At 41.0% G+C, this 71,617-nt stretch overlaps 5 protein-coding genes and 1 long non-coding RNA gene across 7 annotated transcripts in view; 5 read left to right on the top strand and 1 right to left on the bottom strand.

The window, feature by feature from the left end:
* Window positions 1–1,777, top strand: part of LOC146567703 (GTPase IMAP family member 6-like) — a 2,040-nt gene extending 263 nt beyond the window's left edge. The window contains exons 2-5 of the mRNA XM_085287693.1: window positions 1–358; window positions 517–560; window positions 691–741; window positions 910–1,777. The exon at window positions 1–358 is cut by the window's left edge and continues 69 nt beyond it. Of these exons, the coding sequence (XP_085143819.1) occupies window positions 1–358; window positions 517–560; window positions 691–741; window positions 910–1,481 (1,025 nt within the window). The 3' untranslated portion in view covers window positions 1,482–1,777. The remainder of the gene's footprint in view (window positions 359–516; window positions 561–690; window positions 742–909) is intronic.
* A 3,514-nt stretch (window positions 1,778–5,291) lies between these two features.
* LOC146567702 (uncharacterized) lies at window positions 5,292–9,858 on the top strand. Its single transcript, XM_085285870.1, has 3 exons — window positions 5,292–5,369; window positions 8,325–9,059; window positions 9,430–9,858. Exons 1-3 carry the CDS (start codon window positions 5,292–5,294, stop codon window positions 9,856–9,858), a joined length of 1,242 nt encoding a protein of 413 aa, XP_085141996.1.
* A 23,684-nt stretch (window positions 9,859–33,542) lies between these two features.
* On the top strand, window positions 33,543–35,789 carry LOC146567701 (GTPase IMAP family member 7-like). Its single transcript, XM_085287692.1, has 2 exons — window positions 33,543–33,620; window positions 33,745–35,789. The coding sequence occupies exons 1-2, from the start codon at window positions 33,602–33,604 to the stop codon at window positions 34,452–34,454; spliced, it is 729 nt and encodes a 242-aa protein (XP_085143818.1). The 5' UTR covers window positions 33,543–33,601; the 3' UTR covers window positions 34,455–35,789.
* Window positions 35,790–47,894: 12,105 nt separating this feature from the next.
* Window positions 47,895–49,725, top strand: LOC146567700 (GTPase IMAP family member 9-like). Of its 2 annotated transcripts, XR_014893776.1 has the most exons (3): window positions 47,895–47,958; window positions 48,098–49,226; window positions 49,378–49,725. XR_014893776.1 is itself a non-coding variant. In XM_085285992.1 (2 exons), exons 1-2 carry the CDS (start codon window positions 47,940–47,942, stop codon window positions 48,832–48,834), a joined length of 756 nt encoding a protein of 251 aa, XP_085142118.1. In that variant the 5' UTR covers window positions 47,895–47,939; the 3' UTR covers window positions 48,835–49,725. The 2 variants fall into 2 exon arrangements, 1 of the variants encoding a protein (XP_085142118.1); XM_085285992.1 differs by having other exon boundaries at window positions 48,098–49,725.
* A 3,384-nt stretch (window positions 49,726–53,109) lies between these two features.
* On the top strand, window positions 53,110–54,494 carry LOC146567699 (uncharacterized). The gene is made up of 2 exons (XR_014893775.1): window positions 53,110–53,212; window positions 53,621–54,494. It is a non-coding gene; the product is annotated as an uncharacterized LOC146567699 (long non-coding RNA).
* Window positions 54,495–67,768: 13,274 nt separating this feature from the next.
* On the bottom strand, window positions 67,769–69,978 carry LOC146567698 (uncharacterized). The gene is made up of 4 exons (XM_085285991.1): window positions 69,952–69,978; window positions 69,402–69,846; window positions 68,955–69,151; window positions 67,769–68,852 (listed from the first exon to the last, which is right to left on the bottom strand). Exons 1-4 carry the CDS (start codon window positions 69,959–69,961, stop codon window positions 68,236–68,238), a joined length of 1,269 nt encoding a protein of 422 aa, XP_085142117.1. The 5' UTR covers window positions 69,962–69,978; the 3' UTR covers window positions 67,769–68,235.
* Between the last annotated feature and the right edge of the window lie 1,639 nt (window positions 69,979–71,617).

Raw genomic sequence — 71,617 nt, 5'->3', positions numbered from 1 at the left:
GGAAAGACGCGATTAAGCTCTCTGAAGCAGGGGCTCTTAAAAACCGAGAGATTTATCAAGATGACAAGTTTGTGTTCACATGTATATCAGACACAAATAATGCCATAAAAGAGTTGTTTCGGGAGAATCCGGTCCCTGACATGTGTGTGTTGATGGTGGAGAATGAGTTTTCACTAGATCATGTGAGGCAGCAGATAGGAAATCTGAAGGAGGTCACTGGAAAACCTAAAGATGAGTTCATAGTTGTGCTGCCTGGGAACAGAACTACTCCAGATTACCCATTCAAATGCTACACCATGCTGCAGTTTTTCACTCAGCTGAACGATCTGGTGAAAATGAAAGATGAGACAAATATGAGGTAAGGTTCAAAAACCAGAAATGTATACTGACTGATTATTTGGGATTTGATATTCTCATAATAAGAACATTAAGGTGATTTTACAGTGTACATTAGTACAAATGGTAGGTTTTGGTTTGTAAAGTAATACATATTCACTTGTTATTACTAAACTACAGACCTGCTTACAACCCTGGGTCACAACATCAAACGGATATGAAAGGTAAGGCACAATCTTTCCTCGGTATGACAACACAGAACCAATGTTCACTCAAGGGTGTTTAATTAATTAAGAAAGAACTGAAAGATTTAATGGATACTTACAAATTCTCTTATTTGGCCTTTCTATTCAGGTGGCAGATTTAGCAACACCACCTACGAGGACCCTATGATGACTTCAAAAAGTGGGAAATGTTTTCAAACTTGCATAAGTATTAATTACAAAAATCTGTGCTAAAGTTTTTGTGAACATTCTGATCATAGCAGTGCATGCATGTTTTTAAACCAATTAAAAGAATAACATTTTTCATTTTCAGTATATAATATGTTCTTTTTCTTCTTCAACAATGCAGGAAAGTGCACCATCACCAATGTGAACCTTGTTCTGGTGGGAATGGCAGGCACTGGAAAGAGTGCAAGTGCAAACTCTATTCTTAGGAAGGAAGCTTTCCTGTCCACATCCAGTTCATCTTCAGTCACCAGAGAATGTCAGGTGGCACAAAGAGAAATAAATGGCGTACATGTACGTGTGATTGATACTCCAGACATCTTTGATGATGAAATGCCATCATCAGTTAGAGAAAAACATGTAAAAAGGTGCAAACAGCTTTGCGAGTCAAAACCTTGTGTGTTTGTACTTGTGATGCATGCGAGCAGATTTACAGATGGTGAGAGAGACATACTAAAAAAATTAGAAAGAGCTTTTGGGAGCAAAGTTAGAGAAAAAACTGTTATACTGTTCACCCGAGGTGATGACTTGCAGCGCGCACGAATGAGCCTGGAGGATTTTCTGCATCGCTGCCAACCTGCTCTGAAGGAAATAATTCAAAAGTGTGGCAACAGGTGTGTCCTCTTTGAGAACATGTCAGATTCATGTCAAGTGGAAAAATTAATGAACCTAGCAATCGCTTTGTCAAAACAGTAGAACGTATCATTGAAAATCGTACCAAAAAAAATGGATCATTTCTTTTGAATATAAATATGAATAAACAAGACCTTGAGATGATTTTATCTCATTGGGCATACATTTAAAGTTAGCGCTGCTTTTGTGTTTTCAAATCTTTTTTAATCCTTTTTTCAGCGTTAAATCAGAGATGGTTATAGTTGTAATTGAACTTTTTTTCTGAAATTGGTGGCTGGATTTTGTCTTTTATTATTTCTTATTGTGAACTGCTGTAAAATATTTGTGTGAGAGTGATCAATAAAAAAATACACCACAAATCATCATTTACCAAAGTATGACTAGAGACGTTGTTAAACGGTTGTAACCAGGAAGTCACGTATACAAGCACAGATACACTCACAGTTGCATACACAGTGCCTTTAACTTTTATGACACACCATAGGGGTTTTACAATGGGGTGCTTGTGTGTTCACTGAACAAAAGACTGCGCAGGAAGGCTGGAATTTGATGTTGGCTGGGGTCAGGTGGGGAGTTTGTATCTCCAAGATGCTGACCTGACTGGCTGCCCTTGCAAGTTAAAATGGATTGAGCTCTGAGTGTTGTTAGATTTATATTATTGGATTGTCATTTATGCTTAGAAATATCTACTCATATATCCTTAGAGTTTTATAATCAATGTCATGTTGGTAGAGGTTTGATCCTTAATAGTCTGGAAAGACTTTGTGTGCATTCCAGAGTGTTCTGGCATTCACACCCACATCCTGGGAGCATGGGAGAGGTCGTACCTTCTCTTATTGTTTCATGGTAGGATAAACACATCTATATCTGTTTAAGTCTAAGTGCCTTTTGTTTAGATGAACTGCTGGACTTCCAGACCAGCAGGTTTAGGGAAGTCGTTTATGGGGTCACACTCTGACCCACACAGAAAATTAAGGACCAAATTTTTCACTATGGTTGCCTGATAATGAGAATGAAATAGGTTTCATACAGTGGGTTATGTCAGAGAGTCTGGTGCCGTTTAAGGTGGACTTCCAATGGCTCTCTCAGAGAAATTAAGGGAAGGTCAAGTTCTCTGATCTATACAATGCTTTTCTGTTCCTGAGTCAATTAAACTATGACAAGGGTGAGTATGAGTATTAAGAATTAATTTAGCCAGGCACATGACTCAAGGAAAGAAGACATTACTGATCTTGACCTCCGGCATTATTACCGTTCTCCACAGACATAATGTCTCTTCTGACCACAATAGAAGCACTAACCACTGAGCAGCTGAATTAACCTTACAGTTGAGTTTTGTTTTTTGGACAAAACAACTTTTTTGACAAAAAATGCCACTTTTTAGACAACTGTTTTTCAAGGTCTGTGCGTGTGTGCATTTATGTGTGTGTGTAAAAATGTGTTAAACCAAAATAAAATTCTTAGTTAAACTGGTGCTTTTGCAACAGTCAGCATGGGGAGAGTTAGAGGCTGCATGCCCAAATGGAAAGCTTTATTATTATTTTATTTGTGTTTGTTTAATCTGAAAAAGGAAAATCAGAATTAAAGTCCAACTTACAAATGCACCAACTACCAGGGACACGGTCTTCCAGGATTCAGGATCCCAGAGATGAGTAAAATGTATGTAGACACCATGCCCAGTTTGGATAAACTGACAAGCTCCTGGACTTTCGGTGCAACCTAGAATAAACTTACAATCTCTCCAAGCTGGGATAAACTAACTCAATTTTATTATTTTACCTGCATAATTCAAACATTCTTTCTTTTTGTGACTGAGCTGTGTCTTTCAAGATGAAAGTGGTGTCAGTGCATGCTTTGCTTGATACACTAACTCCTCATTCTAAGGTTCATCCAAAGTAGACACATAAACTGTGATAACTGAGGAAGTACAACTTTTTGACTTTGTTGCAAGATAGATCCAACATGTTCCTTGAATGAGGATTGCTCTTACTATACTAAAGTGATATGGTTAAAATATGTGATCAATACATGAGAAAAGAAATCTGCCACCACAGTGGTAAGAGGAGCGGGCTACATGCTAAACTAAAGGCTAGAGCCACACGACCACCTCTGCCTAGCCTTTTGTTAGCTAATGTCCACTCTCTCAAAAAACAGACGGACAAGCTGAGAACCAGGATAACATCTCAACGTGAGATCAGAGAGTGCTGTACTCTGATTTTTACACAAACCTTCCAACTACAGAGGAATATCCCTCCTCAGCCTCCCTTGGAAAGTCTATGTGCCGAAAAGGAGAGTGTGTCTCTTAATTGAACCGTGGATACCGGAGGAACACTGGACCAGCACTTTACCCTTTCAAGGATACTTAAAGGTGCATGGGAGTTTGCCCAACCAGTCTACATGTGTTTTGTGGACTTGGAGAAAGCATTCGACCGTGTCCCCAGAGCGTTCTCACTCCCGAGGCGTAACATGTCGACGTTTTGTCACGTCCCGCGGCGTTCCTGAGGAACGCGAAAGGAGACCTTCGGCGTTCTTATGGTACGCGGCGGGTTATTGCTGGAATCCAGTGCAATGACGCTCCCGTGGTAATAGACGTTCCAGCCCTGTATTCCAGCCCTAAACCTAACCTTATCCCTAGCCCTGACCATAACCTTATTCCTGACCTTAACCAGGACTTTAATGATGTTAAATAGCGTGTTTCTAAGCGATTTGAAGAAAAAGAGCGAACATGTGTAGGTTCAGTCCAGACGGTTCTCATATTTCCTCTTTTTCCGAGGTCGTCATTTAGGAACATGGTGGGTAGCCGAAAACGTAATATGGTGACGATTTGTCACCTAGCGTAAAATATTACGCTTTGGGAGTGAGAACGGGTTGCCCACAGGGGGTCCTGTGGAGGGCGCTTGTTCCTGGTAGGTGATGGTCTCCGCCCTTTGTCACCGATCCTGTTCATAACTTTTATGGACAGAATTTCCAGGCGTTCCAGGCCAAGTTAGCAGTTAAGTGTGAAGCAGCGTGAATGAGAATCAGGGCCTCCAAATCTGAGTCTCGCTAAAGTTGATTCTGTTTATCTGCATGTAGAGTTTTAATTGGGAGAAACGTTTTGTCACTCATCCAAGTGACTTCCTCAGTCTCAGCTGACTGCAGGTTTCCCCAATCTTATAAACAGTACATTTGCATAATGACTGAAACCAGCCCACTGAAGGAACAAAGGGCTGGGAGGTCAGTTCCCTTATCATAATGATGCAAATTCTCACGACCATTGATCAACAGCCACTGATCGCTACTGGTAGAATATGTTTGGGACGTTAGTCAATGTCTTCAATAAACAGGAGACTTCCCAAGATAACAAAGGATTCAACACAAAGTTCAAGCGAGTCTTCTATTAAATTTAATTCATTATGATAAGTATTCAATTCATTTCACTTTTATTTACGTAGCACCAAATCACAACAGCAGTTGTCTCAATGTGCTTTGTAGACTCTACAATAATACAGTGAAAACAACCAAATGACCCAAACACTTTGGCGACAATGACAAAGAAAAACTCTCTTTTAAAAGGAAGAAACCTCCAGCAGTTTGTCGATCAGACTGCTGACAACAGGTTCTGATATCTTATCAATGAACAAGCTCCGTACTTTTAACAGTTTCTTATTTGAAGAGAGAATCATGCTTCTACGGAGCCCCGCAGGGGACATGGGAGAAAAAAAAATTAAGACGGACTTTTGTGAGATCTCGCGAAACAAACTCGGGATCTCACAAAACTTTTGCGAGATCCCGAGATTTTTTGCGAGATCTCGCAAAAGATCCCGCTCCTTTTTGATAGCGTTTCAGTTGAAGGGTGCGGTGCTACGGTACGGGGCTCCATACGGTGCGGACATGGAGGAGGATTTAGAACATTTCTTGCGGTCAAGAGAGGTCCCACACGACGACATCATGCACATGCAACAAGACAAAGTACGTATAAACAACAAAGCATTAAACACCGCGGTTCAAAAGGCGAGTAACTTGTTGAAAAACCGAGGTCGTATATGCAGGCCTTTACAGTTTTTTCTGAATGCTTAAACCCTAACTGTGATTCCTGTAGCACAATCTCTAAAACTATTCAGACTTATAGCAAAACCACTCACTGAGTTTGCAAAACTAAAAGCACAAAAACTGCTTTGCACTCAGTTTGCAATTTTGTAACACACACTTTGCAAAACTGTAGGCACAATTCACTGCACAACACTCAATTACCAAATTTCCAACACACTCCTAGCAAAAGTATACACATGTATGGCTATCATTAACACTAATTTGCCAACTGTCTGGCACACTTTCACATGTGAAAACTTTTTTAGATAATTCGTTCACTTTGCAATCAGCCTAAGCACTATAATACAGGTAAGCTGTGTGTGCGGAGTACAATGGAGGGAGCAGAAAGAGTGAGAAGTAGAGGAGGCCGAGGAAGAGGACGTGGAGGTGAAGAAGTAGGATGAAGAGGACGACAAGGACAAGGAGGAGCAAGAGGAAAATGAGGAGGGGGGAGAGGAAAATGAGGAGGGGGGAGAGGAAGGGTAGGAAGAGTAAGAAATAGAATTACTGATGACATCAGAGCTACAATAGTGGACCATGTAATCAACCGTGGAATGACCCTGAGGGTAGCTGGCCAACGGGTCCAGCCTAACTCGAGCCGCTACACTGTAGCAAGTACCATAGGGACATCTTGAAATGAGAATCGGTTAGTACAGTCACTTCGCACAAAGACTTGTAGCACTGCCATATGCCAATGAGAAACACACCAATACCATTGATGTAAAAATACTGAAATTGTTACTTTACAGAATTGCTAGATGACCAGATGCTGGGGGCAGAGGAAGCATGTTCACTGCAGACCAAGTAACCCATATAGTCATTATGGCGATTGCAAATAATCCTATACTTGGAAATGAACACTTGTGTTTGTTTTGATGTGTTTGAATAAACACCAGTACTTGAAGTTTGGATCCCTCTATGCTTATGGATCTATGACAGAAGTATGAGCTCAAACTGACATAGCCTACCTTGTGCACAGAGAAAGCAAAAGCCAGATGTGTTTTGTATTCATACCATCAGTGTGCAGTTGGCGCATTGTGTGCTTAGTAGATGATGGCTTGTGTGTACTGTTTGATACGGAAACACCATTTTTACGAAGGTGTGAAGAGTTAATCCAGCTGTGTTTGCTTTTGCAAGAGAACTACAATGTTTTGATGATTGGGTGACAGGTTTTCTTATTTGTGTGAAGAGTTTTGCAAAATTTGCCAATAGTTACAAAAAATGTGCTTAAGCAATCAGAAAAAACTGTAATGTTAATTCTTGTAAATATGTTCAGGTTCATTAAACATAACTCGTTAAGTGCACATATGTTTTGAAATTTCAAATCGTGTCCAAATTCATGGGCTGCATCCTCCCGAGGACTCGGGCTTCGTGGTCTACGTGGGCCGGGTCCTCAGAAGGTTGGGTAGGCCGGAAGTAAACGGCTGGGGAAATTGGACGGTCTAGCCTTCTGATTAGTGTCACCGCTGTCTCGGTGGAGTGTAATAAGCTCGTCCGTCTGCTCCTTTCTATCTAAAATATAAGACGACACTGGAGTAAATTCTCGACCATCTCACACTTCTGTTTAATCAGTTTTCTGTTTGACGTTGATTAAGCGGTGTAAAACCAAGGTGGAACCCACCCGGGGGATTAATAAAGTTTTATTTTATCGAATTTAATCTAATAACTTTAATCTCAGCCAAACCGTTTTACTCACGAACAAATGAAACACTGAAAAAAGCCAAACATTAACATTTTTAGGTTGTCTAAGTGTTTTATATATTACGTTTAGCCTGAGTAGCAAAAGTCCGTGGTGATCTGAAAATAATAAAAGCCGCCGTTCTCGGATATTTCAAGTTTATACACCCACGTTCTCCCCTGAAATGTGCTAAAAGTTTATTTTGTGACCCAGAAAGATTAATAACGGTCATTTTAAAACTTATTAATGGCCGCCATTACCGGAAACTGGAGTTTGGCTGGGCCGCACTTTGAATTCTGGGATATGGTGGGCCACGAAGCACACACCCGACCCATCCTTCAAATTCGGTGAAAAGTGAATGTTTGTAATTCTTTGTATTACACCCCCTGGCATATGTTAATTTTGTTCTGGTTGTATACATGTTCTGTATACTGTTTCTTAATAAAGTTCAATAATTTAAAAAAAAAAAAAAAAAAAAAAAGACAAAGGATGAACTGAAGCTCTGCCATCACGTAATGTCGCATACTGCTGTTTCTGATGTCATTTAGAAAAAAATAAAAAATAAAAAAATAAAAAATGTGAAAAGGAGGACGCATTTGTCCGCTGCATTCGGAGGAGTTTACGAATTTAAAATAGAATCTTTGTAGAGATTGCCATAATTGTTGTACATTTCTGTGCAAATAAAAAAAAGGAGTCTACGAATTTGAACAGCCTTCGGCGCATCGCTGTGACATAATCGGTCTACAAAAGCGTCCTCAGGAGGATGCAGCCCATGAATTTGGACAATGTGATAAATAAAGTTTTAAAAAAAGAGGTTGCAGCCCATGAATTTGGATGTTGTTATCTGGCTGTGCCATTACCATGGTAACATGGACACCATGGCACAAAATACTTGGTGGAACTTACCTTACTTATACCTTACTAGCAAAATATTTTTTAGTAACGTAGTATATATATATCTACTACTATTACTATACTAATACTAACACAGCAACAGTAAAGTAATAAGACAGAAGTTGACAGAGTAACTTTTGATAATGATCATGAACAGTGATTAAGAACTCTATTCTAATACAGTTAGTGTTCCATGTGTGCTAGTGTGGCTTCCTAGAATAAAAGTATATTAATAGCATTTCTCTAATGTTTTATGTCTGCAGGTGGATAAGGCGGTGCTGTCCGTCATGACTGATGGACAAATGGCAAAATACATAAGGACATATGGTGACAGAGTAGCTGTCCAGTCCTTCTGTCAACAAACTAAGTACAGCACAGATAAAGAGACTCTTCTGCAGAACCTAAGAGATAAAATTGCGGCACGGAAAGTAAGATCAAAAACCAAAGGAGTGCTGTGTGGTTCATCAGGTGTGTTCCACAAGCAAAGTGAAGGGATGGCAAGACAGAGAAATACTGCAGGAGAGAAGACCTGCAGAAAAATAGAAATCGGATGGCTTCATTTAAGCAGTAATGAATACCGTCAAGTGAGAACCAGAAATGGTGGAGGAACAAGACATGCAACTGTGGAAAAAACTACAACTGTAGCTAAGATTTTGGAAATGGGAAAGGACCTGTTTTTTCCAGATGGGTACTCGCCAAAAGGGAGAGTTGAAGACTTTGTCATTGATGTCTGTGATTTTAAAAGAAATCCGATTGCTTTAGATGACACTGTTGGCAAACTTTATGAACAAACCAAATTGAAGCTCCTGAGATTTTACATTTGCACGAAAGATGAAACACCGTTAACAGTTCAGTCCTCGTCTGAAGAGGATTTTTCTGTCAGCATAACTGAAGAAGATTCACCGGTGACATTACTTGGATTTGACAGTGAGACAGATGATTTTGTCCCAGACCTACTTGAACATGGGGATTCATCTGACAGTGACACTGGCAAACAGGTTTGTTAAAATAAGAAAGTTATTATTACAAATAATGATCACTTTAAAGTTACTGTATTTTGTTGTGTTTAGTAGTGCTCGGTGACATGCGACATTTTCTAATTTTGTTGTACTATTGTACTAGGTATGACTGTAACTGCAATAAAGAGTTGTCTTATTCAAGTGCTTTATGTACATCTACGAATATTTGCACTTCTGTAGGATGAAATTATTCCAGGAATTTGTTGTTGACTTGTGTGGTAAGGTACATTTAATACATCTGTGAAAGACTTACAGCTTTGTATTCATTAACATGTACAAAATGACTGGCTGCTGAAAAAATAATTGAATTATTTTCGTTTGTGTCTTGTGTTTGTTTTCTGGTTCACAGATTCACAATTTCCAGATGGAACACAATCCAAAAAAACTGAAATCACTCTGTGAGGCAGTGACAACACAAAGTCCAGGAAAATCCCATCATATGCATTCAACCCCAACAGACATTAAAAACACTGTCGTGGGACAGCGGCAGCAGACTGACTCAAGTGATCATGATTTCCCTGACCACTGCTCTGAAATTATTGATCTGACCAGTATAGTTCCTAACAAATCCTTCAAACTAGAGTCCCGGGACAAACTTCCAGAAGATTTGGAATTCCGTTTTCCACACATAGACGAAGCGGATACGGTTGTATGGAATCCTGAAGAGGAGCTTGTCAGAGCAGATGGTGATGACACAGTCGTGATAACCCTGAATTATGTCAACAGTGAGGATCTCAGACGGGTAAGACCATGGACAGTTGTGGTTGATATGGTTTAAGTGTGACAAAATATGGAAATTTATTAATAATAATCAAATTCAGTAACTTGCATAGTTCTGATTTTAAAAAAGCTGATCATGCATTCCTGCTTGGACAAAATTTAAGCATGTGTGTTATTTTCTGTAATATTCTTTTGGATCTTAAAAGAAATAACTTACAGTACTGTGAAACAATTGCTCGATTTCTATTAATCAGAATTCATCTCTTGTTTGTTTAAAACTTGATTTTTTTGCAGCAATAATACAACATTTTAAGTAGTAAGAAGTACATCAAGATATGATAAAAACCTGTGGAATTCCACTGTAATATGTCTTTTTACTCTTGTAAGTGAGACATGTAGGCTGAAAATAAAGAGGTGTATTTTTGTTCTCTCTCTCCTTGTCTGCTTTTGGGTACGTTCTCTCAACACACCTGCATACCCCGCAGTGACACACATTGGCTTGCTGTTTATCCATCTAGAATGTTTTGTCGTGAGTTGCCTAGTTTTGGGAGATATTAGCTGTAGAGATCTCTTCCTTGTTGAAAAACTACATGAAGCTACATAAGGTCTACATAAAGACATTGCTACTAAGCATTAAGTACCATGTGAAACAAGAGAAGGGTAGGCTTGTACAGTCAATATCTCTAAAATTGGGCAACTCACACTAAAACAATGTGGATTAAGGAATACTACAGCTAGCGAACAGAAAAATGTGTAAATTTGATTTTAGGGTGAAAAGTCCATTAATATTAGTAAATAATGTCACTATGGTTGCGAAAGAAGTTATTGAAAGTTAATGATAAGATCCTGTTTACAAATTCTTAAAGCTGATGTGGCCTATAAACATCTTGTAACAATAAGTCCTATTTTCCCTTGATTAGCTTCCAAAATGTTTACTAGTTGTTTTGTTAAAAAGCATATTGCCATCACAAGTTATTTTTTTTGAAAGGACTTTGCCATAATGTGACATACAGATGATTCACAATTCTTTATACTGTCTTATATAATTACAAATTAACAAGCAATGATAATCAGATTTAACAGTTTCTTGGATAAACAAGATTGTAGGCCAGGATTTCTAATTAGATTAAATAGTATATATGGTTAATTATAAAGTATTGCTACATTTTTGACAGATTATGCACTTCTGTCTACCCTTCTCTGAAATTAAAGTGCCTGGGAACACAGGCAGTCAATACACAGACGTTGTCGATATGCTTTTGTCATTTGCAATTTTTTAGTTGTCTGTACTACATAGTCCAAAAAAAAATTAGAAATTGATTAGATTTCAGTTTATTTGTCCGGTAGTTCAACAACACATATCATCCTTTCAGAAGTGGTGAGTTTTGCAAAAATAGCATTCGAATGAAATTGCTGTTCATCAACAGAACAGGTGGGTGCAAAGAATTTGTTATTCAGCTGATAAAATAAGCTTCAGATAAATTCAGTGACAAAAAAAGAATGTTTATATCTGTTAGAAATTCTAAGAGTTCAAAAGGTCTCTATTTAGTTCTTTCTTTTTTCAGTTTTGTTTAACCAACATTAAAAAACTAAAGCTCTTCTGGAATCAGAATAAATAGTTAAAAAAAAAAAAAGAAGCAAAAATGACATGAAGTAATTATATTTTTAGCCAGAGAAACTTGAGTTCAGAAAAATGCCAAGGTGCCCCCTCTCAGATTATGATGCCCCTTAGTACCATTTCATGTAGCCTGCCAATGTGACAGTTGGCGTTATAATATATATAAAGCAACAAGGCATAATATCATATCTCTTCGATTTTAAACAGTATTCTAGCCAACATCAACAACTAAACATTCCCATCATTAACAAATAGAGATGGTGTAAATAAAAACCAACTCACCATTTAAAAATTATTACAAAATACTCAACATAAACCACCATTATCTGAGTAAACACTGTACATTAAAACTCCTAAAACATTAAATTAAGATGTGTCTTATGTTTTGATCCATGTATCAAGCCAAATACACAGTTAAAGTAATTCGAAGTAATACACATAGACATAGAACTTGATAACATTTGACAGGACATTACAATGTTTTTGTGCTAAAGAACACTCAGAATATCATTAACAGGCAGAGACTACTTTAGTTCACTGACCCTCCTGGAACACAACAATAAATATTTCTATATAAGATATTCTCATAAATGACTGTGTACTAGAAAGCTTACAGTTTACAGTCTGTTTAACATCCAGAAGTTAGCTTTCTCACATATAGCACAGGTCAATTTTGAGAAATGTTCTCTGTGAAAACTGTTTTAGATAATTAGTTCACTTTGCAATCAGCCTAAGCACTATGATACAGGTAAGCTGTGTGTGCGGAGTACAATGGAGGGAGCAGAAAGAGTGAGAAGTAGAGGAGGCCGAGGAAGAGGACGTGGAGGTGAAGAAGTAGGATGAAGAGGACGACAAGGACAAGGAGGAGCAAGAGGAGGACGAGGAGGGGGGAGAGGAAGGGTAAGAAGAGTAAGAAATAGAATTGCTGATGACATCAGAGCTACAATAGTGGACCGTGTCATCAACCGTGGAATGACCCTGAGGGTAGCTGGCCAACGGGTCCAGCCTAACTCGAGCTGCTACACTGTAGCAGGCATCATAAGGACATTTTGAAATGAGAATCGGTGAGTACAGTCACTTCGCACAAAGACTTGTAGCACTGCCATATGCCAATGAGAAACACACCAATACCATTACCGTAAAAATACTGGAATTGTTACTTCACAGAATTGCTACCAGATGCTGGGGCAGAGGAAGCATGTTCACTGCAGACCAAGTAACCCATATAGTCATTATGGCGATTGCAAATAATCCTATACTTGGAAATAAACACTTGTGTTTGTTTTGATGTGTTTGAATAAACACCAGTACTTGAAGTTTGGATCCCTCTATGCTTATGGATCTATGACAGAAGTATGAGCTCAAACTGACATAGCCTACCTTGTGCGCAGAGAAAGCAAAAGCCAGATGTGTTTTGTATTCATACCATCAGTGTGCAGTTGGCGCATTGTGTGCTTAGTAGATGATGGCTTGTGTGTACTGTTTGATACGGAAACACCATTTTTACGAAGGTGTGAAGAGTTAATCCAGCTGTGTTTGCTTTTGCAAGAGAACTACAATGTTTTGATTATTGGGTGACAGGTTTTCTTATTTGTGTGAAGAGTTTTGCAAAAATAGTCAATAGTTACAAAAAATGTGCTTAAGCAATCAGAAAAAACTGTAATTCTGTTTTTCTGGACGTAGAGTTTTGTGGGAGAAACGTTTCGTCCAAGGGACTTCTTCAGTCTCAGCTGACTGCAGGTTTCCCCAAATCTTATAAACAGTACATTTGCATAATGAATGAAACCAGCCCACTGAAGGGACAATGGGCTGTTTATAAGATTTGGGGAAACCGCAGTCAGTAACCTGCAGTCAGCTGAGGCTGAAGAAGTCCCTTGGACGAAACGTTTCTCCCACAAAACTCTACGTCCAGATGAACAGAATTAACTTTTGGAGATTTACTTTCCTGGATGATTGAGAATGCATCAAGATATCTATAGAAAAAAAGACTCTTGATTCTCAAAGGTCCAAAGTTTGTTTGTGTGTGTTACATCTCCTCGAGAGGAGGAGGGGATAACACAACAACTCCGGAAACTCAGTACAGGTGTTATGGAAAAAAGGTTTAATGGCAGCGCTCCAGAGTCAGACAACCAGATAACCCAGAGTCAGACAACAAATGTGGGGGAAAAAGGGAGTTAGGTTGTGCCAAAAAAAAAAAAAAAAAAAAAAAACCCCACCAAAAAGACAAAACCAAAACTTAGCTGAGCTACTATCCTAGAAAAGCATCAAACAGGAAAAAAAGGCCCTAGACCTCAACTTAAAACAAGTAGTGATGTGTCCTGTGTGTCGAAGCGTCGAATCGTGTGTCGGGTAATCTCGGGAGCGTTTTTGTGAAGCGCGTATCGAGGCTCGCTTTGATTACGTATGCAGTGACGTTCGAGGCCTCGCGGGCAGTCCGTACCACGTGACTGATTCAGGGACTGGTTCACCGGTTCGCGCCAGATTCGAAATAAAATGGGCAGAAAAACAGCTGATTCCCCATCACGCTGTGTTGTGGAATTGGATTACGTACGTGTTACATAGTTACTTATGCATTTCTTCTTCGATGGAACCAGCAAGGAAGAGATGTTTTTTTTTTAAATGTTGTCTCTCCTAATAAAGTATGCACACAGTAATAAATATCACAAATGATAAACACCATAATATAAATAAACAACACTACACATCCTATAATCTGATTTCTGTCTTTTAGTTTATTAAAAAGTGAAGCACCACACACACTAGTTTGTGTCATTATCCAGATGTACATAAGCATGATTACACAGGTACTAGGAGCGGGTTTGGATTATCGATTAAAATCGATTCTAGCTTGGATGTCGATTCATTAAAATCCTGAATCGATTTTTAATAGAAATATTACTACATTTCAACAACCACCAAACAGCTAAAACAGTAAATGAGAGGAGGTACACCGATTCTGCACAAAGACGTAAACACAAGGCGCGGACCGCTGACGGATCAGAATCAGTGAGATGTCGCCTTTCTCACCAGACAGCACGGACACGGTCGGGGCTGAAAGCCGACAGTTCACTGATTCTGATCCGTCGGCGGGTCCGTGCTTCATGTTTACGCCTTTTTTGCGCTGATTCTGAAGCTGCAGGTTTTATTTCTCTTCAAACAATATTGACCGAACCAGCAGAAAAAGAAGATCCAAACTACGCTTCACATAAACATCGTCATGAATTTCCTCTGATTTTTGCTGTTTTGCTTTCACCAGGATAAAAATCACACTTCATGCACAGCTCTCTCTCTCTCTCTCTCTCTCTCTCACACACACACACACACCTACCTTCAAGAACAGTTTCCCGTCTAAAAGTCTGTTTTCTGCATTATTCGCTTGTTTGTTACGCATAAGACCTCCGTTGTTTGTCAGCCGCTGTTCTTTCCCATTTAGATACTTCCGAAAAGAAAACCTAATTTCTGTCGTTCGATAGGCTACTAAAATAATTGAAACTTTTTAACATTATGCAAAATTGCAAAACGCTAAGGTGTGTCTCTAATAAAACCTCTATTTGCTCTGCTTCAGTTCAGCAGCATCAGGTAATGTTCATTTGTTGATTGATGGTTTTCTTTCGGTTTTGATCTACTGCTGAATATTTTCATAAAATCGTTTTTCTGTTTTAGCCTCAGCTATGTTGACACAAAGGCATCTGCTGTGATGCTTACACATTAGATAAAGTCTCGAAAGTGTCAGCTTTCTTTTTATAGTTATACAAATATGCAAATGTACAGATCTATGATCTGAATTATACTATTGACTGACTGTCTGAGGCTGACAGTTACACAATCATACCAAAACGCTGTCCTGATACTTTCCACTTTCTCTTTTGTATCACACATACTGAGACAATATTCGGGATAAATAACCAAGAAAACAATTTATTTATTCAGTTTAGAGGTTTACACATCATTATAATCACAGAGCCCGCTTCACTTGAATTGTCCACTTGATGGCGCAGTAGAGCAAATGAATCATCACAGTGCTTCGAACCATGAGTCGACCAATTGGGTGGAAAGCTTCAGTTCATCATGAGGCTTCATCTCACCATCACTAAAAACAAGCTCAAAGTTACATGGGTGGCACCAACCTACTTACCTAGTGTTTCTATCAAAAAGACTCTACGTGAGTAAGTGTATGGGGCCCCCAAACTTACCTAGTCCACTTTACTCCCACCACAAGCATCAAACAAAAGAAAGACAGCAGGAAACCGTCACACATGTGCCAAACAATTCAAAGGAGGGAAGAGAGCCGCGCCCAGCCACAGGTGGGTCTCCTTATCAAGGTGTTCACTTCTGGTTTGTCCAATCAGGGCCTCCCTCCTCTAATTAGTTGGACGTCCCTAGATTGACATCAGCCTGTAGTCTGCGACCTAAGGGAACGGAAAACAAAAGGAGAGGGAAAGAGAACATGCAGCCTGCAGACACATAACAGTGTGTGTGTGTTTTCAATCAGTAGAAAAAGAGTAATGAATAAAGTTTGTGATTTTCCTGAAAACAGATCCTGTTACTACTGATAGTGTTGGTCCATCTGTTAGTGAGCAGGTAGTGAAAAAATCAGAGTGTAAAAACATCCTATAAAAATATATTGGATTTATTTATTGGTTTGCAGAGTGTTTGAGAAGATAGTTACATATAAAGATATGAAGCGACACAAATAAAGATTTTTCCAAAAGAAAACACAAACAGACATAAAAGATCTTATTATTATTATATTATTATATTATATCTCTCGGCTGGCCTGGGAATGCCTTGGTATTCCTCCGGACAAGCTGGAGGAGGTGGCTGGGGAGAGGGAGGCCTGGGCCTCTTTGCTTAGGCTGCTACCCCCGCGACCCGATCTCGGATAAAGCGGACGAAGATGGATGGATGGATGGATTTATTTATTGGTTTGCAGAGTGTTTGAGAAGATAGTTACATATAAAGATATGAAGCGAAACAAATAAAATTTTCAAAATAAAACAGGAAATGATCTAAGATATACACATAAAACATAAAAGATGAGTGAAGTGATCTTATTGAAATAAAAATGAGAACAAGAGTCAGAGCAAACAAAAGACACAAAGCATTTATTATTTTCCTTTTACTCAAACCTCTTCAGTTTAATTTTAGGAGTTTCCTTTTTACTCTTATTTAAGTTCTTTTTTTATTTTCATATTAGGACTTTTTTGTTTGAATCATTAAAGTTTGAATGGCAGAATGCAAAAGATTAAACACACACAGGTACAACAAAGGCTCGTTCAGGTCAATACATCAAACGTCCAGCAGATGGTGATACACACTCAGTTTACAATGGCCAACTGTGCTGCTGCTCCTCCACCTGAAAGCATGTTTGGTTCCAGACTTCAATGTCAAAAACCTTAAAGAGAGTCAAAGACGCACAACTGAGCTTTCATGTCTTTAAAGGCCTCCAAGTTAAAGAAGGCAGTGGGAGAGAAAGCCATGATTCATTTAAAAAAAGAGAAAAAGGTATCAAACAAATATCAACGTGAACATATTTATGCAGAGATATCAAGTTAATTAGTAAAATGGGAAATATGTGTGATATGTGTGACTTTTTATAGAAACATGCTGAGGCAAGCATGGACATACAAATAAACCCCCCTCTTGTAGCTCTTTGGAAATGCACAAATACAATTTTATGTCCATTAGATTTTGTGAAAATATCTGTATGGCTGGAGTTTCCTGAGGAGCTTATTGATTTCTGCATTAAGCTGATTCTGTTAGTTAAAATTAAAATGTTGAGAACTGAAATTAAATTATGTGGCAACAATTCAAAGAACTTTTTTTTTTTTTAAAAAAAAGGGAAATTAAGATAAAAAACAATTATGTACTTTATAACATTCCAACATTATCTGATGTTTGTCAAACGTTTACAACAATGCCTTTGTTGTAAAAATACGTTAAAAAATATTTGTATTTATTTATTTATTTAGAATACAACCACAGTTCTGTGGAAAATGCTCTGTTGACTAAGACATTTCCACAGAACTCCTCATGGCCTCGTTCCAAACATTTCTTTTGAACAGATATTGATCATAAAAAAACACCATACATATTTGTGGTTATGAGGGCACACAATGAAAACATATCCAGTGAAAACCCAAAGGTGTGACAGGTATTTCCACTTTACAGTCCAACATTATGTGATGTTTGTCAAACGTTTACAACAATGCCTTTGTTTCTCCCTGTTGAGCTAAGACCTCTAAAAAAATTATGCCATCTAGAAGTTGGTCAAATGTGAAAAGTAGGAGTGGAGCTGAACCCGAATACGGTATTTGGAAAGGCACAAATAGCGTGGTTTTTTTTTTAGTTTTTTTTTTACAAATTCTTATTTCAAAAAATACTTTAAAAAATATTTGTATTTGCAAGCGCGAGCCACTTCACAAGCGGATGGCACAACATAGAAGAGCCACCTCCACAGGACAAGACTCAGCAGTCCATCTGCATCTAAAGGTCAAAGGTCACTCTTTCGAGGATGCCAACGTTGGGTGCAGGTTTCACAATGAGCTCACCTGAAACTCTGGCTGATTGGGACCCACACCCAGTTTGACACCTTGGCTCAGGCGATTAGAGGATCATCAGGGGGTCCTTTTGTCCCTCTGTGGGGGGAAACTCCCACTGGGTTTAAATCTGCTCCCTTCTCTTGTTTGCCAAAATCCCCACATCTGGGCTGAACTCATTTAGCCCAAAGGTCAGCTAATCAAAGGGGTGTGACCTCACGCCTGCCACTCAGCAGTCTATGAAGATGAATGGTAGATGATCCTGTGGAGCTTGGGCTGTGAAAAATACGCCCATGTAAATCTTGTATTTTTCTTGTTTTTTCTCTTTGGATTAGTTGGCGTTGTTGTTGCACTTGGTCACATTACCATGTAAGAATCTGTTCTAAGATGACTTTAAATGTATACATACAGTATAAATATATATATTTATTTTTTATTAAAAAGGATAGGGAGGGCTCAGCCCTGTCAGTCCATTCATACCAGCCGTCCCTGATAGACACACCAGGGATCCTAAATGCTGGCAAATGCACAGAACTTGTAAAAAAAGAAATGATCACATATATTGAACTCTCTACCTCTCTACCGGGTCCTCATCTTTTTACATTTATTCTTCATGTTGGTTGATTCACACCAAAGAAGAAAAACTCTGTGGAAGCCCTGCAGGATCTGCTTGATAAAAAAACCAATTACCACTACATTATTGTACTGTTCACCTATGGTGATGAACTTGAAGACTTGGACATAACTATACAGCAGTATTTACTTGAAGCCAAACCAGAGCTCCGACAAGTCATCCAAAGCTGTGGAAACAGGTTCCACGTCTTCAACAACCGAAGCACAGACACAAAGCAGGTGGAGGACCTGATCACGAAGATTGACGACATGGTGGCACATACTACACAATTGCCATGTATAGAGAGGTGGGGGGGAAGAGAGAAATTGGGTGGCATGGTTAAAGAATACAGGTTTATAAGTGAACTATTAGAGAATATTCTGCGTTTTAATTTCCTTCTTAAACAACAAGACAGTGTAAACAAATAGAAATGTGTAAATTACTTTTGCCTCAACTAGCACAGACTTATTTTTCTCCCAGTGAAAATAAAATAAAATGAATTATGCCAAGGATCTCATCAAGAATAACAAATTTTAAGGATAATTGTGTGCTTTAAGTGTGATGTGCTACTGATAAGTTACTTGTCAGGTATCAGGTGAGTATGGTTAGTTTTTTTTAAAATAGCAGATCTATGTTTAACCATAGTGGCTGAATACGCTTGAACTCAGATTTATGCCATTTAAATGTCATTTAGCAATAAAACTTGAAGTAATGCTTAGTTTTGTTGTACAAAGCCAGGAAAAAAACAGATGTTGTGCTTGTTATTAAAAACAATTTTGAAACAATTTTATTTTTAAGGTTTATTCTTTTTTTCTAAGAAGTTAGCTCAGAATCTTAAGATAAGTGATCTCAAAGTACTTTACAAAGTAAAATAAAAACGTTTTGAGAGAAAATTCTATAATTAACATTCACAGAAATAATTAAATATGCATCTGGATGTGACTAAACCTTATAAATTTGTCTTGTGTCCTGAGACGTCCTAAATCAACCAAGAAGGAAATTTCGCTTCTTGGTAGGAGCAGTCTGTGCAAAGTTTAGAGGACAAATTATTTGATTATTCAACAATTTCTTTATATAGAGCCACTTCATTACAAATGTACTATGTACAATACAACCAGTTGCTAAGGTACATTTTTATAACATTTAAACTCCTTTCTCGAATCAGAAAACTCAGTTTTTAAGTTTATAAGTTCCCAAACCTTCTTTCTTCCACCCTCACTATACATTTGGATGCGGGAGGTCTGTCCAGCGTCTTCCCCACCACCTGATCCAACTCACCACCAGTTGGTGAACAGTTAACAGCTCAGCCCCTCTCTTTACCTGAGTGTCCACAACATACTGCTGCAGGTCTTGTGATACAATTACAACATCGATCATCAACCTGCGACCTAGGGTGTCCTGGTACCACCTGCACTTATGGACACTCTTATATTGGAACATTGTGTTCGTTATGGCCAAACTGTGATTTGCATCACTTTGTAAATATGAAGACTGGAGAGGACCTGAAATCTGTACTTCACAACTTCCACCGTAATGTGAAGTGTGCTACCAGAGGAGATAGAACGTTGGACCAGGTATACACCAACATGGCGAATGCATACAGAGCCCAGGCTTATCCCCACCTGGGTCTGTCAGACCATCTCTCCCTTCTGCTACACCCAATATACACACAAAAGATCAAGAGCACTGGGATTACAACCAAAATCGTGAGAACATGGCCGCAGGACGCTATTCCGATGCTTCAGGACTGTTTCCACTGCACAGACTGGGATGTATTCAAGGTGCAGGACACTGACAATCGTGTCGCATTGGACAGTTACACCTCCGCTGTCTTGGACTACATCTGTTTCTGTGTGGACAATGTAACAACTTGGAAACGATTCCGTGTGTTCCCTAATAATCCACCCTGGATGACACACGGAGTTCAACAACTTATTCGAACGAGGAACAACGCTTTCAAATCCGGGGACCAGGAGGCATACAGTGCTGCCAGGGCCAACCTGAGAAGAGGCATCAAGACTGCCAAGCAGCAGCACAGGAGGCGTATCGAGGCCAGGTTTGAGAACAACACAAACCCAAGGCAGGTCTGGGAGGGCATCAGGGCTATCACGGACTACAAAAGGAGAACACCATCACCCTCAGCCGACAGTTCTACTCTGGCTGAGGATCTAAATCTCTTTTATGCCCGTTTTGACAGGGAGAACACCGACCCTGTCCTGTCCCCTCTCCCCTCAACCGACCCTGCTCCGGTCCTGAGCACTCATGAGCTGAGGCGTGTGTTCCGGAGCATTAACACCAGGAAGGCGGCCGGGCCAGATGGAGTGCTGGGCCGGGTGCTAAAAGACTGTGCTGCGGACCTGGCGGACGTCTTCACCTCTATATATAACACCTCGTTGTCCTGTTCACTGGTACCATCCTGTTTCAAAGCAGCAACCATCGTTCCCATCCCAAAACAGTCAAATGTCACATGTCTGAACGATTTCAGACCTGTGGCACTCACCCCCATTCCCACCAAATGCCTGGAGAGACTGGTCATTAAACACATCAGAGCTGCTTTTCCACCATCCTTGGACTCGCACCAGTTTGCATACAGGGAGAACCGGTCAACCGAGGATGCGATCGCCACAGTGCTGCACACATTACTGAAGCACTTGGAACACAGGAACACCTACGCACGGCTCCTCTTTGTAGACTACAGCTCGGCTTTTAATACCATCCGGCCATACAAACTCCGTCCCAAACTCCACCAACTGGGACTTAACTCCTCTCTGTGCAACTGGATTATGGACTTCCTCACTAACCGTAGACAGAGTGTCAGAGTGGGTAAGAACACCTCTTCCACCCTTGTGGTCAACACCGGTGCCCCTCAGGGGTGTGTTCTGAGCCCTCTGCTATACACTCTCTTCACCCATGACTGTATTTCCTCCTGCGCGTCCAATCTCATTGTTAAGTTTGCCGATGACACCACAGTGCTCGGACTTATATCCAACAACGATGAGACAAACTACAGGACAGAGGTGCAACAACTAGAGTCATGGTGCCACGACAATAACTTGGTCTTAAACACCAAAAAGACCAAGGAGATCATTGTAGATTTCCGGAAGAGGGGTCATAACAACCATCTGCCTCTCTTCATCAGCAGTGAGGCGGTGGAGAGGGTGAGCAGTTTTAAATTCTTGGGGGTAACTGTGACCGAGGACCTGTCCTGGGGCAACCATATCACCTCAGTTGTACGGAAGGCCCAACAGCGCCTCTACTACCTGAGGAGACTGCGGAGCGCACACATTCCCAGATCTCTGATGTTGAACTTCTACAACTGTGCCATCAGCAGCGTTCTGACGTATGGATTTCTAGTGTGGTTCCCCAGCTGCACCAAGGCCGATCAGCAAGCACTCCAGCGGGTGGTGAAAGAAGCTGGCAGAATTATTGGAACAAGTCTGCCAGAGATCAGTAATATCTTCCCCACTCGCTGTCTGAGGAGGGTGCACAGTATCCTGCGGGACCAACATCACCCTGCGCGCCACCTTTTCCATCTGCTGCCCTCAGGGAGAAGGTACAGGTCTATACAGGCCAGAACATCCAGACTGGCCAACAGCCTGTATCCACAGGCTGTGAGGCTCCTGAACTCTCTGCCCCCCTCTCACGGACAATAACCATATCCAACTTCTTAATAGCAATGAACTGGTCTGCATTGGTGCATCATATCTTTATTCTCTTCCCCCTCCTGCCCCCCCTCTTTCTTAAATAGATAACTATCATATCTGATATCATATCTCACAGTACAATAATATTGAATGGATTGCATTGTTGTACTCTGTCATGTTTCTCAGGTCTCTGTCTGAATTTCTACGAACATTACGTGTCATGTTCTCATGTTATTGCTAAGGATTGTCTTATTGCATTGGAGTCACACTGGGTTAAATATGTACACTTGGGTTTTAAGGGGTATTTATTATTTTCTTCTTTTTTTTTTGGGTTGTATGGAAGCCCCAAACGCAATTTCATTGTTCCGACAATGACAATAAATAAATACTACTACTACATTCACCTCACCCCCCGCTATGTGCCAATTGTGAGGAGGGAACCTGTGACCACCAGGACTGTTAGGAGGTGGTCAGAGGTGGCCTTAGCAGAACTACAGGGCTGTTTCGAGGTGACCGACTGGGAAACACTCTGTGAGCCTCACGCCGAGGACATCAATGGGCTTACTGAGTGTATCACAGGCTACATAACTTTCTGCACCGACTCCATTGTTCCAGCTCAGACTGTTCATTGTTACCCAAATAACAAGCCGTGGGTGACTAAGGACATCAAAGCCCTCCTCAACAACAAGAAGAGGGCTTTCAGAGGGGGCAACAAAGAGGAGGTGAGGAAGATCCAGGTGTTACTAAAGGACAAGATCAGAGAGGCTAAGGACAATTACAGGAGGAAGCTGGAGTGGAAACTCCAGCAGAACAGCATGAGAGAGGTGTGGAGGGGCATGAAGACCATCACTGGATTCAGGCCAACCAACAGCAGGGGAGCTGAGGGAGGTGAGAATAGAGCCGACGAGTTGAATCTGTTTTTCAATAGATTCGACACCACAGTGTCTGCTCCCACCCCCACAACCTCACCTGCAGTCAGCCTGGAATCCAGAGCCACACCACTGTGCCAGCCTCTCTCTTCACATGTTGCCTCCTGTGAGATTCCTGACACCCCTCCCCCACCCATCACCTTCACTCAATACCAGGTTGAGATGCAAATGAGGAGACTTCACTCAGGCAAGTCTGCTGGACCAGACGGAGTGAGTCCCCTTGTCCTCAAGACCTGTGCCCCCCAGCTGTGTGGAGTCTTTCATAAACTGTTTATGCTGAGTCTGAGTCTGCAGAGGGTCCCGGTGATGTGGAAGACATCATGCCTCGTCCCTGTACCAAAGACGCCACGTCCCAGTGGCCCCCAGGATTACAGGCCGTGGCACTGACCTCCCACATCATGAAGACCCTGGAAAGGCTCATCCTGGACCAGCTGCGACCCATAGTAAGACCACATCTGGATCCCCTTCGCTTATCAGCCTCGTCTCGGAACTGAGGACGCCATCATCTACCTGCTCAATCGTGTCTACACCCATCTGGACCAGCCGGCGAGCACTGTGAGGGTCATGTTTTTTGACTTTTCCAGTGCTTTCAACACCATCAGGCCGACCCTCCTGGGTGTACAAAACAGAATAAATTATTACAAATAAATTATTACAAAATATTAATAAAAAAAACTATAAAAATGGAGGCAACTTTGCCTGTGGTAGCATGTATACAATGTATGAAAAAATCTTTATTGCAGATACTAATTTTACTAATTTAATAATACTAATTTTGTGTTGTAAGATTTATGACTTTCATGCTTTCATAGTGGTCCTCGGGAGAGCTTAACATTTTATTAGGTGGTACACACTATAACAAGTGTGAGAAACACTGATAAGTGTATGTGTGCTTTTGGAAAACATTTAAAGCTGCAGTACTGAATCTTTGAAACAAGCTTAAAACATATTTAGAATATAAACAGAGCATCTGCTTCTCTTTACAGCTCCTCACTCCACCAGGGCTGTTTGGCACTGATAGTGTGCAAATGTGATGCACGTACTGCAGCAGTCATACAGACGACTGGACGGTCCAAAAGTTGGCCGACCTATTACTGGCTGAGGTTTTAGTAGAGTTGTGGCTGAACTACATAAAAATATATCATTAATTTTAATCTCCCCAAACAATGATAATGTTGGTGGAATGTTGTTAAAGAGGGTCAAAAATGTTTCAACCCAGTTTGTTTAGCAGATTCTGTTAACAGCTTTAATATAGGGAGGACACAACGTCCAGATTGTGAGTAAAATCAGGTTTTTTCTCTTTGTCAGTTTAACAGTTTCTGTTGTGTCTGTCACTGTTCCCTGTCTGTTTTCTTACCTGGTTCTTCCTGACCTTGTACTTTCTCCTCACGTTCCCTCTTTCCTCTCTCCCTCTTTGGACTGACAATCATACACAAATAGATTGTATACAATTAGATGAAAAATTACATTAATATGAAAAAAATACTATTAAGATCACTAACAAAAAGTCCTATCTCAGTGTACTTTCAACCAAAAGGCAAATAACCAAACCACATCTAATAAAAGATATAAACATTGAAACACTGATCCAACATCATTCTCGATTGACGGATCATTTGATTTTACACTTTTGCCTGAATGTGGCTCCTTTAAAAAACAAAAAAAAACAAACAAACAAAAAAACCTTCCTCATATCCATTATGAACACACACACACACACACACACACACACACACACACACACACACACACACACACACACACACACACACAACAGGAGTTATAAGTTTAATGGGCATTCAGTCAGTTAGCTAGTTAGTATCCATTTAAAACAGGACAGTGGTGACAACAGCAGGCTACGGACAATTTTAAGTTTCAGGTTTTAAATAGGCTGTATACATTTCAATGGGAGCAACAGGACGGTCAAATGTCACTGATTTTACTACAGTGTAGAACGGATTGTAGGGTAGCAAACATCGCCGGAAAATACGTTTTTTTTACACCCAGGTTACCTGGGTGATGAGATGAAGAAAGCAAACTGGAATACTAATAGGTTACATGACCTGGTAAACAGAGTGGGTGAAGAGTGCAAAGGTCGTCCAGATGACATACCTGATGGAAATGTGTAGGAGAGAGGGTGGTGGACTGTTTTTTTTAACTAGATGGTTTAACACAATCCTGGAGAGAGTGAGAGGATCCCTGAGGTATGGAGAAAAATGTACTTGTATTGTTTTTAAGAAGAAGGTTGATGTGCAGAGCTGTAGCAACCACAGAGGGATAATGTTGTTGAGCCATATCATGAAAAAATGGAACGTTGATGATGCTGGAATAAGAAGACAGGTGGTGATCAATGAGCAGCAGCACGACTTCCTGCTGAGAAAGAGCGCTACAGATGTGATGTTTGCTTTGAGAGTGATGGAGAAGTATAGAGAAGGAAGGGAGGAAGAGAGGAAATGTGATGGTGTGTGGTGGAGTCACGAGTGGCAGAGAAGTATATGAATGTGGTGCAGAACATGTATGAGGACAACAAAACAATGGTGAGCTGTGTGGTATAGTGACATGGGCAACTTTAAATACCTGGGGTCAACCATCCAAAGCAACTAACAATGCACAAGAGAGGTGAAGAAGAGATGCAGGCAGGGTGGAGTGGGTGGAGAAGAATGTCAGGGGTGATTTGTGACAGAAGAAAAGCATCAAGAGCAAAAGGGAAGGTTTATAAGATGATGTGGGGGATGATGGCAGTGACAAAAAGAGAGGAGGCCGAACTGAAAATGTTATTAATTTCATTTAGACTGAACAGGATTAGAAATAAGACCGTGAGAGGACAATAATGCATCAGCTATTTGTATTTGTTTTGCACTGTTTCTGAAAAAAGGTTGGGAAGAAAATCTCTAAAAAGTGGCAAATGGAGCATGCTGCTTTATGACTGGTAAGGTGTTCCAGTGTTCTCTTTACTGACAGGACAGTTTGTTCTAATGTTCATCTATGTGGGATCTCACGACAGCTCCCTCTGGTGGTCACAGTGGTGCGGATCCATCTGCCAGGCCTATGTTTAAATTCCGTTAACTTATCTGAGTGTATAAACATCCTATAAAAAGATTTTATATTTATTTATTGGTTGGCAAAGAGGTTCCCAAAGTGGGGAGCGCAGAGCCATTGGCGGGGGTGGGGGTGGGGGGGGGGGGGGTATGAAAAAAAATGAAAAGAAAAAGAACTCTTGGATCTGCTAATGGACAGGTTTTTGACGGGGCTCCCACACAAACGCAAAGCAGGAGATGAAGCATCGCTGAATATCTTTCCAAACCAACTTCCTTGCAAGCCAAAGACTAGAAAATATGAAGAAGCATATCTTCCCTCTGGCTTCACCTGCACAAGTGCCAAGGTAGGTCTCCTTGACAGAATTAGTTTTCCCTGCGTCGAGAGCAGCGCTGGGCTGTTCAAATCACAGACAAACAGTTTCCTACATTCTTGATTTTTAGTTCACAAACACTTGTTGTAATGACTACTGCTGACATTTTGGAGATGTTAGCTCTTTATACAGTTAGCAGAACATATTTATGTTATTAAACATATTTAATAATAACATGTTATTTAATTGTGTGAGAACATATTTACATATAAAGATGTGAAGCTAAACAAATAAAGATGTTTCAAAATAAAAGCAGAACTGACTAAATCAAGGACACAAAATATACACATAAACAGAGCCATAGGAAAAGATTAGCAAGGAGATCTTATTAAAATGAAAATAATAACAAGAACAAGAGCAAACATAAGACACAAATCCTTTATTTCACATGTTTCCTTTTTATGCTTATTTAAGTTCTTTCTTTCCAGATTAGGACTTTTTTTTTGGGGTGGGGGTGGGGGGGGGGGTTAAATCAATAAAGTTTTAATGACAGAATGCAATAGATTAAACAGATGCAGCTTCAACAAATTTGCCTGTGGAGTCAGGTACATCAAATGTCCAGCAGATGGTGATACAAATTCAGTTTACAGTGGCTGACTGCAGCTGATCCTGCACCTCAACACGTGTTTGGTTCCAGACTCCAATGTAAAAAAAACTTAAACAGAGTCAACGACACATAACTGTAGTGATGGGACGTTCTGTATCGAGGCTTCGAAGCTTGTGTCGAGTAATGGAGGGGGCGTTTCCGCGATGCGCGTATCGAGGCTTGCTTCATTTATGGGAGGAGCTGAAAATGATGACGTCCGAAGCCTCGCTGCCCGGCTGTACCACGTGACTGGTTCATGAAGTAGTTCGAACTTTGCCGCGAGATATGACAGCGATATAAAGCCCTCAGACTTCAATCAAAATGTGGGTGTTTGATGGAGAGTTGCGGTTAGTGAGAGTTTGGAGACCGTTTGGAGGTTTATGAGAGTGAGGAGAGAAAGTCAGGAGAGAATGGAGCCAGCTAAGAAGAGGAGGATGTCCTCCCCTGTGTGGGAACATTTTGATCTTATTCCTCCCAACAAGGTATGTAAATTTCTACAGAAGATGTATTTTCATGATACTGATGGTGCAATACAATTTATGTTAAGCTGTCTTTACTTTTGTACAAGGTGAAGTGTTTGCTATGTGCCAGGGAGCTGGGATATAACAACAACACCTCATCCATGCTTAGGCACTACAGAGCTTTGCATGAGAATAAGGGGGACACCGATTGTGGAGCAAGACCAGGTGAGCCATCAAATGCAATGATAATATAGCATGCAGTAATGTTACTAAATAATATAACAATATTATACAACTGTTATAAGTTACGTGTGTGATATTTATATTTGTGCTTTATCTTTATTGTCTTTCCTCAGGAGAACAATCTCAAATAGATGAAGACCTGGTCAGCATGGTGATTGAGGACTCCCAGCCATTTAGCATTGTGGAGGACAAAGGATTCAAAAGATTTGTTAAATCATTAAATCCCAGCTATGTTCTCCCCACTAAAAAGGTTATAAAAGCAGTGAAAATTTAGTTTTTACAGAATAAAATGTGAACAGACAGGACTGAGGCTCAAAGCCTCAGTGTGTAGCTGTCCATACCTCAACGTTACAAAAGCACAACCACTGTCCACACCCCAACCACACCTCACCTCACAGTAAATGATCGTTTCCATTTCAAGCATTTCCAAATAATCATTTTCCATACTGCCACTATAAATATACACAGTATACTGCATCACTACAATATACATGTTTTACACACTCCTTTTGTTGTTGACATTTACAGGCTGTGTGCAAAATGCCACACTCTTCAAATTCATGCCAACTAATATTTTTACGTCCAGTAGGTGTCCTACTAGAGCAAATGAAGCTTCAAGAAGATTTGTGCTGGGGTGAACCAATTGGATGAAAAGCTTCAGTGCTTCATGAAGCTTCATCTGCCCATCACTACATAACTGAGCTTTCATGTCTTTAAAGGACTCTGAGTTAAAGAAGGCAGTGGCAGAGAAAGCCATGAGTATATTTCTTTTTAAAAAGAAAAAGGTATGAAATAATATATTAACATGTACATATTTAAATTAATTTAGCATTTTTGTGCTGCAACAGGAATAGCTTTAACAACACTACTGTGCAAATGTCTCAAGCTGCCCTGCACTTCTTTACATTTTGCTGGGATAATGGGAAACATGTGGGACTTTTTTGTCACGGTTCTGGGTCATTTTGACCCAGCTTTCTGTTTCTCATGTTTTGGTGTTTTTCTAGATTATGATTTATGTTCTGATTAATCAGTGATACTGTTTTGATTATGATTATTATTTAGTAGGTTTTGGTCAGTCTCTCTCTGTCTAGTCCGTGTCTCAGTAAAGTGTGTTTTGTTTCCTGTTTTACTTTGAAGGATCATGGTCTTGTGTGATGTCAGTGTGTTCAGTTTTACTGCTCCCCTGTCTCGTTAGTCCAATTTCTCCCAGCTGTGTCTCCCTCCTGTTGCCCATTCCCTGATTATCACTCTGTGTATATAAGCCCTGTGTTTCTGTGTCAGTGTTGTGTTGTACCCTCAACTTGCTGTGTGTTGGTTATGGCTCGGCCTCAAGCACCTTTGTTCAGAGTCTTGTTTCATTTTTGCTTTGCTTTTGTGAGTTTTATTTTATGAAGGGTTTGTCCAGCATTAAATCTGCGGTTTCAGTTTAAATCCAGTCTCCAAGACTCCTGCATTTTGGGTCCACCACTTCTGCCTGCCACACAGCCAACCCTGACATTTTTATTGAACCATACTGAGACAAACATGGACATACAAATGAAAAAAACACAGACTTTTTAAAATGAGTTTGATAATCTAAACTTGGTATGACCACCTTTATTCTTCAGCACAGTCTGAACTCTCTGAGGCAGCTTTCTTGTTTCTCCAAACTTCTTGAAGGGCTTTCAAAGCTCGCTGTGGATTTAAGCGTTCTTTTGTTTCGTTCTGTCATGCTAGTTTATCTCACACTGCTTCAGTCATGTTGGGGTCCAGGCTCTGGGGAGTCCAATCCACCACTGATAGTGTTTCACTGTGTGTTTTACTGTCCAGGTGTGTTTGTTTAAAATGGTAAATGGCCTGTATTTGTATAGCACTTTACTAGTCCCTAAGGACCCCAAAGCGCTTTACATATCCAGTCATCCACACATTCACACACTGGTGATGGCAAGCTACATTGTAGCCACAGCCACCCTGGGGCGCACTGACAGAGGCGAGGCTGCCGGGCACTGGCGCCACCGGGCCCTCTGACCACCACCAGTAGGCAACGGGTGAAGTGTCTTGCCCAAGGACACAACGACCGAGACTGTCCAAGCCGGGGCTCGAACCGGCAACCTTCCGATTACAAGGCGAACTCCCAACTCTTGAGCCACGATCGCCCCCGTTTGGGATCAGTAGATGGATCAGCTGGAGGGCCAGATGCAGCTCTCAGGTTCTCTGTCATGTCATTGGTGGATTTTGTTTTTCTATTTCTTAAGGACACAAATTTTAGATGTTCGTCTGCTGTAAGCATATTTTAGACCTACATTTCTTCTTTTGTCCTTCCCCTTGTCCAATTTCCTCATTTTTTCAGGACACGTGGATCATGCACATATATGCCATGTTTTCAGTTAGTAGCTGTTTGGAAATCACTTTGTTGGTGCAAAAATACCATTTTCTGTCCATTAGACTGTTTGAAAATATGTGTGTGGATGGAGTTTCCTGAGGAGCTTACTTTGATTGATTTCAGCATTAAGCTGATTCTGTTTGTTAAAATGTGAATGTTAAGAACTGCAATTAAATTATTTAACAAAAATCCAAAGAACAACTTAAAAAAGAAAATTAAAATGATAAACAAACATGTTCCGTCTAACTCTAGTTCATGTTCGTATATATTTATATCTTTACACAGAGAAACATTCATTACATAACTGATGCTGTTCTTGCATCATCCTGTTTCTCAGAAACGGCACACCTGTTGCTAAATAGTCGTCCAACTTCATTCCTGCGTGCTGTGGATCATCTCCTGATATGACCTGAGCTGAACTCTTTCCAGTCACGGAGCTCCCAGGAGAACATTTTGATAATTTTTTATAGATAATGAAAACAAACACACTGAAGCTGAGAACATATGCTTCTTTTAAATATGAGAAGTTTTAAAAGAATAACACGTTTTACTGATAAAAAGAAAAATTAAAAGTACATTTTACTGTCAGGAAACTGAGGGCAAGAAACCACAGACTGTGTGAAAATGTTATGCAAAACCTACAGCTGTGTCAGCTGTAAGAGAGAAAAAAACATGCCTTTGTTTTAACCTTTGCAGTAACAATGGTGACCATAAAATATGGCTTTATTTTTACCAGGTAAGCAAAATATTTAATCTGCTCTGCACATGATTCATTTCCTATAAAAGTGTCCATGTGTATTTATTTGGAAGCAGCCCGCCCCCTCCCCTTTTGACTGGTTGTGTGTGAGACTTCAGCACAGCAGCAGCAGCAAGCAGGCGCACCGAGGGCCCTCACACTCACTTTTTATATATGTGCAAAAGAATTCAGAAAACACATCGGTGCAAAATGATAGCCTATATCAAAATGTCTTCAGTTTTTGTGTTTGTTGTAGGGCTGTCAACTTTAACGCGTTGATGCCATTATCACGATTAACGCAATTTACATTTTTAGCACATTCATCATATCAACCAACTACACATGGAAGTAGAGATATTTGACTCTTGTGGAACAGTGAAAGATGAGTTGGGTTTAACCTTAGGGTGTTTTAACACCTGTAGATCATTTACTTTGGTTTATTTCTTTAAGATAAGATAAGATAAGATAAGATAAGATAAGATAAGATAAGATAAGATAACTCTTTATTGTCATTGCACAGTCATACATAGTACAGTAGTACAATGAAATTGGAAAAACTGTCCTACGTCGGCACTACATATAACACAACACGACACGATATGACACATCACAACGTAACAAACAACACAACACAGTATATTAACTTAGTATAAAAAAGAAGAATAAGTGTATGTGTATTGCACACTGTTATTATTGCACATTAATTATTATTGCACCTTGTTATAAATATAAATATTATTGTTATCGTTTTAAACATTGTTACCTCCCCCTAAAAAGTCCAGGGAGGTATCCAGTCAGGTCAGCTATTTGCATTGATCAGGGCTATTGCCCTGTTGTAAAAGCTGTCCTTGAGTCTATTTGTTCGGGACCTCAGCAGCCTGAACCTCCTGCCAGACGGCAGCAGCTTAAACACCCGGTGTCCTGGGTGTGTGCAGTCCCGTAGGATGCTGCGTGCCCTCTTGAGACAGCGAGTGCTGTACAGGTCCTTCAGGGAGGGAAGAGGATGTCCAATGATTTTTTGGGCCATATTGATGACCCTCTGGAGTGCCTTTCTGTGTGCTGTGGTGCAGCTGGAGAACCACACACCGATGCAATATGTCAGCACACTTTCAATGGAGCAGCGGTAGAAGACGGTCAGCAGCTCCTTCTTCAGGTCTATTTTTCTGAGGATTCTCAGAAAGTGGAGACGCTGTTGGGCCTTCTTTAAGACCGCAGAGGTGTTAGAGCTCCATTGGAGGTCTGTGTCTATGTGCACACCCAGAAACTTGAAACTGGAGACCCTTTCCACACACTCCCCGTTGATGCTGACAGGCTGCAGCTCAGACTTCCTCCTTCTGAAGTCAACTACCAGTTCTTTTGTTTTGGTGGTATTGAGGTCCAGGTTGTTGTCTGCACACCAATCTGACAGCCTCTGAACTTCAGCTCTGTATGCAGTCTCATCTCCCCCTGAGATGAGCCCCACCACAGTGGTATCATCTGCAAACTTGATGACTGTGTTGTCTGGGTGGGAACTAACACAGTCATGTGTGTACAGAGTGTACAGTAGGGGACTCAGTACACAGCCTTGTGGAGAGCCGGTGTTGAGGCTGAGGGCTGAGGAAAGATGAGGCCCCACCCTAACTCTCTGTACACGGTCTGAGAGGAAGTCTCTGATCCAGCGGCAGGTGGTGGAAGGAAGTCCAATTTCCAGCAGTTTATCTATTAGTCTGTCCGGGAGTATCGTATTGAAAGCAGAGCTAAAGTCAACAAAGAGCAGCCTGGCGTAACGGCCCTGCACTTCCAGGTGAGAGATGGTGGTGTGGAGCGTTGTAGCAATGGCATCTTCAGTTGATCTGTTAGCTCTGTATGCAAACTGGAGCGGGTCGAGTGTGGGTGGCAGGCAGGACATGATGTGACGCTACTTTTGGTAGAAATCCAGGTGAATGAAAGTCTGCTGCTACAAACCACGAGATAATGTTCATTGGTCAGTTGTGTCTGGGGCAGAAGCAATAAAAATAAATACAGGAAGAGGATGCTGTGTAAGAGAACAGAGAATTTACATTCATTTCATGGCTAGTTGCTAACCTGTACAGAGGATTGCACATCTATAATATTGTCCCCCATTGAGAATTCAAAGCATTTGTGGGTACAGGATGTTTTTGTTTTTTTGTTTTAGCTCAAACTTGTAATGTACACCTAGTAGCTAGTTTGTAATTCTGCTGCACGTGTGATTTCATTTGTACCACCTACAACCAGAATTCCTTCTTAAAGGAAATTTGAAATCTTGTCAGTGAAAATAGTGGAAATGATCTTTTTAGTTAACCAATTCTTTTTTGACATACTAAAACAAACAAACAAACAAACAAACAAACAAACAAACAAACAAACAAACAAACAAACAAACAAACAAACAAACAAACAAACAAACAAACAAACAAACAAACAAACCCCCCAAAATGATTGAAATGATCACTTGCTACTCTTAAATTCCTTTTTATTTTAACAATCCTGTAACAGGCTCTTTGGTGTCTGTAAGGTGTGCTTGTCTTTGTCTCTATTAAACCTGTTATGCAACTACTGCAGGCGTGTCAACTGTGAAGCTACACATAAAAAATGTGTTGAACAGAAGCTTGAACACTCATCTCTCTCACCTGTGTAGTTACAACAAACTGAAGATAAATTATGACTTCATCTAAATCAGGTAAATATATATTTAATCTGCTTTGTTTAATATGTGTTAATATGTGGTCATGCATTGAAATACATGAAACTTATGGACTTGATGTTTCAGATGTGTTAAATTGAAGCTGTGAATTGTGTTTCAGGTCCTGATTTGAGGATTGTGATAATAGGAAAAACTGGTGTGGGGAAGAGTTCCTCTGGAAACACCATCCTGGGAAAAAAACATTTCAAATCTCGTCCCAGTTCAGAGTCAGTGACTGAAACCTGTGAAATAGCTGAAGCACAGTGGGAAGGGAGAACTATTTCTGTCATAGACACACCAGGGATCCTGGACCCTAAGAAATCTGCAGAGATGACCAAAAAGGAACTTGTGAGATGTGTTGAAGTCTCCAGTCCAGGTCCTCATGCTTTTCTACTGGTGCTCCAAGTCGGTCGATTCACCACAGAGGAGAAAAACTCTGTGGAAGCCCTGCAGGAGCTGTTTGGTCCAAAGGCTCAACATTACATGATTGTGCTGTTCACCCACGGAGATGATCTTGAAGACCAGGACATCACCATACAGCAGTATGTACATGAAAGCAAACCACAGCTCAGACAAGTCATCCAACACTGTGGAAACAGGTTCCACGTCTTCAACAACAGAAGCAAAGACAGAAAGCAGGTGGAGGAGCTGATGAAGAAGATTGATGACATGGTGGCAGTAAACGCTGGCACATTCTACACAAATGCCATGTACAGAGAGGTGGAAGAAAGGAAACAGAAACAAGCTGAGATGGAGGACGAAGAATACAAGTTCCTGAGTCAACTGGTAGAGCAGATTCGAAGTTTTCATTCACGTCTTAAAAGAGAATAATTCATTATCAGATGATTCAAACCTGTAGACAAATATCTTTGGTGTTAATTTGCTTTGACTCGCTTTGACCTTTTTGTTGACTGTATTGGGTGGCTGTAGCTCAGGTGGCAGAGCAGGTCAGTCACTAACCAGAAGGTCGGTGGTTCGATCCCAGGCTGCCTCCTGGCTGCATGCCAAATATCCTTGGGCAAGATACTAACCCCGTGTTTGCCTACTGGTGGTGGTCAGAGGGCCCGGTGGCGCCAGTGTCCGGCAGCCTCGCCTCTGTCAGTGCGCCCCAGGGTGGCTGTGGCTACAATGTAGCTTGCTGTCACCAGTGTGTGAATGACTGAATGTAGTGTAAAGCGCTTTGGGGTCCTTAGGGACTGAGTAAAGCGCTATACAAATGCAGGCCATTTAAAAAACAGAAGAAAAAATTAATCTTAGTTAAGATGAAAGAGTTTTAAAACAGTGATGATACAGCAAGCTGTGATGTGCTACAAAGAGTTTTTTATATTACATTTTTTTAAAGTAGACCTAAATGAAACACAGGTGATTGGATATGTTTTATGTTGTTTAATTGATTTTACTGAAAAATGTATGCTTTATGTTGATTTGTCAAAAAATAGGCTCAAAGGGTTAGGGACATAAATATTTTATATTTATGTCACAACAAATGCACAAGCAAAAACATAATCTGAGCAAATGATTTCATTTCACAGGCTCAATTAAATTCAACAATCCCTGCACGTAGAACTCTTTATTATATTTTTATATATATTTATAGAGTACCAATTCAGATCAACAGTAATTGTTATGCTCCCCTAAAAGGTCTGCGGGATGTGGGAAAGTAACAGAAAGTGTCTGGGTTGAATTAAGGAGACAAGGAGTCTCAAAGATCTGATCACAAAACAAAATCTTTAAGCTAAAATAGACACACACATAGACACACACAGAGTCAACATCAGATGTTCTCAATAACCGTATGTGGTCAAATTGCTATGATAAGCTATGTAAGAAGTGAAGTGAACACTTTAGGAGAAGAATCTGGCTGAGATCCTCCAGATGGTTTGTTGGCCACACTGATCCTGTGACCAAACAGCCAGCTCTTCTAAGTAAGACCTCTCCTGTGTAATATGCTCTGACATTTTGAGTCTTTTAACATTCAACATTCAACTTCTATCTACAGATAGTATAATGTTATTAGACAAGCCTTAGCTTGTCAGAGATGAACAAGGGTGTTGTTGTCAGGCTTTAACAAACATGATAAAAAACTTGGACTGTGATGTGGAAATACCTGTAACACCTTTGGGTTTTCACTGGAAGTGATTTTATCATGTGTGCTCATAATAAACCACAAATATGTATGGTGGTGTTTTTTTTAATGATTCTTAAATGAATGTTGCAGAACAAGGACACAAGAAATTCTGTGGAAATGTTTTAGTCAACAAAACTGTCATTGTTCAGTTCCAGCTGGTATTTAAATTAAGCGCCATGCAGAGGTGTTTTTTGGGTTGGGTGCTCAAAGTTAAAAAGGGGCATATAGAACCAGGCTGAATAACAACAATCCACATGCATAGGAGTATAATATGGAATCAAAGATGGGGTCAGTGGAAAGCAAATGTAGCCTGTGTTTTACCTAATCAGGTACAATGTTGCTGTTGAGGTGGTGTTGCTGCTCCTGCTGCTGACAGTGTTGGAGGGCAGAACTGTGTTGATCTAAGACTGTAGATATTAAAAAGTCCACAGCAGAGATGGTAGCTGATTAAACAAGTGTTATGACATAATAATAAAATGCAAACGATCCAAGATGGCGCCGCGTATGGATGCCCCGGTGCTTCAGTGCGTTACTTACTTCTGTCTTGTTTTTGTGCATAACTTCTGTGTCTGGGCACTCCTCTGGATATTCTTACACCAGAGAAGAGCTTCTTAACCACAGGACTACAACACCTGTGGATTTACTTCCAATATTTGTCGCATCCGCGGCAGATTTACTGCAGACTCTGATCAGGAAAGTGAGACGCCGAAAGAGAGGTAAGCGAGCCGGCGCACTCGTGCGTCTGAGGAGACGTGGACTGCGAACTGCTCTTCCTGGGATCTTCCTTTCCAATGTACGATCACTCAGGAATAAAATAGACGAGCTGGCCCTGATGAGAAGCATGAACAGAGACTTTGCCTCCTCCTGTGTGTTATGTTTTACGGAGACGTGGCTCTGTGAGGACATCCCGGACAGCGCGCTCAAGCTGGAGGGCTTTCATCTGCTGCGCGCGGACCGGCAGGCCTCTCTCTCTGGTAAGACCAAAGGTGGAGGTGTCTGCTTCTACATTAATAGTGGCTGGTGCACAGATGTAACAGTGATTGCTCAGCACTGCTCTTCCTCTCTGGAATACCTTTTCATTCACTGCAAACCGTTTTATTCTCCGCGGGAGTTTGCTTCATTCATCCTGGCCGCTGTTTACATCCCGCCAGATGCGGATGCGCAGGCAGCTCAGTGCGCACTCGCGGAGCAGATACTGCACATGGAGCGGACATTCCCGGACTCTCTCATCATTGCTCTTGGGGACTTTAACAAAGCCAATCTGAGCCATGAGCTTCCCAAATACAAGTAGTATATTAAATGCCCGACCAGAGAGGAGAGGACATGAGACCACTGTTACAGCACGATCAGCGGGGCCTATCGCGCGGTGCCCCGCGCTTTACTCGGACTTTCTGACCACGTCATGATCCACCTAATCCCCGCGTACAGACAGAGGCTGAAGCTCTCCAAACCTGTCGTGAGGACCAAAAAACTGTGGAGCAACGAGGCTGTGGAGGAGCTTCGCACGTGTTTGGAGTCTACAGACTGGGACACAATGAAGGCTGCTTCTAACAGCTTGGACGAGTTTACGGACACTGTCACCTCCTATATCCACTTCTGTGAGGACAGCATTGTGCCATCACGCACCAGGGTGAGTTATAACAATGACAAACCCTGGTTTACTCCTAAACTCAAAAAGCTGTGGCTGGAAAAGAGAAAGGCGTTCAGAAGCGGAGACAGGGACTGCTACAGAGAGGCCAAGTACAGGTTCACTAAAGAAGTGGACATTGCCAAACATCAGCACTCTGAGAAGATGCAGCAGCAGATCTCAGAGAATGACTCGGCCTCTGTGTGGAAAGGTTTTAGGAATATCACCAACTACAAGCCTAAAACCCCCCACTCCACTGACGACTTGCTCTTGGCCAACACCCTCAACGACTTTTACTGCCGTTTTGATGAGCCATCAGGCAGCCTTCACACCTCCAACGACCCCAACAATAGAGACACTTTGGACACTCATTCCCCCACCTCCCCCCCCTCCATAGAGCCATCACCACCTTCAATCACTTCACCTGCAACACCCCCCTCCTCACCCCACACAAAAGAGGATTTCACACCACCTCCTCCGACCACAACTCTTCATATTCATGAAGCAGATGTGAGGAAGCAGTTTAAGAGTCTGAATGCTCGAAAAGCTCCCGGCCCAGACGGTGTGTCTCCTGCCACCCTCAGACACTGTGCAAACGAGCTGGCCCCAGTGTTTTCTGGCATTTTCAACTCCTCACTGCAGGCATGTCATGTGCCTGCCTGCTTCAAGTCCTCTACCATAATCCCTGTCCCCAAGAAACCTAGGATCACTGGACTAAATGACTACAGACCCGTGGCTCTGACATCTGTGGTCATGAAGTCATTTGAGCGCCTGGTTCTCTCCTATCTCAAGACCCTCACGGCCCCCCTCCTGGACCCCCTGCAGTTTGCATACAGAGCCAACAGGTCTGTAGACGACGCCATCAACATGGCCCTACACTTCATCCTGCAGCATCTGGACTCCCCAGGAACCTACGCCAGGATCCTGTTTGTGGACTTCAGCTCTGCCTTCAACACCATCCTTCCAGACCATCTCCGAGGCAAGCTTTCCCAGATGAATGTGCCTGATCCCATCTGCCGGTGGATCACTGACTTCCTGACGGACAGGAAGCAGCATGTGAGGCTGGGAAAGAATGTCTCGGACTCCCGGACCATCAGCACCGGCTCCCCTCAGGGCTGTGTTCTTTCTCCTCTGCTCTTCTCCCTGTACACCAACTGCTGCACCTCCACCCACCAGTCTGTCAAGCTAATCAAGTTTGCAGATGACACCACCGTTATCGGACTCATCTCGGACGGGGATGAGTCTGCCTACAGGAGGGAGGTTGAACGTCTGGTGTCCTGGTGCAGCCACAACAACCTGGTGCTGAATGCCCAGAAGACAGTGGAGATTATTGTGGACTTCAGGAAGCACACAGCCCCACTCCCCCCCATCATCCTGACTGACACCCCCATCACCTCTGTGGACTCATTCCGCTTCCTGGGTAACACCATCACCCAGGACCTGAAGTGGGAGCCCACCATCACCTCCGTCATCAAGAAAGCCCAGCAGAGGATGTACTTCCTGAGGCAGCTGAAGAAATTCAACCTGCCAACACGGACGATGATGCAGTTCTACACTGCAATCATTGAGTCCATCCTCACCTCCTCCATCACCGTGTGGTACGCTGGAGCCACTATCAGGGACAAACAGAGACTGCAGCGTGTTGTGCGCTCTGCTGAGAAGGTGATTGGCTGCAGACTCCCATCTCTGCAGGACCTGTACACCTCCAGGACATTGCGGCGTGCAGCTCGGATCTCAGCTGACCCTTCTCACCCTGGACACAGTCTGTTTGACCTGCTCCCCTCAGGCAGGAGGCTCCGGTCCATTTGCACCAGAACCTCTCGCCATAAGAACAGTTTCTTCCCCTCTGCTGTTGAACACATGAACAATAACCGTATGACTGTTCCCGCCACTAACACATGACCCTACGCTGTGTTCACTGCATCATTCTATGTTTGGCACTGATCACCACCTGCACTCATGTATATATCTATCTACTTAGCACTTTTAATTCTTATTCTTATTTTTATATTTTTATGACAGTATGTTTGCACTGAAGCACCGCAGCAATTTCCTAATGTTGTAAACCTGCTCAACATTTGGCAATAAACCCTTTCTGATTCTGATTCTGATTCAAAGAGTGGCGACAGCGCTTGGAACCATAAGGCAAGAAATTCCAGAGATTAAAAAAAAGGTGGGAATCAAACTGAAACCAGAATATTAGTAGGGCAAAAGAAAGGGGTGGTCATGGCAGGTATTAATGTAAACAAAATCTATACACATAAAACACATGCACAGTGACATTTTATACCTTCTCCAGAGTACTGTATATGCTGTGTATAACCAAAATATGCTAAGAATTGCACTGGGAGACACTTTTTTGTTAGTCAATCATGAAGAAGTAACAGAGGTAAGGGAAACTGAGTAAATAATTTTCAAACTTCAGGTTAATCTTGAAGTTAGAGTCTAATCTTTTTGTTTTTTTTACTAAATTGATTTCACATTGGTTTATCTTATCAAAGCATTCTTTGTGACCTCCAAACACAGTCACTGTATATCTTTGGTCTACATTCATGTATTTTCTCTTATGTTGCTGTTGCTCTGTACACAGAGCTGTGTGATAATCTGTTTATCACACTAAAACAAATTAACACCAGGGGAATGTATTTAGGAGACCATATGAGATTATGAAAGGAGATTATTGATAAGAATTTCAGTGTATACAACAGAAATTAAGCTGAAAATGTTATATTATAAATGTTTTATACATTTTATATTCCATAATAAAAGCAATTACTGTTTGAATGTTTTATTTGTGAAACTGATTCATTTTACTCAGAAAAGCAGTTAAATTAATTTGATTTTCTCTTATCATTCTGTCACTATTTACAAAATTTATTTGGAAAGTTATTGAATCCAATTTGAGTTTTACCTAAAAAACAAAACATTGTCATTTCTTTGGAATGGATATCTTAGTAATTTTTTCCTAAACCTTTGCCAGATTGCTGGTAAAGTCATTTTTAACACACTTTTACAGTTGAATTTTATTAATATCTACTTTTGTTTTCTGTTGAAATTTAATTAACATTTTCTGTAAATTTTACATAAATCTTTTAAAATTAAAATCTACTTAAATTAATTAAGTGTCACTTTGTTGCCATATGTAACCTCTAGTCACAGTTTTTACAGTGCATTTATGTCCACTGTGAGCGACCAACTTTGAACACAGGCGGTGGTTTACGACACCAACTGTCTGCCATCTGTAATCCAGTTTTGAGATCCCTTCCTAGATGCCTTAACACCCACTCACACCCTGGGCCATCTGACCTTAGGAAATCACATGATAGGGTGGGGCTACGTTTTACAGCGGGTTTACTCGAAACCTTGGTTCGTGTGATTAGGCAGAGGATCAATTGGGAGTCCTGACCCACTCCCAATAGCGCTTAAAAACTCTCCACCAGTCCCACAGGATCTTAGCTCAATCATTCTCCATCACCCTTGGGGGCATCTCCCATTTTGACCTCGGGACTTCCAGGTTATACTCGGCACAGATGTTCCTGTACACTATACCGGCCACTTGGTTATGGCGTTCCGTGTATGCCTTGCCTGCTAGCATCTGTTGTTACGTGGTGGATTGTCTCTGTCTACTGGAGACCCTTGGATATCTGCCACTGTGATGGTTACTGGTTGCTGTGGTCTGCCCTCAGATCCACTAGCCACTGAGCATTGCCGTTATGGGTTGCGTCCTTCTCCCATATGCTCTTCCAGTATTGCTCCGTCTCCAGCCTTGGTGGTGCTGTTCTCATATTGTTCCCCTGCCACTGAGAGTACACCTTGGCTGGTTCCGTGGAGAACAGCTGGTTTATTCTCCTGCCTTCTATCTCTCTGGTGTACCTCCTCAAGCGGCTGGCCAAGGCTGTGAGTCGTTGATGGCAGTTTCCAAGGCCTCAGGTATGGACAGCTTCCTGTACTTCTTAGGCACCTTCTTCATTGTCCCTTTCTGCAACTCCGATAGTTGGTTGACCTCCCTCCGTGCTACCTTGATTTTAGCCTCTAGCCTCCTTCTCCATGGAGGGTACTGCTCCTTGTGGCTGTTCAACTTGTAGCCAAGCATCTCACTGATCACTTCTGCCGTATTGTTGACTTCACGTAATCTTGGTAACCGGCTACGGGGGGTCCAGGTTTCAAGTTTGGCCATGATCCTTTCTTTCAGGTCAGTTCCTCTCGCACTCAACGATCCTTCTCCTATCGCACTTGATGCCTGGTACCCAATCTCAGGTGGGGGTGATGATATCTGCCCCCTGACCTGGCGTCCTGGCTCCCCCTTGCCGTAGCATTTATGTTGTACCTCGTCAATCTCTAGCTGTGAGATCAGTCCCTTCTTTCGAACGCTGGAACACCGAGCTAAGCCAAAACAGGAGAAATATGCTCTCTCTGTCTAGTCCCTGTCAGTACTCTTGCTGCAGCATTTTGGATTAACTTAAGGCTTTTCAGCCATATGGCTGAAAAGCCTTCAGTTAATATATATATATATATATATATAATATATGTATATATATATATACAGGGTGGCCCATTTATATGGATACACCGTAATAGAATAGAATAGAATAGAATAGAATTCAACTTTATTGTCATTGCACATGCACAGGTACAGGGCAACGAAATGCAGTAATAGTAGCATTTATGTTGTAATAACATGGGAATGCTCGGACCTGGCACCCATAATGTGGTGGTGCACCATTTTGCTGGAAAAACTCAGGGAACGTGCCAGCTTCAGTCAGTGTTGGGGAGTAACGGAATACATGTACTTACGTATTTAAAAGACAAAATATGAGTAACTGTATTCCGTTACAGTTACCGTTTAAAAAGGTGATATTTAGAATACAGTTACTTTGTTGAAATAAATGGATTACACTGCGGTACTTTCCTGTTTCATATTGTCACAGGTCAGGATTGTTTGGATTTTGTTTGACAGCTATGTTCTGTTTCAGGCGGCAGCGTTACGGTTGCCATGGTTACAGGGTGACGCTCTCTCTCTCTGCGTGTTTCCTGGGTGAGAGAGCACCTTTTTGTTGTTGTTGTTGTGCTAAGCTAATAGAAAGAATGCTACAGGTATAGCTCTAAAGAATGCAGCCTCATGGGCAGTGTAGTCCGTGCTGCAGGGAGAATGGACTGCCATACCCGCGATGTGTCTGTGAGCGAGGGAGGGAGAAAAAGGAAAAGTACGAGCTGTCATCGAGCAAAAACGGGAGCTGGAAGCATGTAAATATAATAATAACCACTGCAGCCAAGAAGAGTGCCTGACGAGCCCAGTTGTAAGTAAGCTATTAAGACTCGACTGTACACTGTGTTCGTGTTTTCCTCCGAAACAATAAGCTCCGTTGGAGCAGCCTTTCAACGCCTCTCTCTGTCTCTCGCTAACAAAGTTGACCCAGACAACAAAGTAAAGCTAGTTTTAGGCTACAAGCCCGACACAGAACCCGACGTATTAGCCAGAGGTCCCTTTACTACAGTTCGGAGCCGCGGACCGTGAGTAACAGTAATAAATCACAGCAATAGTACATTCACATAGTTGTAAACAGCATGATAATATATTAAGTAATCCAAAGTATTCAGAATACATTACTCTCATTGAGTAACGTAATGGAATACGTTACAGAATACATTTTGGGGCATGTATTCTGTAATCTGTAGTGGAATACATTTTAAAAGTAACATTCCCAACACTGGCTTCAGTGCATAAAGAGGGAAACACATCATCATGTAGCAATTTCAAATATCCAGTGACCTTGACGTTTCCATTGATGAAGAATCGTTGTACCCCATATACCATACCAAACCATCACTTTTGTTGGTCCAACAGTCTTGGAGGGATCCATCCAATGTGTGTTAGTGTCAGACCAATAGCGGTGGTTTTGTTTGCTAACTTCACCATCAGTGTTGGTCAAGTTACTTGAAAAAAGTAATCAGTAACTAATTACCGATTGCTTCCCCCAAAAAGTAATCCTGTTACTTTACTGATTACTTATTTTCAAAAGTAATTAATTACTTAGTTACTTAGTTACTTTTTAAAAACACAATTTACAACCTGAAGAGGTGATAAAGCGATAGATCTTTCAGCCCAATTCTACTTTTTCTGCATAATCCATCATACAAAATGTAATCAAATGGAAAAGTCTCTTTTAAAACTTGTTTTATCAGTTTTAATCTTTTAACTTTATGCATCAAGCAAAAATTTAATTATATGCAACATTCTCTGACTGGAAGAAATTTGTTTAACATTTAAACCTATTTTCTGCACATTCCAGCACATAAAAAATATATATATATATATTTTGTGTTTACACTCACTCTTTCAAATAGATGCAAGTAAAACACAGCAGAAAATAAATAAAGTCAAAGACTCAGCGGTCCTGTTGCTCTATTTTCACCTGTAAAGCAGGAGTGGGGCAGGCGGAGGTTTACCCTGGTGCCGGTGTGCCGCGGTCAGTGGAAGAATCCGCGAGTTTCTCTGTGAGTTTCCCATTACGTCGTAGCTACTCGGTGCTTGCTCGGAAGTTTAGGGGTTTTTTTCGCTGTAAAAAGAAGTTTTCTTCCCACACACAATGGACACTAATGTTTTTGTCACTTTTTATGGAATCAAACTCAAAGTAAGGTCAGTACTTCCACGCTTTAAACGCTGCACGCTCATACTCTCTCCCACAATCGATATGTGATCCATTGTTGATCTGCACACAGTTGTTGTCACGAACGTCGCACTTGCTTACGTCATTGTTATGAGACATTCTCGCAAAAAATCACGGTTTTAGTAACGCAGTAACGCAGCGTTGCTACGGGAAAGTAACGGTAATCTAATTACTGTTTTTTGCAATAGTAATCCCTTACTTTATTCGTTACTTGAAAAAAGTAATCACATTAAAAATTACAGTAACGCGTTACAAGTAGCGCGTTACAAGTAGCGCGTTACAAGTAGCGCGTTACAAGTAGCGCGTTACAAGTAGCGCGTTACAAGTAATGCGTTACTGCCCATCTCTTTTCACCATTCACATAAAAGTTTGCCTCATCACTGAACAAAATCTTCTGCATGAACTGAGGGTCCTGTTATAATTTTGTTTTGCCCATTCTGCAAATTCTGTGCGCTGATCTGGGTCATCCTTATTGAGATGCTGCAGTAGCTGGAGTTTGTAAGGGTGCTATTTGTGAGTAGCTAATATCCGCTGAAGGGATGTTCAACTAATACCACTCTCCAGTGACATGCTGCGAGTGCTACGCTGTGGCTCTTGCTGAATGAAGCTAACTGTAGCATGGGAGATGGGTGGTCTCGTAGGGTGTCTTGTATTGAAATCTGCTGCAATGACCCGGTTACTGCGTTCACCAGATATCAAAACAATTTCGATCCGCTCTTCACGTATTAACCTCTTCGACATGTCAATGGCTGTGAACAAAGAGAAACTTGTAAATAACTCATGAAAGAATAAAGTTATGTTGAAACCAAGCACACCATTGTTTTTCTTGTGACATTGCCAATAAGTCTGATGTGTCACATGACCCTCTTCCTATTGAAAAAACAAAAGTTGTATCCAAGATGGCCGACTTCTAAATGGCCACCATGGTCACCTCCCATCATGAGGAGTTTGCCCCCTCACATATACTAATGTGCCACAAACAGGACTTTAATGTCAACAACCATTCCCATGTTATTACGCTGTATCCATTAGAGATGGACTGATCCGATATTACGTATTGGTATCGGTCCGATCCACTGGATCGGATATCGGAGAGAAATAAAAAATGTAATTCGATCCATTAAATATCAAAAGCACCTCACAAAACATGCGACATGGCGTAACTCGGCTCATAACCGTAGCATGTCGGAGCAGTGTGCTTACATGATAGAGCGGCTGTGTGGTTTTGGAGCCTCATTGCCAAACTGCCATTTCATCTCCGAGGAAGTTATCCCAGAGAGAAGTAGAGCAAGTGTGTAAGTTCATCTCTGAATGTTTGTAAAGCATTCCAGCGTTAAGTTTAACAACCGATATATGGAGCGACTGACTCTCTCTCCCTCTCCTGCTGCTACTTCAATCATGAAACTGATCAATGATCAGCTGATCGGCTTTTCTGTCACGAGTCCGTCTCTATTCTTTGTTTATGGCCCACTTTGCACCACAAAGAGGAAACCAGTGGCTGAACAACTGCAGCACGTTTAAGCTTGATAAGCTGTTGTTAGATTTTATTTAATATTACTTTCTACACCAGGATCTTTTTCTATGCAGCTGAAGGCTGGTAACTGTGCAGGGGCGGATCTAGCAAAGTTTAGCCAGGGGGGCCGATAGGGCATGAACAGGGAAAAGGGGGCACAAAGACTTACTTTTCTTTCTTATTCTCATTTAAAATGTCGAGCTTTTAATAAATAATTATCTGAATCTTACACCCAAAGTTTTAATCTGATGTAAAATATATAGAAGTCCATTACTGTATACAGTAACTAACTGTTAAGTCTAATATAACCTAGTAAGCTATACTACTTTTTCCTTTGGGAAAGTACCATCTGTGCAGTCTGCAGTTCTGTTGAAGAAAGATGTTGAATCTCTTTAATTAATTATTCTTGAAAAATAATTTATTTCTGTGCATTTTTTTCACCCTGCATCAAATTAAAGTTGATTACGTCGATTAAGCATCATGAGGTGGAGGGTGGTTCCCTATTTTTTTTGCTGGGAGTTTGCAACCCTATTAGTTAGGTTGCTTAATATTTCTAACTAAAAGATATAAAATATTTCTTAATATTTTACGGAGGATGGAGTAGGTTTAAGTTTATTAGATTGATCAGTGTTGCTGAACTATGAAATATTTTGGGTGCAGTGTATCTTTTACATACAGGTGTAACAGAATAGCTTTAGTTTTGTTGTTTATTTAAACTTGAGTATGAACTTACACAAAATGCAGCAAGATATTAAAAAAACAGTTTTATTGATTAAAAAAATACTATATCGGATTCATATCGGTATCGGCAGATATCCAAATTTATGATATTGGTTTCGGTATCGGACATAAAAAAGTGGTATCGTGCCATCTCTAGTATCCATATAAAGGGCCCACCCTGTATATATATATATATATATATATTGTATATATTTTGTCTATTTCTTACTTAGTGTATTGTCTGTCTTTGTTACTGTTTGTACTGGAGCACTGTAACCAAAATAATTTCCCCTAGGGATCAATAAAGTATTCTGATTCTGATACCCTGTGGTGCAGCTTGTCTGTTTTGTTCTCAGTTGTTTGCTGGTTCTTCTGAAGCTTACTCAATTTTCTCACTCTGATTTTATTTCTGTTGCTTCACAACTTTGATGGAGACCTGCCCTCTCATTAATTCCAGGTGAACTTAGTGTGGTAAATATTTTTTTAATCTTAATTGTTCCTTGGGGATAAATAAAGTTTTTCTGATTCTGATATTTGCTTTCAGAGATTTGCAATTGTTTAGTTTACAATGATATTTGAGTAAGAACAGTGGAATTGTAATTAGAGTTTAGCAGTTTGGAGTCATGTTGTTGATACATGATCTTCACATTAGTACATGACCTGCATATTTCCATTTTTGTATGTATAACATGGGGAAAACAAATAAAGTAATTTAAATTAATTAAATAAATTTCCTCTTTCTCAACATAACCCAAACAGTTTGTGGTAATTTATACTTTTGATATTTTTTTCTGTTTGAATTAATCAATTATCCTTAACCACACACACACACACACACACACACACACACACACACACACACAAAGTTCTGTAAAGAGTTGTGTCTCAACTTAGGATTTTCACCAGAACTAAAATAAACCTCGTGAATGAGATCAGAAAAGGTTTGATTTTTGCACCTCACTGATCATTCATGTAATTAGAACATTAATTAAAATTAATCAATGAAGATTGTGTTTAACTTCAACCCTAAATCCAAATTTTCACCTTTCCCTGTTGCTGCTCTGGTTATTTGTCCTCAGATAGTTTTTTTTCTCTTTGCTTGATTTCCTCGCTGGACTTGACCTGCTTTTCTGGTTCTTCTGAAGGTTTTTCCGTTTTCTTGATTTTTCCTTCTGCTGCACAACTTCAGGTGAAGATGTGACCAACACACACATCAGGATGATATTTTTAAGTATCATGTCTCTAATGTCATCACACTGACTGTTGAAATATGCTCCAAATGTTTCTTTCAAGTCTTTTACTTTGGAATTTCTTCTTAAAAGCCCTAAAATATTTTAGTTAAAGCAAATTATTGTGAAAGTATTTCCTTTCTAATCCTAATTTCCTTTTGATTTTAACAATCCTGTTTTACTATCCCAAAGCAAAGTATCAACAATCATACTGAATCCAAACTTAATGGAAGAACTTCCCGTCAAACACAGTGCTGTGCAGTAAAACACTGTTTGGTTTCTGCAGGGTGTGCTCATCTTTGTGTCTATTATATGAACCGGTTATGCAACTACTGGAGGTGTGTCAGCTGTGAAGCTACAAATAATGTGTTGGACAGAAGCTTGAACACTCATCTCTCTCACCTGTGTAGTTACCACACTGAATACAAATTATGGCTTCACTTGTATCAGGTAAAATTTGATTTAATCTTCTATGTTTATCATTTCTGTTTGAAAAGTGTCAATATGTGCTCATAATGACTGAAATACATGAGACCTACTGGTAAAACTTTTCAGCCAAGTTAAACTAAAGCTGTGAATTGTGTTTCAGGTCCTGATTTGAGGATTGTGATGATTGGAAAAACTGGTGTGGGGAAGAGTGCTGTTGGAAACACCATCCTGGGAAAAAAACATTTCAAATCTCGTCCCAGTTCAGAGTCAGTGACTGAAACTTGTCAAACAGGTGAAACACAGTGGGAAGGGAGAAATATTTCTGTCATAGACACACCAGGGATCCTGGACACTGAGAAATCTGCAGAGATGATCAAAAAGGAAATTGTGAGATGTGTTGAAGTCTCCAGTCCAGGTCCTCATGTTTTTCTACTGGTGCTCCAAGTCGGTCGATTCACCACAGCGGAGAAAGACTCTGTGAAAGCCCTGCAGGAGCTGTTTGGTCCAAAAGCTCAACATTACATGATTGTGCTGTTCACCCATGGAGATGATCTTGAAGACCAGGAAATCACCATACAGAAGTATGTACGTGAAGCCAAACCAGAGCTCAGACAAGTCATCCACAGCTGTGGAAACAGGTTCCACGTCTTCAACAACAGAAGCAAAGACAGAAAGCAGGTGAAGGAGCTGATGAAGAAGATTGATGACATGGTGGCAGGAAACGGCGACACATACTACACAAATGAAATGTATAGAGAGGTGGAAGAAAGGAAACAGAAACAAGCTGAGATGGAGGACGAAGAATACAAGTTCCTGGGTCGACTGATAGAGCAGATTCTGCGTTTTTATTTTCGCTTAAAAAAGAATAAAAACATATTAGATGATGTAAACCTGTAGACAAATATCTGTGGTTTATTATGAATGACGTCACATTTTCAAAATGTGACATTCTAGGGTAAAACCGCAAAGGATTGTGGGTACGAGTGGCAAGCGGTACTAGCGCACGCAGGCTTTCACATGAAAACAGTCACACAGCGATAAAAAGAAACACAACAAATGGCAAGAAGCTGTTGTATTATTAACTGCAATAGCCAGTCGCATGACAGCCACGGGAAGCCGACGGGTAAAGAGATCGTTTTTTTTTTATCGGATTACGTTGTGGAAGAGAAATCGTTCAAGCCATGTTTCCGAAGTAACAAAGAGCCGACGGATGGTCTGGATTGCAGACCAAATAATGTTTCAGAACACTCCAGCTCACGTGTTAGTCTGCTCCAAGCATTTCCACAAAGGTCAGTCTGTTGTAGTTATTACGTAATTTATCATAACATAATTGTTGATGTAGGTTACAAATAAGTCTTCATTTGATTTGAATTGAATTCGTTGCGCTATGCTGCTTTGTTCGCGGTGGCTTTGCGGGCTAATGTTTGTTGTGTTTTGTAGGAAAACCAGCCTACAAAATGCTGGAATGCGATCCAGACTGGCGCCCTCTATCAACCTGGGTCATACCGAGTTTAAAGCTGCTACCACAGCCAGCTTTGATCGGTTAGGAGAGAGAGCGATATCAAAACAGCCACGAAAAGTCCCGCATATATGTGCCCAAGTGTTGTACTGAAGCAAGCAAGTGATGAATAACTGTTTTCCAGTATGTTGTTTTGCAATGTTGTTGTTGTTTTTGTTGCATTGTTGATTTGTTTTTCACCGAAGCAGCTAATAAAGCACAATGGATTTTTTGCCTTTTTCTTGTAAGATTCTATAATAGAATGAAACAATAATGCCAGTTATAAATAAAGACAGTAAATTGAATGAATTACAAAACACTCATTTTATTTCTATTAGATCTGAAATGTTGTGTAACACTACAACCTGAAACAACAATTAGATTGCGTTGGCCTGTACAGGAGATAAAGGACAAAAATGTAACAACAGCTGTGAAATGGAATAGTCCAAATCACCAAAGTAAACTGGACCTGGGCTTGTTGCAGGGATCTGGGCAGCACGCTAATGTCCTTACTCCACTCTATGCTCGTATGGGTCTGACCCTTTCACTCCTTAGATTTTTTCTTTGTACGGACCTGGCTTGTTCTCCGTCGTTTTGTACATCACTGTTTTTCGGGCAAATAAAATGCAAGTAGGGATTAGGACCGCAGAATTAATGATTACTGGTGCTGGAAATGCTAGCGCTTGATGCAGTGTTTTGATTTTGTTGCCATTCCTACCCACAAAGCAATGCGGGAAAGTCACGTGGTCTGTCAGCCAGACAAAAGCATTCCACAGCTGCACCTTTGGCCCTCTCCAGAAGGGGGGAGATTTTTACAACTCCTTATCTCTGATTTAAATGCTAGTTTTCAAATCTATCCGGGCTACGTCCACACTAGCCCGGATAGATTTGAAAACTAGCATTTTTAGTTGTGCGTCTTGAAACGGGCAAAAATACTTATGTTCCAGTACTGCGCATGTGTGAAACGTAAGACGATTTGACCTGCCTCATTTTTGTCTGCTACTTATTTACTTTCCGGCTCTTTGACATGTCGCGGCAGAATGTTGAGGAAAAGCACCGAGTTTTTGTTAAATAGACTAACAATGAGGTGGAGTTGTTTCTGCGAGTAACACAAAAGTACAAAGTTGCAAAAGTGAGTGAGGATTAAAGAGTTTGAAGAAAAGCTATGTGGAGCATGTACCGACTGATATTAATATTTAATAGGGCTGTCAAGATTGAGAGCAATCAAAACAACTGCTGTATTATGCCCTCCGCTATCACATGACTGCATCATATGACTAACATGCATAATCGTTTTAGAAAGTCTCTGTTTTCGCTGTCCACACTGCGATGCAAAAAAAAAAAGCACCATTTTCAAATGTATTCGTTTTCGAGAGCATTTGGAAACGCTGTGTGTTCCATCAGCAAATACACCGTCTCAGTGTTGAGGGGAGGCCAAAACGGAGAGAAAACGATGTGTGGAAGTAAGATGAGACAAACAAAAGGCTTCACACCTGTGGACTTTCCCTCCATAGGGCTTTGGAGTGTGATGTAGCCCTTTGTTTAGTAGGCCAAAGGACTACAGGAGCGAAAGCACACAGAAACATCAGCTGTGTTGTCAGTTGCAATGTTAGATCGCACGATCGGGAAGGGAATAAGCTGGAAAATGGGCTCTTTTTATCATTTCCTCTCCTGGAAGCAACGTGAGGGATCTCATGTATCTGATGTTACCAAACAAAAACGTCAGGCTTGGATAGCAGCGGTGAGACGAGCTGATATCGAGTTCTCTGCCATCATTTTTTGTTGGTAAATTCATATTGCTCTTTATAGGCTTTTAGTTTTATTTTCAATGCGCTGAGGTCATAGAAAATTAGAACAAACATCCTAATGTGTGATGCAGCAGAACTATGTTCTGTTTATGTTCTGTTTATGGAGTAGCTTATCGGTGACAACTTCAGAGTAGCAGGTGGAATTTGCCTTTTTTGCGGACAGCTCCGTTTGCCTTTCACTACATCTAGAGCAATTTTTGGAGCAGCTGCTGAGGAAAAGTCAATGTTATGTGCAACCTCTGGCTGTATCTTGGTCATATGGTCAACGTACTCACAACGTGGAGGCTTAAAAATGGACAAATCTTGCACCCAACCGTTTGTGAATTAGATGTGCACCTCCAGGGATTCATAATTCCGAAAATGATTTGACATGTATGCGCTGACTCCACAGACAATGTACGAGAAGGTGTCAGGGTAGGACAATGGCAGTAGGTGGTCTGGGTTTTCACTCCACTGCCATATTTCATACGGGTCCACATTACCGATGCACGCTATTCGTGGCCCTCTAAGATGGCGGCGCACTCCCACAATGCATTGCGGTGTGACTTCAACTCTAAATCCCTATTGGGTTTCACCAACTTTCTCAGGCTGCCTGGTTGTGTGTGTGCAATAAAGTTGAGGCTGAATGCTCTTCCACATGTGTGCCTTTAAAAACCCAAAAGTGATATTGCTAAAGCATGTAACCAATACATAAAAGAAAAGAAATTTCCCATTATAGGTGTTAATCTGCCTTGACTAGCTTTGACCTTTTTGTTGACTATAAAAAAGAAGAAATCAATCTTAGTTAAGATGAAAGAGTTTACTTTAAGCTTTCTCCCAGCGACTTCTTGGTTTCAGCAGCTATTGGGAAATAGGGAGGTGTGTTAGGATAATGGATCGCAATTATGTTTGCAAGGCTTCCCTGAATCCACTGCTCCATCCCTCCCCACAGCCGGGCCACAGACCCCAACCTGCTCGTCTGTGCTCTCTACTGTCAGACAGAAACAAGGGTGTTGCATTTTGTAACTAACATAACAGAAAATTGGATAGTGATGTGGAAATGCCAGTAAAACCGTTCAGTTTTCACTGAAAAGGCTTTTTGTGAAGTGTTGAAAAGCAAATAATGAAACAAACATTAAATATTCTCACGAAGTTCCTTTCTTAAAGGAATGTTGTAGAACAAGGAAGTAAGAAGCTCTGTGAAAACACTGCAGTCACGTTGGTGCCAGAAAAGATTTAACGTCATGTTGGTGACGGATAATCAGGACCCAGTCACAGGGCTTCCTTAACAGTGACAGTGAATTTAGTGAAAACAAGGTGCAAAAATGGTTCAGACAAAACGTGATTTCCACAGCAGTGACTGTCCCAGCTACAGGTGAACTGATCCCTCCCACACACACTCTTCTTATCCCTCACTCCGAACTCTCCAAGAGTTTCCTGGACACAAAGAGAACCAGAGTTAGGCTTCCTTCTCAAAGTAACAAGACAGCGGTTTCACTAACTGTTGTCATTCAACGATCCAAGCAAACTTTTCTAAATAGAGAATCTTGAGTAAAGACCCCCTTCCTTTTATGAACTTTAAATATGTTGTAGCCACTTGGTTTTTCACATCTGCTAAGATACATTTCATGTAATCTGTTTCTTAAACCACATTTCCTTTCACAGTTCTTTGCTTTGTCAAAACCCCTGAAATCCCAAAATGAAACATGTTCTCTCTTCTCCAAAACATTACACATGGCTATTTTATTCCTATATCATATGTATTATATATCATTACAGATAATTAAAAAAGATAAGCAAGAATATGTGTTAAAAGTCCGCTTGTTCACTGTAGCTGTTTTAGACTACGTTACCCATGATGCACCTCGGTATCTGTACTTCCGGTTGGGAACGTGTTCAGCGCAGTTCTGCACAGATGAGAGGTGTGTCGGAGGAGTAACGTATTTACTTGCATTCCTGTGTGAGTTAATACTGTGTGCGTGCTTACCATGTGAGTATTGTAAGATGAGAGTGATGCTCGTTTGACTTTATCTGTGTAATTTGCTACGTAAGAAGCTAGTCCCGTTGCTATCGCTAAGATACGTTTTTTTGGCCTACTACAGACAGCCTTGTGTTCAGCCCATATTCCATTTCATAAACGACTTACTGTCAAGCATCGTGGTTGTAGGTGGATGTAACTATTTACTATGTTTATTCTCTGAATCGTTGTAATCTGCAGAGGTCTGGTTTGCCAATGTATATACGAGCCAGAAATTCATTTATGGTCTTAGGGTGCCATCTAGTGGCCATGAGGTTATGGCAGATTGTATAACATTACGCTGGAAACCCACAGTACTGTATAAGGGGTACACTGCTATCCATAGTGGTTAATACAAATGTTTGTTCTTTCTGTTTACAGATGACCACACACACCCATATACACACTCACACCCCCTTTACCTGCATGTGAATACTGAAATGCAATCGCCTCCCTACCAACGCTGTACATCCTGTTGATGTCATCTGCCACCTCCTTATTAAAGTTATTTGAACTACATCACTGTGGAGTACCATACCTTCTGACCGAGGAAGACTCAGTTGAAGCGTGATCGGCAATCAGTGCATCAGTGCAAACATATATTACAATATGTTTTAGCTTCTTTTCTTTGGTGATGTGTAGTTCCCCCCCCCCAGAAATAGCAGTTATAGTACTTCTTTCATACACAACAAAAATGTTATCCATCCCAGATTGTCACTGGTCCTGAAGGTTTTTCATGTTCCAAGTAGAATAAGGGGCCATGCTCCAACTGATGTTTAACCAGTATTTTAATCTTCTTTTCACCAGCAAACACTGTGAAAAACTATGGTGAAATGATCAATGAAAAACACGGATATTATGTCAGCAGAATAAAAATTACAATTCAAATAAAACGTACACACAAAGTAAATGCACAAACATATCGTGTGTACCTTTTTACTGAGCTTTCATGAGCAATTGTAGTCCATATCGTCCATATTTCCACCTTTTACACAAGTCAGCCTTCTCTTTCTGGCTGGAGTGGAGTCCTCAGTCTCTGGTGACATGTGCGCTTAACCCTTTAAGACCTACCACAGGACCAAGTCCGCCAGAGCTTATATTATATTTTTACATGCTGTAGAGCCATTTTTGGGAGCATTTCAAGTTGCTATACATCAATACAAGTGTTATAGCTCAAATTTTAATAATATGTATGCATTAAGTCCATAGTAGATAAATTGCAAAAAAGTGCAATAAACTACAAAAAAATTGAAAATCGTTTGTTTTTGTTGTTTTTTACATATATTTTCACTTAGAGAAATTTAAGAGGTTTATCCCTCAAAACTTTAAGTACAATAAAGTTGCAAAAAATAGTTTACAACAACAGGAAATTTATTTTGAGTGTCTTCGTAGTTTTATTTTTGAAACACACCAATTTTTATATACTGCAGAAAAAACGAAAAACAATCCTATAATGCAAATTTTGAAAGAAAACAGCATGTGCATCAAAATAAACTATTTAAAGCAGTGCAATTTGAGTTCTAAGCATCACAGAAACTATTCAGAAAAGCATAAAGTCAAACATGACTTTTAAAAACACCAGTGTAGGCTCATAAGGCCTACAAGTAAAAACAAACCTCAATTCCGGTTTTGGGCAGGTAATGGCAGACATGCGGTAGTTCGCGCTGCCATCTATTTTAATGTAGGAAGTGTTACAAACAGCTGATCGGATCGGCAAAGCGTGTTTCTGGAATATTATGTTTTTGTTGCTGCAAGCGCTTTTATGCAATTTTTGCAAAGCTATATGTGGAAGGAAACCGTGACCTAGGACAAGCTGATGGTTTAAGATGTAAGTACAACTCCTCTGGTTTCATATGCCAAAAAAATTATTGCACTAGCTTACCTGGTTCCAGTTCTAGGGGGATTTGAAAATAATTACGCAAAACGGAGTGTAAAGCCGCTCCGACCAGCTTTAAAGGGTTAAAGACACTATTCATGAACTTTATGTAGTCTTCCTTGTACTTTGGGTTCTTATCGATTTTTCCTTTTAAACGTTTCAGGCGAAACATTGCAAGCTGCTTGTTATTTGTAAGCTGTGGGCGTTCTCTAAAAGGCAGAGGCATTTCTAAATGGCCTCCCTCATTGTAGTGAATATTGTCATTGAGCATCTCTAGAAACTGAATGTCCTCTTGAGATGCACTCCCTCCTTTATAGTTTTTGTCCAGAAAGTCATTTTCAAGCGCTTTAAAAACATTACAAAAATTTCCCTTTAGGTTGATGATTTGACAATTATTCATTTAAAGCTTCTAGCCTAAAAAAACAACAACAACTAAAAATCACACCACTTTCATCAGTTATTTCTGATTCTAAGATGACAATGAACCAAATGTTCAACTGCTTCTTTCATCATTATTTTTGCCTGTATGAATGAGAGAATATTAGATAAACAGGTATTGACAGGTTTCTTGGTTTCACCATCATGAAACATTTCTCCAAGACAAATCACTTCATAACCCTGCCCAAGTGCCCATCCGCCTTGGAGATGGCTCAGCTAATGGCTGATCATATCTTCTCGCTCCATGGTATCTCAATGACTATTGTCTCAGACTGCGGCTCCCAGTGCACTTTCTGGGTCTGGCAGGAACTGCTGACTGAAAAAGAGAAAGAATAACAATAACTTTATTGATCCCAAAGCAAAATTCCCATGTCTGACATGACACATCTGCTAGTTGTATGAGAACTGAAAGACCTGACAACTGGCCCTGAAAATGATGTTCTGTTTCTCTCTGCTTTACAACAAAGAGAGCATTTTAGTACTGATGTGTTTGTGTTCCATAATGATGTTATAAAGTCGGTGATGAAAGTTGTTCAGGACAGTCTTTAACATGCGTCTTTCCACTACCTGCCCCAGCGTGTCCAGTCTCACTCCAATTACAGAGGAAGCTTTTGTCACTAGTTTGGCAATTCTCTTTGCATATTGTTTCTGATGTTGCAAATAGCACACTTGTTACCATAGACTGATAGAACACCTTCAGCATTTTACTGCAAATGTCAAGACATCTTAGTTTTCTTAACAAAAAGAGATTACTTCTTGTATAATTTGTCTGATATTCTGGGTCAGGGACAAACCACTCTAGTTTGTTATCTAGGTCCAAACCTAGATATTTATATTTCGATTCCACCTCTATATCCACTCCAAAAACTTTGACAGGCTGGAGAGGAGGCCTGAGTCTCATGAAATCTACTATCATCTCATTTGTTTAAGTGCTCAATACAGGGGCGATTCTAGGATCAGAGCTTTGGGGGTGCTGAGCACCCAGAGAGCTGCCCAGCCAGGCAAGATAAACCTGTCTCTGTCAGTCCCTGCATCCTTAAATGTTGTCCCGAGTTCTCTATAACTGTCTCCTTGGTGCATTTAAACCCCTGTTCCTCCCTGTCCTCGTCGTCTGTTGTCTTCTTCTCCGTTATCAGTCATCATAATTTTACCATCTCTGTGCAAGTCTGCATATTTCTTTATTAAATCATAAGATTCCTAAATTCATAAAGTCTCTCTGTGCCGGGGTCCTCGTCTCAAAACATGACATCACTGTTTTGTACATTTTAACACAATTTAATCCCACATTTGTGAAAGAAAAACAAAACACTTTTTTGAAAAGTCTGTAACAAAACCATCAAATCTGATAAAGGTTATTTAAATGCTGCAAAAGAAGAATGGATTGGAATAAAAAAATACATATCCTAACCTTAATGACTGGGGAAGAATAATGAATGATGCTCATAGTGAGTAAAAAGTAAACTGACTGCATTTTTTGGACAGAGATTCACTTTTAATGTGTGTGTATAATAAAATACAGATACATAAAAAACCACTCCCAAAACAGAATAAATTATTACAAATAATTATTACAAAATATTAATAAAAAAAACTATAAAAATGGAGGCAACTTTGCCTGTGGTACAATGTATACAATGTATGAAAAAATCTTTATTGCAGAACTAATTTTGTGTTGTAAGATTTATGACTTTCATGCTTTCATAGTGGTCCTCGGGAGAGCTTGACATTTTTATCAGGTGGTACACACTGTAAAAAGTGTGAGAAACACTGATAAGTGTATGTGTGCTTTTGGAAAACATTTAAAGCTGCTGTACAGAATCTTTGAAACAAGCTTAAAACATTTGTAGAATATAAACAGAGCATCTGCTTCTCTTTACAGCTCCTCACTCCACCTGGGCTGTTTGGCACTGATAGTGTGCACATGTGATGCACGTACTACAGCAGTCATACAGACGACTGGACGGTCCAAAAGTTGGCCGACCTATTACTGGCTGAGGCTTTAGTAGAGTTGTGGCTGAACTACATAAAATATATCATTAATTTTAATCTCCCCAAACAATGATAATGTTGGTGGAATGTTGTTAAAGAGGGTCAAAATGTTTCTTTTTTTTTTTTTTTTTTTTTTTTTTCTAAATGACATCAGAAACAGCAGTATGCGACATTACGTGATGGCAGAGCTTCAGTTCATCCTTTGTCATTTTTTTTTTTTTTTTAATAAATAGGACAGGGGGAATGAATGAGAGAAAGAGGGGGAGAGAAAGAAAGAAAACCAAAGGGGAGAAGAGACGGTGAGAAGGGGGGGGAAGAGTGAGAAAAAAAAAAAGAACTCCTGGGTCACCTGTATGGAGAGAGAAAAAAAAAAAACAAACAAACAAAAAAAACAAACAGAGGAGACAGCAAACAACAAAGAGCAACATAATAATAGAGAAAACAAAGCACCATCACAATAAACTAGCTAGTCATAGATATCAATATTTACTAAATAATAAACGATATTGTGCAGCACGCAAGATAGACAGCGCACAGTGTGCTTTGAGGCAGCAGCCAAGAAAGCTTTAGTCCGCGTCTGTGAATACCCATGTGTGCATACCTGTGTGGATCAGCATGCTTGCATTCCAAAGGTTTCTCCATGTAATGATCTGCTAGGGAGTGTGGGGGGGCCACAGCCCCGTCCTCCAGGGTGTGAAGCGGGTATGGAGGAGATCAAAACTCCAGACATCCAGAGGCCCCCAGAACACAAGAGACCATGGAAGACCAACAGAGGGGCAGCCGCGCCACTGTCCCAGTAAGAGCTGAGGAGAGTCCCAGATGAGGGCTCGCCCAGCAGCCGCGGAGCAGAAGTCAGGGGGAGTTGCAGTGACGCGCCCGTGAGCTCCGCCGGCCCCCAGCTGTGCCTGAGTGACCGAGCCCCAGGCCGAGAGGCCGGGGGCACCCCACCTCCAAAGGGGCCCGAGCGAGCCCCAGGCCCCAGGCCCCGACAAGCGGCCGCCAAGGAGTGAGCCGGTGTGTACCCGGACGCCCACCCCCAGACACAAAGAACCACCAACACACCGACACCTGAGGGAGTCCGCCACCGGCAGGGGAAGTGGTGGTAGGGGGAGATAGGCCTCCAAACCTTGGAGGGCCTGAGATGTCCCCAGAGAGGTGGCGTCTGATACCCAACCTGACATATAGACACAGACATACAGGCACACACAGACACAAACATCCATTCCCACCCTCATGCTCTCATATGCACTCACTCCACACTCAACCAACATGGAGACAGACATAAAGAGCTGTACACACAATCACACTCCCCAAGCGTACTCTACAAACCGGGTCTAGGTACCCTTGCCCCTGGAGGGGGGAATTGCACCCAGACCCAGGTGGTGTTACCCTTTTCCCTGCGGTGGGGAGAGGCAGACCACCCCGACTCCGCAGCAGCAGGGAGGCCCCACACCCCAGACCGCAGTCGGACGGCCAACTCCTCCTACTAGCCCTCCCGCTCCAGCAGGCCGCAGAGAATGGGGGTGGGAGAAGACTCCAAACCTCCCTCCACCCGCTCATTGTAGTGTTGATGCATATGTGTTCTAAGGTGCAATTAAAACCCAGGAGGGCATGGAGCTACCTGCCAGAGAGCAGCAGGTAAGCGCATAGTCCCTCCTGCTAGCCCTCAATGACTAAGTGTATTTAAAATTGAGAGGTGGGCAACGACGTCAGGGGTGAGGTATACACCCTGATGGTAATTTGGACTCCGTGATTGTGCCCACCCCCAAGATCCTATATGTATGTGTAATGAGAGTGTGAATAATGTGAATGTCTAAGTTGTGGGATAAAATTGAGGCAGAGGCAGCCAGAAGGGGACGGGGGGGGTAGCCTCCTCTGCACCCTGGTGACATACCCCCACTCCAAGGCCCTGCATGTGTGGGTGGTTGTGGAGGAGCGGGAAGAGGGAGGCAGCTGGAGATGGGGAGGGAAGGAAGGGAGGGGCAGGTCAAAAATGTTTCAACCCAGTTTGTTTTGCAGATTCTGTTAACAGCTTTAATATAGGGAGGACACAACGTCCAGATTGTGAGTAAAATCAGGTTTTTTGTCTTTGTCAGTTTAACAGTTTCTGTTGTGCCTGTCACTGCTCCCTGTCCGTTTTCTTACCTGGTTCTTCCTCACCTTGTACTTTCTCCTCACTTTCCCTCTTTCGTCTCTCCCTCTTTGGACTGACAATCATACACAAATAGATTGTATACAATTAGATGAAAAATTACATTAATATGAAAAAAATACTATTAAGATCACTAACAAAAAGTCCTATCTCAGTGTACTTTCAACCAAAAGGCAAATAACCAAACCACATCTAATAAAAGATATAAACATTGAAACACTGATCCAACATTATTCTTGATTGATCGATCATTTGATTTTACACTTTTGCTTGAATGTGGCTCCTTTAAAAAAAAACAAAAAAAAAAAACCTTCCTTATATCCATTATGAACCTGGCTGTCTCTCTGTACAAAACACACACACACACACACACACACACACACACACACACACACACACACACACACACACACACACACACAACAGGAGTTATAAGTTTAATGGGCATTCAGTCAGTCAGTTAGCTAGTTAGTTAGCTAGTTAGTATCCATTTAAAACAGGACAGTGGTGACAACAGCAGGCTACGGACAATTTTAAGTTTCAGGTTTTAAATAGGCTGTATACATTTCAATGGGAGCAACAGGATGGTCAAATGTCACTGATTTTACTACAGTGTAGAACGGATTGTAGGGTAGCAAACATCGCCGGAAAATACGTTTTTTTTACACTCAGGTTACCTGGGTGATGAGATGAAGAAAGCAGACTGGAATACTAATAGGTTACATGACCTGGTAAACGGAGTGGATGAAGAGTGCAAAGGTCGTCCAGATGACATACCTGATGGAAATGTGTAGGAGAGAGGGTGGTGGACTTTCTTTTAACTAGATGGTTTAACACAATCCTGGAGAGAGTGAGGGGATCCCTGAGGTATGGAGAAAAATGTACTTGTATTGTTTTTAAGAAGAAGGTTGATGTGCAGAGCTGTAGCAACCACAGAGGGATAATGTTGTTGAGCCATATCATGAAGAAATGGAACGTTGTTGAAGCTAGAATAAGAAGAGAGGTGGTGAGCAATGAGCAGCAGCACGACTTCCTGCTGAGAAAGAGAACTACAGATGTGATGTTTGCTTTCCAGAGTGATGGAGAAGTATAGAGAAGATCTCAAAGAGCTTCACTTTATATTTTTAGGATTAGAGAAAGCAGATGATAGGGTGTGAAGAGAGCGTCAGTAGTGGCACAACAGCTCCCTCTGGTGGTCGCTGTGGTGCAGATCCATCTGTCAGGCCTTTATTCAAATTCAGTTAACTTATCTATAGAAATAAGACTCTTGATTCTCAAAGGTCCAAAGTGTGTGTGTGTGTTTTCAATCAGTAGAGAAAGACTAATGAATGAAGTTTGTGATTTTCCTGAAAACTGATTCGGATTCGATAGTGTTGGTCCATCTGTTAGTGAGCAGGTAGTGAAAAAATCTGAGTGTAAAAACATCCTATAAAAATATATTGGATTTATTTATTGGTTTGCAGAGTGTTTGAGAAGATAGTTACATATAAAGATATGAAGTGACACAAATAAAGATTTTTCCAAAAGAAAACACAAACAGACATAAAAGATCTTATTGAAATGAAAATGAGAACAAGAGTCAGAGCAAACAAAAGACACAAAGCATTTATTATTTTCCTTTTACTCAAACCTCTTCAGTTTTATTTTAGGAGTTTCATTTTTACTCTTATTTAAGTTCTTTTTCCCAGATTAGGACTTTTTTGTTTGAATCATTAAAGTTTGAATGACAGAATGCAAAAGATTAAACAGACACAGCTACAACAAAGGCTTGTTTCCCTGGGGAGTCAGGATTGAAAATGTTTGATTTCTCTTACTAAAATAAGCGGTTATAATCATTTTCATACACACATTGCAAATGTGCTCATACTAAGTTGGCACTCAGTCTTTTGAAGGTCAAAGGCTTCGTACGGCATGACTGTCCGGACTGATATATTGTAGGAAATGACTTAGAGTGCAGAGGGGTAACTGCAAACACGCTTACACACATAGACTCTGAATCACTAGAAGAACAATAGATAATAACATTAGATGATCAAGGCTAGGCAGAGAGGTGTTTTCCTTTTCTGTCTTTTACAGAGGAAGGAGCAGATGTTGCCTCCCTAAGACGATGACCAAAGGGGCAACTGGGTTCGTGTTCAACAACGTGTGGTGCTGTGATAAAGAATAGAAAAAGGGACACACGTTGAGCTGATGTCAGTTTCACAACGGGAAGGTTTATTCTTCACAACAGCTTAGAACAGCTTCAGGTATCACCACACTAACTGCAAAGAAATGGCCTTATGCTTCAGTCCAGTTTACCATACATGGCCACAGCTCCCTGAGCTCGAGACTGTTTAAATCTCTCAATACAACTTTGACAAAAAATAAACAAAATGTTGCTTAAATCCATTGATATGTCAGATCCACAATGTATCACAATAACCACACTTATTTCACAAAGATAAACAAAACACAATAGTGTACTCTGTACTTCATTTTTAACTACATTTACAAACATCATAAAATTAACTCATTTTTAAACATTTTAATTCTTGTTCAGCACTAAATTATTCATGTGAAATTCCACTGTACTGACAATGTAACTTCTGTTGTTTTAAATATAGCTATTTTACTCTTTACAAGAAAATAATGTCTTTGACATAAAACAAACATATTTACTGTTCTTATACAACCTACAACTATATAGAGTGCAGTGCTCCTTTAACAGCGTTCACTACTACTGTGCAGTCAGCATTGATCAAACAGTTTCCTTATAACACTCTATAAATGTCTTTGTATTAAACCACAAACTTGTTCTTGTAACCACAACATCAACCAGAAGAGTAAAACATAGTATAAAACCCATTTATCAGAGTGCATAATACATTAAGAGTTCACAGTCCAGAAGTCTCTCACAGGTCAGATTAGCTTCCTCACACACACTCAGTATCCCACATTAGCCAAGTCCGCTAGCATTAGCATCACTTAGCCTGCAGCCTTAACCAGACACAACTCAGAACGAATCCATTTCTTTAGCGAGTTGCGTTCCTTTCCCACATAAACAACATCCTCTGTTTGTAAGGTCTGCAGTATACATTCATTTAAATGCATTTACTAACCTGTGATAAAGAATAGAAAAAGGAACAAAAATACAATCACAACAAAAACCTTTGTGGGGGGGCTGTTTTCCCCAGTTTATTTCTGATACCAGATTTTACTAGAAAGCTATTTTCAACTCTCTACACAGACACCAGACGAGGTCATGGAAGATGTGAGGATCCTTCGCAGCAGAGACAGACACAGAAGCTGTGTCCAAATTCATGGGCTGCATCCTCCTGAGGCCGCATTTGAAGGCCGATTACGTCACAGCGACGCGCCGAAGGCTGTGTAAATTCGTAGACTCCTCCGACTATAGCCGACAGATTCCTCCTCCTTTTCCCTGAATTTGAAGGATGAGTCTGGTGTGTCCTTCATGGCCTACCATATCCCAGAATTCATAGCGTGGCCCAACCAAACTCCAGTTTCCGGCAATGGCGGCCGCTACTAAGTTTTGAAATTACTCTTATTAATCTTTCTGGGTCACAAAATAAATTTTTAACATATTTTCAGGCGAGAAAGTAGCTGTGTAAACATCAAATATCTGCTCGGTTTATCAAGATATCGCATATTTGCAAAAGTGCTTCGACGTTTTCAGAGGCGTCTGCTACCCACCAGCTCGGTAGCTAGCCGGGAGCTCGAGGGTCACTGAAGCCGCCGAGAACGGCACAACTCCCGGCACATCATGTTCAGATCACCGCGGTCTTTCGCTACTCGGGTTAAACATAATATACAAGTCACTTAGACAACCTAAAAATGTTATTGTTTGTCTTTCTTCAGTGTTTTATTTGTTTGTGAGTAAATCGGTTTGGCTGAGATTAAAGTTATTAGATTAGATTAGATAAAATAAAACTTTATTAGTCCTCCGGGTGGGTTCCTCCTTGGTTCAATAAACGTCAAACAGAAAACTGATTAAACAGAAGTGTGAGACGGTCAAGAATTTACGCCAGTGTCCTGTTATATCTTAGATAGCAAGGAGCAGACGGCTGAGTTTATTAAACTCCACCGAGACAGCGGCGACACTAATCTGAAGGCTAGACCGTCCAATTTCACTGCCATTTACTTCCGGCCTACCCGACCTTCTGAGGACCCGGCCCACGTAGACTGCGAAGGCCGGGTCCTCAGGAGGATGCAGCCCATGAATTTGGACACAGCTAGAGACTGCCAAGACAGCAATTGGGGTCAAGGGTCATGCCGTTTGGGCTCCTCCTAGTCACCTCGAGAGGATCCCAGAACCACAGCAATAACCGCGAAGGGGTTGGCAGAAATCCAGAACCACCAGACCAAGGAGGATCTGGCTAAGAAAGGGGGACTCGGCTGAGACCCCAAAAGAAACATGTATCCTGGCTGAAGGGGTTTGAAGTAAGAAGAGGAGAAGAGCGCTGTCCCAGAAGATTAGTTGTTTAACTGTAAATAAGGTCAAAAGCCCCTCAGACAGAGGTTCTAGTCTGAGCACAAAGGTGGAAGCAGGAAACAACCAGAATGGGGATCGGGGGACGCTGAAAAGTAATGGGAGATCTGAGAATTAGCTTTAGTCTGTGATTTTTATGTTATGACAATTGCCAAAACACAGCAGTCATCCCATGTATGGCCCACCCGTTAAATGGGGCCCAGAGAGGGAAAAGAAGCATGATAACTAAGAGAACTGACACCTAGTGGGTAAAAAGGGTGTGTGTGTAATGTCTGGAGAGATGTGCTGCACTTTCATTCTCAAGAATACGGCCCCAGATGTTTCTGTAACTAGAGCCCTGGGAAGACTCAGAACATCATTTAAGAACATAATAAACAGGGCTGTTGGCGATCTAATACCAAAGCAGACAACGTGATGATGCTTGATGACTTTTAGTAGTGTTGATCTGTCATGGGGCAGATCAAAGGAGGGTCCTGTTGGGAATAAATAATTTTTCAGTGGCTCAATAATGCTCTGCTTTTTATTTTTATTAACAAGTGTTATAAAGTTATACAGTGTAGTTTTAAGTGGACACAGCCCTGAAAAATAAAGGCATAGACCATGTGTCCTGGGGGAGTAGAAAGCTGCAGACTCTCGCTCATGCTTGCCTGAGAAAATGTAGATAAGAGTGGACCATCTCTAGTGGAAAGTTACTGAGACACTGTTGTTTAGACTAGAATGAGAGAGCTTCTGTAATAAAACTGTTAAGGGCACACCACCATTTTGAGATCCATGGCAACGTGTCATGCAGGACGCATCTCCCTTCTAGAAGTAATAAAGTGTTAAATGGTCTACTGAGCAGCGATTTGTCTTCCATCAGATGCCTCTGAGGAATCAAAAGAACTCAGTGAAGTGTTGATATTTACACCTCTCATCCGACAAGCTTCCTCAGTCCTAACGTCAAATGGTGGAGAGTCCCAGATTTAAGTCCTAGGGAGTGTCCCCCAAGGGGGTCATTTAAATCAGTTATGTTCAGTAGAGATTTGAGTAGCTGCAAGGGCATAATAACCACAATTGCAATGTTTTGGTTCTATAACATTTTTTATCATTGCTTTATTATGGATTAGGTGCAAGAGTTGTTAAGTGTGGATAATTAAATAATAGATTATTGCAATAGTAAATTGTGCCTTGTTCTGAGATGGACAGCAAGTAGAGAGTGATAGATGAGATGAGGAAATGAAGAAGGAAGAGATCCAAAGAGGCAGAGCCGAGTTTATTTCCCACAGTTTTTTGTATCTATTGCCTTATGGTCCCAAGCACCGTCAATAATTGTTTGCATTTTATTATTATCTCATAACACTTCTTTAATCAGCTACCATCTCTCCTATGGACTTCTTAATGTCTACTGTTTCAGATCAACACAGCCCTGCCCTCCAGCACCATCAGCAGCAGGAGCAGCAGCAGCATCTCAATAGCAACATTGTACCCATCAGGTAAAACACAGGCTACTTTTGCTGTGCATTGTTCCCACCTGATGACAGTGACATAGTATGGTGCGATTCTATATTAGATTCTTGATGAATGTAGGTTGTTATTCAGCCTGGTTCTATGTGCCCCTTTTTAACTTTGAGCACCCGCCCCTTCAAACACCTCTGCACAGTCCTGGATAGATGGATATCATGTAAACTGTAGAACACAAGGAAACAAACATCTGTAACTGCACAGACATCAAGATTTGAATCAGTGATGTTCAGTAGAGATTTGAGGGCATTTGTTTTCATGCACATTGTCTTCCACTGAAAGAAAATATATGATGATGGCGATGAAATGGATTCCTTTTAGTCACCAACAAAAATTGACATGTGCATTCAGAAAAAAAAAAAGATAATAACAAACAAAACCAAGATCCAGTCTAACTTGTGCAAATGTTTTACTGACATCAGACCATTGAATTTCTGAAATATTCCTGTTTGTAATGTTGTCACATGGCTACCTTCAGTTTGCATGTACTGATAGAGAAATAGAAAGTGAAATAAAGATTAAAAGAAGAAGACTATTTGAAAGATCAAACTGTGACAGACCACATTTTGGTGCATAAAAAAGTAAGAAAAGGGATTGACGAAAGAGAGAAGGAAATGCATTTTCTGAAGTAACTTTTTTTTTTTTTTTTTTTTTTTTTTTTTTGTGTCCCGTTTGGATCTTTAGCCATCAGAATTGTTGTCTTGAGGCCAAGAAAGATGCCAAGCGGATTTATTTTACCAAGTGGATCATCATGGCCTTGCCATATTGGTCCATTTGATTGACCTTTATTATAATTATGAATTTATTTTATTTTCAGTTGCAAACGGGACAGACATAACTGTGGGATAGGAGAGGGGGAAAGATGAAAGAAAACCAAAGGGGAGAAGAGATGGTGAGAAGGGGGGGAAGAGAGAAAAAAAAGAAAAAAAGAAAAAAAAAACTCCTGGGTCACCTGTATGGAGAAAAAAAAACAGAGGAGACAGCAAACAACAAAGAGCAACATAATAATAGAAAAAAAAAGCACCATCACAATAAACTAGCTAGCCATAGATATCAATAGTTACTAAATAATAAACGATATTGTGCAACACTCAAGATAGACAGTGCACAGTGTGCTTTGAGGCAGCAGCCAAGAAAGCTGTAGTCCGCGTCTGTGAATATCCATGTGTACACCTGTGTGCATACCTGTGTGGATCAGCATGCTTGCATTCCAAAGGTTTCTCCATGTAAAGATCTGCTAGGGAGTGTGGGGAGCCACAGCCCTGTCCTTTATGGTATCAAGCAGGTGTGGAGGAGATCAAAACTCCAGACATCCAGAGGCCCCCAGAACACAAGAGACCATGGAAGACCAACAGAGGGGCAGCCGCGCCACTGTCCCAGTAAGAGCTGAGGAGAGTCCCAGATGAGGGCTCATTCAGCAGCCGCGGAGCAGAAGCCAGGGGGAGTTGCAGTGACGCGCCCGCGAGCTCCGCCGGCAGCCAGCTGTGCCTGAGTGACCGAGCCCCAGGCCGAGAGGCCGGGGGCACCCCACCTCCGAAATGGCCCGAGCGAGCCCCAATAAGCGGCCGCCAAGGAGTGAGCCGGTGTGTACCCGGACGCCCACCCCCAGATACAAAGAACCACCAACGCACCGACACCTGAGGGAGTCCACCACCGGCAGGGGAAGTGGTGGTGGGTGGAGATAGGCCTCCAAACCTTGGAAGGCCCGAGATGTCCCCAGAGAGGTGGCGTCTGATACCCAACCTGACATATAGACACAAACATACAGGCACACACAGACACAAACATCCATTCCCACCCTCATGCTCTCATGTGCACTTCACACTCAACCGACGTGGAGACAGACATAAAGAGACGCTGTACACACGATCACACTCCCCAAGCGTACTCTACAAACCGGGTCTAGGTACCCTTGCCCCTGGAGGGGGGAATTGCACCCAGACCCAGGTGGTGTTACCCTTTTCCCTGCGGTGGGGAGAGGCAGACCGCCCCGACTCCGCAGCAGCAGGGAGGCCCCACACCCCAGACCGCAGTCGGACGGCCAACTCCTCCTAGCCCCCCCGCTCCAGCAGGCCGCAGAGAACGGGGGTGAGAGAAGGAGTCGGAAGTTTGATGGTGTCTTAGAATCTCTGCAGCTCAATCACTTCTACTAAATTAACCTGAATACCTGAGATGTTTTTACAGAGGACCAAACACAAAACTAAAGACCTAACAATGTCCTGTTTATCCAAGAGACACCAGATGCACATTAACTTCGTTTTATTGAATTCAGCAATAATTTGTTACTGTTACACTTTACAAAATGAGCTTTCATTGATTTATTTTACCAAGATTGCCCCCCACCCCCCCAAAAAAAACAACAACAAAAAAACAAAAGCAAAAAAGAAAACAATTCAGAAACCAATCGTTCATTCGCCAGTTTGTAGAAAACAAAGAAAAATTATGGCTAAAAATCAAAATTATAACATTTTTATCTACGAGTTTAAGATATCAAATAACTTCATGGTCAAACTATTTTTCATATCGTTACACTGGACATGATCTGACACATGACATTATAATTTCTGCTGTTTTTCTAACACCATGATCACTGTGTCCAGCAGCTTTTCCACCTGAGCTGAACCTGATCTGTTATTCTCAAAGAGAACACACCTGTTGCCCAACTGTTGAATCATTTCCTTCAGATCAGGTTGGCAACTATGCAGAAAATCAGTCAGCATTTTTCCAGAACGATGCAAATCATCTGATTTAGTGAACAGGATGATAGTTTGTTCTTTAACATTCCTCCCAAAAGCTTTTTCCAGTTTTTTCAGTATGTTTCTCTCACCATCTGTAAATCTGCTTATATGCATCACAAGTACATACACACAAGGGTGTGACTCACAGAGCTCTTTGCACTGTTTTAGATATTTGTTCTTAACTGGTTCTTCAATGTCATCATCAAACATGTCTGGAGTATCTATCACACGCACATGTTTGCCATTTATCTCTGTTTCTGCTATCTCACAATCTTTGGTGACTGGCTGTGAACTGGGTCTAGAGAAGAAGACTGGCTTTCCAAGGATGGTGTTTCCACTCGCACTCTTTCCAGTCCCAGACATTCCCAGGAGAACAAGGTTCACTTTGTTGCTGGTACGCTTTCCTGTATGGAAGTGTTGTATTGTATGTATTCCTGTAATGAATTTCAGAAACATCGACATAGTTTTGAATAATGAACTTCCAACTGATATCAGTCTGAACAAGTCTGAAAGACACTGTATAGATTGTGGTTTACCTGGCATTGCCATCACAGTGCGTGGTGCTGACAAACGTGGAAGAGGTACAAAGGACCGTGACCCGACACTCTGTTCCTGTGGTTGTTTAATGGTTTTGATTGATTTTTCACTTATAGGCTGTTTTCCTGGTTCGGCACACACATCCGCTGGCTTTCCAGCTGTCTGCGCACTCTCCCGTCTCTGATCTCTGATCTCACTATAAAAAGGGTGAAACCTCATTAGTTCAATCATGTCCACCTGATCCTCCAACCAACACTGTCCCTTGAGTGCACTGCACCACCCTCCCCCGCAGCTGAGCCCGGGAACACGCCTTCGCCACAACAGGATTACCTGTGGACCTAATGTTCAAATTAAGCCTTAATACCTGTGTTTTAGTAGCATAGCAACCTTCCCCCACAAATACATGAAAAAATACCATAAAGCATTATGTTATTTTTCATCCTTACTTTGTTTTAGTTAGCATCAGATTTCTGCCTTCAGCCAGTCTGTCGAGCTCACTGAAAACCTGTTCCATGGTGCAGGATATGAACGAGTAATCTGTGGGTTTATAACTCAGTGGAAGCAAAACCGTAAACTCTTCTGCAGGTTTTTCAGTCTTATTGCTCAGATGTTCTATCTGCTTCCGAACATCGTCTGGTGAAAAGCCATGTTCTACCACCAGCAGACACATGTCAGGATATCGATTAATACACAACAAGTCTTGTATGTCCTTAAATTCTGCATACAAGTCTGGTGTAAACATGACTTCATATATATCATTTACATAGATCTCAATCTTTTTCAAAGCTTGTCTTTTATCTAGTTTGGATAAATCTTTTCCCAGGATGTTGGTTATTAGAGCTTTCTTCAAGACTTCATCTCTTCCCAGGATAACAACTACAATCTTCCTTTCTGTGAAAACAATAAGTCACATGGTTCATTTTCCCATTTGCTATGCATTTCTTTTCATTTCAGCAAAACAACTAAAAATTCTATTTACAGAACATTTTCACCCACTAGAAGACATAGTCCTTCAGTCCTTCAGTCCAGTTTAGCAAAGTGAAGAAGACGAGCTGTGTGGCGTCTGCAAGCTGTGCCGATCTTTGTCTGTTTTAATAACCTGTTATGCAAATGCTGGAGGTGTGTCATGTGTGAAGCTATATATAACGTTTTTAACATTCAGTTGTGTCATCTTTGTGGTGGAGAATTCGTCAGAAAAATTTGATTTTCATCCACTAACACCCAAACCAGACAAACTGAAGAGGTCACGAGCAAAAATAAATTGTGTGATGTGCTGAAGTCTCATGTCCTGCTGATTATTTATGCTAGCTGAATCCAAACCCTGCAGAGAATTTGGGAATAAAACTTAAAATGTAAAAGACTGAAGTGAATAAGAATATAGGAAAGTTCATGAAATTATTAGAACAAAGACCCTTTTCATGATATCGTACTGTTATGAAATGCACTAGTACGATTATGAAAAGACTCAGTTTGCTTTGCTGTCTTCATTCCATCACATTCCCTGTGTGAAAATTCTATCCCAGATATTTTAGTATATACTAGAATATTCTTCTTTTTATTTGTTTGAGGTTGAATGTTATGTTCCTTGGTATATCCTGATCTCCATTGTGGTTTGCTACCCTTTATCTTTCTCTTTGTCTCTTACAATTGCGTTTGTGTGTGTGTGAATGTTAGGCTCACCTTTCCTGTAAGGCAGCATACTTAAGTACTCATGCGCTCATGCACTCCTCTGTCTCCGGATTACTTAGGTACCAGGCCACACTCTTTCATTTGCTGTGTCACCTTCCTTCTCCCTCTCCTCCAGGGAACACCACTCCACAATACATCACTAAATACATAGACATTTATCCTCATCCTCTTGTGAGGAGGAGGAGGTGCCAGGCTGTTGCGGTGATGATTAGTCAAAATTCTACAAAGTTTTCTGTTTGTTAAATGAATAAATTGTTAAACTGCCAATACAGACTTCAATCATCCAATCCGATAAATGACACGTAACAAGATTCAGTAGCAGAATAAGCTGTTCACATTGGCACAGACGATTGGACAAGTTTGTCTTAGGCATAACCCACATAATTAAACTGTTCAACCCACAAATGTACTTTCTTTAACAATGTATTTGTTAAAGAAATGCATTGTTATGCAATGCACAACACATTTTTCAGCATCATTCTAAAAAAAGACCTTTCAAATTTGAGAGATTTTGCACAAATGGAAGACAGCAGTCCTAAATATTTGTTTAAAATGTGCACTGAAGGACATGTCCGGGTCAAAAATGACTCCAAGGTTCCTCACAGTGTTACTGGAGGCCAAGGTAATGCCATCCAGAGTAAGAATCTGGTTAGATACCATATTTCTAAGATTTTCAGGGCCGAGTACAATAACCTCAGTTTGATCTGAATTAAGAAGCAGAAAGTTAGCAGCCATCCAGGTCTTTATGTCTTTAAGACATTCCTGCAGTTTAACCAATTGGTGTGTGTTATCTGGCTTCATGGACAGATAGAGCCGGGTGTCATCAGCATAGCAGTGTAAATGTATGCTATGTCTTCTAATGATGCTGCCTAAGGGAAGCATGTATAATGTAAACAGAATTGGTCCTAGCACTGAACCCTGTGGAACTCCATAATTAACCTCAGTGTGTGAAGAGGACTCTCCATTTACATGC

The sequence above is a fragment of the Mchenga conophoros genome, linkage group LG9, assembly GCF_057382185.1.
Source record: "Mchenga conophoros isolate Kocher_MC1m ecotype Shallow Benthic linkage group LG9, M_conophoros_male_GT1.1, whole genome shotgun sequence".
NCBI classification, from domain to species: Eukaryota; Metazoa; Chordata; class Actinopteri; order Cichliformes; family Cichlidae; genus Mchenga; species Mchenga conophoros.
The sequence above is the reverse complement of the archived record's forward strand: the minus strand, read 5'-3'. Positions and strand labels throughout refer to the sequence as shown.

Excerpts from the sequence above, each read along its gene's own strand:
- LOC146567702 (XM_085285870.1), top strand. The coding sequence starts at position 5,292 with ATGGAGGAGGATTTAGAACATTTCTTGCGGTCAAGAGAGGTCCCACAC. Across the intron at positions 5,370-8,324 it reads TGCACATGCAACAAGACAAA|GTGGATAAGGCGGTGCTGTC; the intron begins GTACGTATAAAC and ends TTATGTCTGCAG. Across the intron at positions 9,060-9,429 it reads ACAGTGACACTGGCAAACAG|ATTCACAATTTCCAGATGGA; the intron begins GTTTGTTAAAAT and ends TCTGGTTCACAG.
- LOC146567698 (XM_085285991.1), bottom strand. Across the intron at positions 69,152-69,401 it reads CTGATGCTAACTAAAACAAA|TGAGATCAGAGATCAGAGAC; the intron begins GTAAGGATGAAA and ends CCCTTTTTATAG. Across the intron at positions 68,853-68,954 it reads CACTGTGATGGCAATGCCAG|GAATACATACAATACAACAC; the intron begins GTAAACCACAAT and ends AATTCATTACAG.